This window comes from Gossypium hirsutum, chromosome A01 (assembly GCF_007990345.1).
Source record: "Gossypium hirsutum isolate 1008001.06 chromosome A01, Gossypium_hirsutum_v2.1, whole genome shotgun sequence".
NCBI classification, from domain to species: Eukaryota; Viridiplantae; Streptophyta; class Magnoliopsida; order Malvales; family Malvaceae; genus Gossypium; species Gossypium hirsutum.
The window spans coordinates 63,194,071-63,266,159 of NC_053424.1; the positions used below are offsets into that span (position 1 = coordinate 63,194,071).

The window sequence follows — 72,089 nt, forward strand, 5'->3', positions numbered from 1 at the left end:
AAGGACCAAGAAAGTCAATACCCCATACATCAAATAATTCTACCTCAATGTTATTTGTTCGATGCATCTCATTTCTGTTGGCGACACCCTTTAACATCGATCACAACTCTTTACGTAAGCATATGCGTCCTTGAATAGTGTTGGCCAAAAGAATCCAACTTGCAATAGTTTGGCTGCAGTACGAGTACCTCCGAAGTGTCCCCCACTTGGAGCTGAGTGACAATGGTATAGAATCTTTTGTACTTCATCTTCTGCCAAGCATCTTCTGATCATTTGATCTATGCACTTTTTAAACAAGTATGGTTCTTCCCAGAAATAGTACTTCACGTCGTGAAAAAACTTTTCCTTTGATGATATGTCTTATCAATCGGCATTAAACCACAAGCTAAAAAGTTAGCAATATCAGCAAACCAAGGAGTATTATGGACATGATTTACCTTCAGTATGTTTTCATCTAGAAACGTCTCTCGAATTGGTATAAGAGAAGAGTTCCCTTCTTGCGGCTCCAATCTGGACAAGTGATCTGCTACTTGATTTTCTACTCCCTTTTGATCTTGAATTTCTAGGTCAAGCTCTTGAAGTAGAAGTACCTACCGGATCAACCTCAGCTTAGCATCTTTCTTAGAAAGTAAGTACTTAATTGTTGAGTGGTTCATATAGACAGTCACTTTGGTACCTACAAGATAAGATTGAAACTTGTCAAAAGCAAACACAATGGTAAGTAACTCTTTTTCTATTATTGTATAATTTAGTTGAGCTCCTGTCAGAGTTCGACTTGCGTAGTAGATGGGATGAAAAACTTTTTTCCTTCGCTGACCCATGACAGATCCTATCGGGAAGTCACTTGCGTCACACATCAATTCGAATGGCAAATCCTATTCTAGTGTGACGATTATGGGTGCCATAACTAACCGACTCTTCAAATCTTTGAAAGCCTTTAGGTGTTCCTCATCAAATTTGAACTAGAGTCCCTCTCCAATAATTTGCATAAGGGTTTAGTAATTTTGGAGAAGTCCTTGATAAACCTTCGATAGAAACCGGCGTGGCCCAAAAAGATCCTAACACCCTTTACAGATGTTGGATGTAGGAGTTTCTCAATAAAATCAATCTTTGCTTTATCTACCTCGATCCCATGTCTCGTTATCCGATGCCCTACAACAATCCCTTCTTGTACCATGAAATGGCACTTTTCCCAATTGAGTACTAGGTTTGTTTCTTCGCATCGCCTTAGTACCTTTGCTAGATTGGCTAAGTAATCATCATAAGTATCTCTAAATACTGAAAAATCATCCATAAAAACTTCCAAATCCTTTTCAACCATGTCAGTAAAAATAGACATCATATATCTTTGAAATGTAGCAGGTGGATTACATAAACCAAATGGCATACGTCTAAATGCAAATGTAACGTATGGGCAGTGAATGCTGTCTTGTGTTGATCTTCTAGTGCTACTGTAATCTGATTATACCCTGAGTATCCATCAAGAAAATAGTAGTCTCGCCCTGCGAGTCTATTCAGCATCTGGTCTAAAAACGGCAAAGGAAAATGATCTTTCCTAGTCGCCTTGTTCAACTTCGAGTAGTCGATGCAAATTCACCATCCCGTAACCATTCTAGTTGGTATCAACTCATTATTCTTGTTTTCAATGACCGTGATACCTCCTTTCTTTGGCATGCACTGGACCGAACTTACCCATGAACTATCTGAGATGGGGTAGATTATACTCGCATCTAACCAGTTAATGATTTTTTTCTTTACTACGTCCATGATGGGGTTCAATCTTCATTTTCCATCAATTGTCCCTTTTTCGCCATCTTTAAGGATAACCTTGTGTAAACATACAGATGGACTAATACCTCGAATATCAGCTATGGTCCATCCGATAGCCTTCTTGAATTGTTTCACTACAAGGATGAGTTTCTCTTCTTGCTCACTAGTAAATTCTGCTAAAACAATCACAGGTAGAGTAGAACGTTACCTAAATAAACATATTTTAAATGTGAAGGTAGTACCTTGAGTTCTAATTCAGGTGGTTCCTCGATTGACACTTTTGGTTGGGAATAATCCCTATTCTACAATTCGAAAGATTCAAAACGGGATTGCAGATTAAATCCCTTTTGATTAGCTTTTAACAACGCTAAGTATTCATCCTCTTCTTCATCATTCGGAGGATCTAATGTCAAAATCTGTTCCAATGGACCCTCAACATAGTTGAGCTCCTTCTCCACTATTAAATCCTCTAAATCGAGCACTGCAGAACAATCATCAATGGTGTTAGTAAATCACATGGACTTAAAAATGTTAAATGTTACCCGATCATCCTGAACACACATAGTAAGTTCGCCCTTCTGCACATCAATAAGGGTCCTTCTAGTTGCTAAGAATTGTCTTCCTAAGATAATTGGCACTTCTTTGTCTGTTTCAAAGTCTAAGATAACAAAATTAGCAGGGAAGATAAATTTATCCACACGTACCAATACATCCTCGATTTTTCCTTCTCGATGTGCTAAAGATCGATCTGCTAATTGAAGTGTAACCATAGTAGGTCTAACTTCACCTATCCCCAACTTCCAAAATATTGACATAGGCATCAAGTTAGTACTCGCACCTAAGTCACATAATGCCTTACCACAATATGTTGCTCCAATGTTGCAAGGTATGGTAAAACATCTAGGATCCTTCAACTTTGGGGGTAGTTTGTCTGTAAGATATGCACTGCATTCTTTCATCAGAGCTATCGTCTCAAATTCTCTAAGTCTTCATTTTTTGGACAAGATATCCTTCATGAATTTGACGTAGTTCGTCATTTGCTTAAAGGCTTCAACCAACGAGATGTTGATATGAAGTTGCTTGAGTATGTCTAAGAAGTTCTTGAATTGAATCTCCTACTTCTGCTTTTGAAATCTTTGAGGGTAGGGTGGTGGTGGTTTATTTACTGGAACTAGTTGATTTGTCTGTTGTGGCAATTCTGCATCTAACAGAGTTGTTAGTTGATTAGAATTAGCTGGTTCTGAAATTTCCTTGTCGGGTTTTGTAGATTCTGTTTCTTATGAAACTAGAATTTAAACACTAAGTTGAACTTCCTCTGAATCTTAAGCGTTAGCTTGCTCCTTTTTAGCTTCGATGGTGTTGGGCTCTACTGTCTTTCCCACTCCTCAATGTCAATGCTTTGCAATGCTCCTTCCCCGAATTCCTTGGATTCTCCGTATCACTACGTAAAGCACCTGGTGATCGGTTCTTGAGTTCAATAGCAAGCTGGCCCACTTGATTTTCTAAATTCCTTAGAGTGGCATCATTTTTCGCCATGTATGCCTTTAATAAATTCTCTAAGTTATTGGATGATTCAGCCTGAGCTGGTTTCTGAACTTGCTGGGGAAAAGTAAGTAGATGGGTTGGTCTAGGTTGGGCGTAAGTGTTACTGGTTCCAGCCTCTTTGTTACTCTAGGAAAAATTGGGGTGATTTCGCCACGATGGGTTATAAAAATTAGATTGCAGTCCTTGCCTTCCTCGATTTTGGTTCTAGTTACCTATGTACTACATGGATTCTGGGTTTGATGGACATTGTTTAAACAAATGTCCTTCCCCACAATAGACACTGGCTATATTTTCAAATTGGTTAGGTGGCTGTGCTACAAAACTATTAGACCCATTAGTAGTAAGATTTTTTAACATTAAGGATATTGATGATACCTAAGATACGAGTGAAGTAAGAGTGTCTACTTCATGTATTCCAGCAACTCGTCTTCCTGACGTTGCTCGATTGGTTGGCCATTAATAATTGTTGCTGGCGATCCTCTCAATGATTTCATAATACTCATTATAAGACTTAGAGAGGAGAGCACCGTTAGCAGAAGCATCTACTACCATCCTCATGTGAGCATTGAGACCATTATAAAATGTCTCAAGTTGGATGCAATGTGGGATTCCATGATAAGGGCACTTTCGTAATAACTCTTTGTATCTTTCCTATGCCTCATACAAGGACTCATCATCCATTTGTTGGAAGGCAATGATCTCGTTCCTTAACTTAGCATTCTTGTTAGGCGAGAAATACTTCATAAGGAATCTTTCTGCTAACTCTTGTCATGTGGAAATTGAGTTCGGTGGCAATGAGATCAACCACGCTCAAGCTCTATCCCTCAGCGAATATGGGAACAACTTCAATCGTAATGCATCTTTAGGTACTCCGGCTAACTTGAAAGAATCGCTCACCTCCATAAATAGTCTTAAGTGTAGGTGAGGATCTTTAGTAGGCATTCCACTGAATTGGCCCATTGTCTGAAGCATCTCGAACATAACTGGCTTCAGCTTGAACTGTTGTGCCTCAATTTCGGGTCTCCTAATACCTGGATTAAGTGTAACATCCTGTACTCATACTCGAGACTGGGACCAGGTACGAAGCTTTACCAGACACTTATTCGAAAAAATACAGGTTATAAAATTTTGTTCCAAATTAAGACCAATTAAACAACATCTTAGTGCCCCTATTATGGGCCTACGAGGCCCAAAACATACATTGAGAAGGGTCTAGGGCTAAATTGAAAACCTAAGAAAATCTTTAAGGTTAAGACTCACACGCCCGTGTGGAGACAGTGCACACACCCGTGTCCATAACTCGTGTGGAATTATTTGAATTTATTTTCTATTTCCAAACTACAGCGGTTTTCACACGGCCGAGCACACGCCCGAGTCCCTCCCCCGTGTCTTTCACATGGCCTAGACACGCCCGTGTGGTAACTCGTGTCCACAAACCTGGACATTTTGTTTATGATGTCAGCATGTATTTAGGGGCACACGGCCAAGGCACAATCCCGTGTGCTAGGCCGTGCCTTCCATACAGTTGAGACACACAGCCATGTCTCTTCCCGTGTGTTTACTACCATGCATTCTGACTTAAAAATTTTAGGTGTAGGGGACACACAGCCATACTACACGCCCATGGGGCTGATCGTGTATCACACATGGCTTAGACACACGCCCGTGTGGACCCTTTTTAGGCTATAATTTCAGGCCAATGGTCACCCTCGTCATTTCCTCACATATAAGAACTCCAATTGCATTTAACATGACCCAAATATACTCAAGGACTATCATCATTGAATCCATTTTATGTCAACCTCATCTCATCAGTTACATACATACTCAAATATTCCCCATTTTGTATTAAGGATTTGCATCCCATTGAAACACATTTAGGCTTGGCTCATTGTTACAAGTCATTGCCAATTATGGCCTAACCATTTCCAAATGTTTTGGCCATATTATTATGTCTATTTATGATATTCCCCATTCAATCATCATAAGAACATTTTTAACGTAACCATGCATGGTTGGTAGGTCATAGCCTACAATGGAATAAGCCATGTCTTATGCCCATATAAAAAAAGAATCAGTTGAACATTTAAGCCTTTACATAGGCCAACCAATGACATATAACATCAAGTAACCAAAAATCTATACATGCCATTGTAACAAAATAGAAATATCTATATACCAAGATAGGACAAATGGATAGTGTTGACAATACTCCAACCGTCTTCCAATCTCTATGAGTCCTCGAGTTCTGTAAGACGAAAAAGAGAGGGGTAAGCATATACAATACTTAGTAAGCCCGAATAACTGGAAAGTAAACTTATCGATTAATTAGCATACAACCATGTTAGACAACCAATCCAATAAATATAGGATAGCCTTCTATTATATGCACTCAAACATCAAGTTAGTCCCATAATAATTCATCATATAATTTGTCTTAGGTGAGCTCATCATCCAACATTTTCATTTCTATATCTCATGTTAATCCCGCTGAATACCTCTGAAATCTTGATGGGTTATCCATTTACCGTCAAGTCGCAAGAGTGATATTCTCAAGTATGCACTCCTGCGAACCTCACATCTTACGGTGGGATTACCAGTCCAGGCTAAATCCCCTGTAATATAAACTCATAGTGTTGTCAGGATTACAAGTCCAGGCTAAATTCAAACCGTAATCGAATTACCCATCCGAGCTAAATGCTTAATGCACACTTATTCTTCGGGAGGCTCGATCACTCAAGGAACACCCGTCCCGGCTATATCCTTCTTATATTTGAGATCAACAGATTACCCGTCCGGGCTAAATTTGTAACGTCCCGATTTTTGGGCCTGGAAGGATTGGGCCTTAAGTCTAGGTTTGGGTGGAAAATGGCCCGAATAATTTGGACGTTATTATTATTATTTCGTATGTTTAGTTTAGTAATTAAATAAATTACGAAGGGTTTATGGTGTGGGAAAGAAGGCCCAAGAGTAAATTTAATTCGAGGCAATTCCTGAATTTTAATTTTGGGAGAGAGGCTTCTGGCGATATGGGCTTTTAAAGTTGAGGTGGTAAAATAGGACACAAAAAGATCTGTAGTAAAGTGGCATGTGGCACCACCTAGGTGTTTGGGGAGTAACGTGTGGATGTTTAGGGGGAGCCAGAGTTCAAGTCACAAGGTAAGCGTGTTGTTACTTTTATTTTTGTGTGCATGTGCCAGGCATGTGATAAAGCCTAAGTGGAAATTCGGCTAGGGCTTTAGGAAGGTTGGGCCATGGGTCTGAATGGCCATTAGGGCAAGCTTTATTTTCTTTTTGTTGTGCCGAATTAGGGTTAGCCACCTAAAGCCTTCCCTTTCATTCTATTCTCTTCCCGGTATCTCAAAAAGCTGAAAAACGCAAAGTTAAATCTCCTGAGTGCCGAATTCTTCCTTCTCTTCTCCTCTCTTCTTCTATTTTCTTTTTTCTCCTTATTTTCTTCTCTAGTCAGAACATTCCTACCATTCTACTCACCTCCTCTGTCAATCCCATCCTCCACAAAACCTCCATAGCCGATTGCCATAAAAGCTGAAATCCCGAAAACTCACTTTTTGTGCTGATTTCTCCAAGCCAAAATCCTTTAGTTATTTTTGTTCTTTTTGATCAACTTTCATCTTCTCTAAACCCTTAGTATCTATCGGCAACATTACTTCAAAGTTATAGCCTCAAATCGTCATCTTCTTCATCACTTAAAAAGCTGAAATACCATAGATTTAGGGACTTATAGCTGAAACTTCAGATCTCCTGGATTCGAGTTCTACTATCATTTAGAGGGTAGATCTGTATCAGATCTGCGTAGAAATCAAAGAGGAATAAGTGGTAAATGCTCATCACCTCAGATCTAGTCTTATTTTACAATTTAGAAAAGCCGAAGTCCGTAAAATCTAGGGAGGCTGTCGATTTGGACATAGGGCTTTAAGGGTCTTTAACCGATGATTTCTTTTGGTGATTAGTGTCTTCTAAAGGTTTGATCGAAGGCTTGGATCTTTGGAACAACTAGACTTAGATCTAGTCATCGGTTTTCAGCAAAAAGGTAAGATTCTAAAGTCTTTAGGGGCATGGTTCGAATATGGGTTGCTGAATATTGGGATTGGTTGTTGTGGGTTGCAATCTAAGAATTGTGGTAATCAATTGTAGGACATCGTAAGGGATCTCAGTAGCAGTCGTCGCGAAACAGGTGTGTGTTGAACACCCTCTCATAGTTCAAATCGGCAAAAGCCGAAATGCCGAAATTCTGGCATTTCGTGGGCTTGTGAGTGCGCGAGTGCTCACAAGACATTTAGAAATCATTAGATTTGAAATCACAAAGTGGTAAGTTAGTCGTGTGTGAAATTTCGTGCACTTCAGTAATTGGGCCTCGATAGGCTAAAACTGGGCCCAATGGGCTTACGGGCCCATACGGGTAAAATAATAAAAAAATAGGCAATAAGTGTGTTCTGTTAGACTGTGGAATCGAAACTGCTTAAATCGGTAAACTGGTCATAAAACTTGAATTAAATGGGCTTAAATTGCTAGTGGACACTATAGGGCCCATTAGGGGTTTTAGGGCCTAATGGCTAAAATTGTGAAATTGAGATAAATAAATTATTGCGATGACAAATGGGCTAGTAAGAACAGTAACATTTGTGAGAAACCTTAAAACTGATAAAATTACTGAAATACCTTTGTAGGTGGAAAATTTACAGATTTACCCCTAGGAGCAAAATTACTGATATACCTCTATGGTTAAGGTTGACTTGAATGCATGTTTGACTGTTACTATTTACTGCATACCATGTTATTATTATCTGATGCATGGGACTGGGTTATTGATGGAGGAAGTACTGAAAGTGGCTTGTCTATGTACTGGAGGCTTTGCCTCAACTTACTGATATCTAAGCAGCAATGCTGCAACTGTGGAGTGTAGGGCTAGGCCGGTTGAGCTATTCCCCACATGGAGTGTAGGGCTGGTACGGGTGGAGTGTAGCGGTTGGTTATTGGCTGGGTTGGGCTTGCATACACGAATATGTCTGTTCCGTTTTGGAATGGGCCTATGGACCATACTGTTATCTGAAAGGGGGCTAAGGCCCAGTTTACTGTATTCTAAAAAGGGCTTCGGCCCAGTACCCACTGTTATCTGAATAGGGCTTAGGTCCAATGGGCTTGAGCTGACTTGGGCTTTGGATGGGTTTTCCATACACACTGAGTTTTTCAAACTCACCCTCTTTCTCTTCCATCCTTGCAGGTGAGCCCTAGTTGGTGGACTTGGAGCTGGGCGGGATTCAGAGTGGCCACGAAGATTAAATTTCTGGTTTTTAAATAAGTTTCAATTAGCTTCCTTTTAAATTTCGCAATTATTTTTGATCTTTTCTATTTTGGTTAAAGTTGTAATAAGGTCGCTCTATTATTTTTATTTGGGGTTACTTAAATCGTTTTCAACTTGAGATTCACATCACTTAAATTGATTCCTTAAAATCGGTTAGCTTTAGGGCGCATTTTATAAAAGTTACTTATTTTCAAAATATCACGATAACCGAGCAAAGCTTCCGCAACGTAAATGTTTTCAAAGGAAATAAATATTTTAAATAGACTTAAACTTAATTTGTTGTTCGTGGACAAGTAATAAGCTTAAAGTGTGGCAATGGATGTGTGCATGTCTAGGATTGGATCATGGAAGAGCTAGGTACTTAAGCAGTCTAACTCACCTCCTCTTTTCTTGAATCCTACCTTGTGCGTAGCTTCCATTAACTTTAATTTAAAACGAAAATATTCTTTAAACACTAAGAAAGATTTTAGATAAAACATGACTTCTCTAATAACGCTTCAATGTGACACGCCAGATTCGATCATAACGTCTAGGCCAGGTTTGGGGTGTTACAAAATCCTTTTCTGCAACACATGCAGGATCTCAAGTCACGTAAGCCATGGTTTATCCATTGAATTTCCCTTTTAACTTCAACTGGGACATTTATCATCTTCTCATTATTATTACTAACACATCTCTTGGATTTTCATGCCATCATTATATACAACTATCACACATTCATAAAACATGTATTTAGGCATATTACGTGTTTACTTTAAGTTATTCGAACTTACCTGGTATTTGTGTCAGTTTTGCGTTTCGGTTATTCCGAAACTTTCGTTTTCCTCGATCGACCTCCGAAATTTGTTCCTCGGGGTCTATAACAATAAAAATGAATTATCAATATCTCACATTATTATTTTTTAGCCTAAATTTCACCCCCAGACAATATGACCGTTTTGCACCTAACTTTTCACATTATTTATGATTTAATCCCTAGGCTCGTAAAATAATATACATGAAATTCCTTGGTTACCCAAGCCTAATCGAATGCATTATAAACTCATACTAGCCCACATTTTCCTCTATTTCACATTTCTTCCACTTATTTTGTACCTTTTGCAAAAAGGTCCTTTTAGGGGCTTTTCATGAAAATCACTTAGGAAAAGATGTTTAACAGATATCCAGCTTTCATATTCCCCCATAAAACATCAAAGAACAAACATGTCACACATGGGTCACTTTGCATACATGAGCCTTAGCTTAAAATATATGTAGAAATGGAGAGAACATGTTACAAGGATCTCAACAATACAAGGAACATTAAAAATAGGGCTAGGAGTCACTTACTATTGAGCTTGAAAATGTTGAAAACCCTAGCTATGGAGGGCTTGAGAATTTCTGCTGGTACAAGGGAGAAGATGGCTGATTTTTGCCTTCATTTTCCCTTTTTATTATTTTATTACCAAATGACCAAAATGCCCCTCCTTACTAAACTTCCAAAATTTTCCATGCATGTCTCTTTTTGTCCAAAAACTTAGAAATTGGGAAAATTGCTCTTTAAGACCTTATAATTAATAATCTATAACAATTTCATGAAAATTGCTTCTAGAATCCAAGTTTTGCAATTTATTAGATTTAGTCCTAATTTTCCAATTGGACACCTTGTTCATAGAATTTCTTCATGAAACTTTAACACATGCATGTTTTCATATTCTAGGCCTTATAATAATCATAAAACAAATATTTCAACGTCAGTTTTGTGGTCCCAAAACCACTGTTCTTATTAGGCCCTATTTCGGGATGTTACATTAACATCATTAAATAATGGCATGGCATACTGTCGTAAAGCTCTATCCCTATCATCAGCAATAAGGATAGGATTTTGAGCAAGGTTTGCTCTATTTCCTTGATTTGGATTTCCAAATTTCATCTATTCGGTCCTTCTCTAATTTGCTTGTCTTCTTCACTGTCAGAAAGTTCTTTCTATCTCAGGGTCTACAGAGAGTAGGTCAATAATTCGGTCAATACTCAAAAACACCTAAAATAATCACAAAAAAATTAATTAAATTAAAAATTAAAGAGAAAATTAAACCAAAATGCAAAACTAACAAATTCACAAATAATGACTTTTTAAAAATAGTCCTTAGTAACGACGCCAAAAACTTAGGATGATGGAAATGTGCAAGTGTACACAATCGCAACAAGTAATAAAGTGACAAGTAAATGTCGAGTTATCATACCTACAGGGATTGTGAAAAGAATTATTTATGAATGTTATTTAAAACAATTTGGTGAAGAAAAATATTTCGTTTGGAGAGGGTAATTAAAAACTAAGATTTTAAACTAAGTAAACTAAATAAATAAATCTCAAATGCACGGTTTCAAAATATGATTTAATCAAGATGACATAATTGTGTTGATTTAATTATAGTTCTTTAACTTAGAATTATTAAGCTCAAGCTTATGCTACTACGAATAAATTCACAGCAACTAGGTAATTTGCTAACTTATGAACATATTCACCTACACAAATCCATTCATCTCTTAACATATCCCTATGTTAAGTTAAACGATTAAACAAATTTTAATAAGTAAACATGTTATGGCACATATATACTCATTAAATTGAACTAATCTCTTGCATATCCCTATGTCAATTCAAACGATTAATTAAATCTAATAAGCACATAAAAGACTATGTGAGGTAACAAGGTATCCCTACCTTGAAACAATTTAATCACAATAATCTCGCAAGTTATGCAAAGCAAGTGTATCGCCAGATACATTGCTAATTTAACCTTCAACTACCTTAGAAGAATAAACATGCATTGATTAAGTATTATGTTAATTAATTACAATTTCAATCCATTTAAATAATTAATTCATTAACTACCTCACAATTGTAATGCAAGAATAACATAGGCATGGTTTTACTTAATCAAGCATTTTACCGAGGCCTATAACAGCATAAACACAATTTTAATAATTTAAGCAGATGAAATGCAATCAAACCAACATGATTTAAATTCAAGCTGAACTTATTAAATTAACCATTCCAACAACATAAATATTCATAGATAAGTTCATCATAACAACAACAAAATTTAAAGAGATAGGGAACAAGAATCAAATTTGGTGTTTCTTCGTGGATTGACTAGTTTTCTCCGTCTCCATCCTCTGTTGTTCTCGCCGATCAAGGCTTCTCTGAACACTCAATTACTGCTCCAAAATGGCTGAATAATAACCCTTTTCCAAGGGGAGAAATCGGCATAGGAGCAAGGGACTTGAAATGGGAAAATGAGAGGAGAAAGTGAGAGAGGAGAGAAGAGATGTGAATGAATTGAGGTGTGCTTTGAATGATAAACCAAGGGGGGTTTTTATAGCTGAATGTGGCAGCTAAAATTTTCTAAAAATAGCAGCCAATGAGCCACCCCTTGGCCGGCCATCTATGTGGCAAAGTTGATGGCTTCAACTTTGCTAAATATGGCTTGGGGCAAATCCATAAAGCCACCAATTATGGAGGGGCTTGAATGCAACATTTACAAGTCTTCAAGGGCTTCCTTGCAAGCTTAATTAATCAGATAATAAGCTAATTTGGTTCAGCATATGGACGGTTTTGGGCTGCCTAATCCTTCTCCGGTTCAGTTCAATCGATTCTGTTCAACTGGACCATTTTTTCCATAATTAATTAATAATAATTTATTTAGCCCAAATTAAATTGGGTATAAATTAAAATTAATTATATTATGAATTAATACACATAATTGGACCGTCTTAGGCTGGAAATTAATTTTCCTTGATACTTCAAATTGCTTCTCGGTTTTGTGCTTCTGGCAGTGTCTGTTGAGCCATTTTTGCCCTTTGTGCAAATTTGTCGAAAATAACCAAAATTCATCAAAAATAATTATAAAATTAAATAATTTTCATATGTTCATATTTTAAATGCAATTTAATTATTTTATAAAAATTAATTATTTTTCGACAAGAATTTAACTGAATTCGCATGAATTTAAGTTCATGAGGGTATGAAAAAATGTGTAAATTTTTGTGTTTCTATTGTTCTGTACAGAATGTCTTCAAAAGAACTAAAAGAATTAAATGATCAATTACAAGAATTAATTGAGAGAGATTTTACTTGATCGAGTATATAGATTATATATTGTGAAAAAGAAAGACAGGTCAATGAGATTGTATATAGATTATCAGTAGTGAATAAGTAACGATAAAGAGTAAATATTCCTTGACTTGTATTGAAGCTGTATTCGATCAGCTGAAAGATGCTACAGTGTTTTCAAAGATTGATCTCAGATATGGTTACTATCAGTTATGAGTTAAGATGTTGATGTGGCAAAAACAACATTCAAAACCTATTATGGTCATTATGAGTTTCTAGTTATACCTTTTGGATTGACTAATGCTCTAGCAACATTTATGGATCTGGTGAATAGGGTCTTTCTGTAACACCCCAAACCCGGCCTAGACGTTATGGCTGAATCTGTGATGTCACATTGGAGTGAGTTTTGAAAAGCATAGTTTTATTAGAAAAGTCCATTTGGGTTAAAACCTCGTTTGTGCTCTTTATGAGAAGTTAACTTATTTTGTTCATTTGTTAAATTATAGGTTTGTGTAGCAAAATGTGTTTCATAGTAAATCGTTATTACACTTTAAAAACATTATTCGTTGCGGAAGCTTTTAAAACAAGTTGCGTAGCATGGTAGTTGAAAATCATTTACCTTTTGAAAACCTGAGTCCTACTACCAATAAATATGAATCAATTTAAATAAATCTCCAATTAAAAATAAAAACTTAAAGCGGCCTTATTACATAAAATTTACCCAAATAAAACTACTTTTACTAAAAAACCAAATTCGGGAATGTAAAGAGCCGTGTGGCCATCTCTGAGTCCCTCGCAGCACCGACCGCCAAGGATTACCTGCGCAGATAAGTAGAAGGGTGAGTTTATGAAAACTCAGTGTGTAATCCCTATTTACCAACCAGTAAATCATATAGTGCAAAGCAGTCTGGGCCTAAGCCCATATCAGTGTGGGCCTTAGCCCATTACAATAATAGTATCAGTGTAGGCCTTAGCCCAATTCAGTCTAGTATCAGAGATGCATATAGAGATCCTATCCATCCATCCTCTACACTCCACTCCATCCAGTCGTACACTCCATGTGGGGATAAAATCGACCCACCCATCCCTACACGCCAGAATATAGCACCGATTGCGGCACTAACAGTATTTGTAGTAGAGCTAGAAGTACAGTACACTTCCTCCAAATACATCAATCCCACCCCCATGCATCATGTCATGTCATAATATAATATGTGTATGCAAAATATCATGCTAAAATACAGTCAATTACATCACAAGGGTATATCAATCATTTTACCTCTTAGGGGTCTAATCGTCATTTTCTCAGTATGGGGTCTAAATGTACTTACCGACCCTACAATAGGTCCACAGTCATCTCGGCGACTCGTGCAACCTAAACAGTCAAATAGTGGAAATGGACCCAAAGCCCATAACACGGCCCATGAGGGCCCACACGCCCATGTGGCCCAATAAGCCCAAAAATGACCTTGGCCGTGAGAACTACACAACCTGGTACACTAATATCCACACATCTGTGTGGTTTACTCGTGCAGTATATATTAACGTTATTTTAGAAAAGAAAAGGAAACAACTGAAAATAAATAAAACTACAATAATAATGACCATAATTTAAGGAAAACAAAATAATGGTTTAGGTAACGTTTCAATTCTTAAAATTTGAAATGGTAAATAGTAAAGACCGACAATTAATAAATTTTGTCCAACATGGCCCAAATTGGCCAAAGCCCATGAAATTGCTCATGGTGGCCTTTTACAATCAAACACCCTCGTTTTGAGCATTCTGAGATCAACACAAGCGTGAACACGCTCACATAGCGTTAACACGCACAGTTTTTTGGCTTTTTTCGGTTAACAAATATTGAAGTGTGGTTACACACCTATTGTGAAGCGTGCGTCTAGCCTAAAAGTTCCCCAAACCTACATTCAGTCACGATAATCCGTTTGTCGATTACTACTAGGGTTAATCCCCCTTCTATATTCCCAACTTATAATAATATCATATACTTGCCTTGATCATAAGAGTAGCTAACCCTGCTCGAACCGTTGACAAAGACTGGTTTACTCTCTTAATCGAATAGCTGCATAGTCAGTGAAACCCATTAACGATGGCCACCAAACACATCATGTGAGACTAACATACGACTTAATAAAACACAACCCAAGAATAAGATAAAGTAGGCCATCGTCCAACACTTTCATAATCAAGCCAAGTCCGAAATGTAACGCCCCAATTTTTGGGTTTTTTGTGTTTCTGTGATTTTTAGAATTTGTGTGTGTTCTGGTTGGTTAAAATATATATTTTAGTAGGTTAGTGGGCCTTTGGAAGGCCCAAACTTAAGTTAAATCCATGGTAGTCTTTGGAATTTTAATTTTATGAACAGGTGATGCAATTGGCGTTGGGCTTTTAAGAGTAAAAGGGTAAAAGATGATACAAAAAGGAGTGTGGTGTAGTGGCAAGGTGGTGCCACTTAGGGGACAAGGAAGTGACGCCATAGAGGAAGCAAGGGGTCCATGGTTCAAGTCTTGGCTCTTGCAATATATTTTGGTTTTTCTTTTCAATAAATCTGGAAGCAAGTAAGTGCGCTTTAAAGTTTAATGTGTTGGATTTATGACACAAATGAGTTGATGGCCTTGGCATGTGAGAGGACTTTGGTTCGAATCCCTTGGCACGCAAAGGTTGATTATTTTGCTATGTTGGGACGGCAAGAGTTGGTGTTGGTTTTAAACTCTGATGATAGAGGGATCCCACATCGGGAAGCTAACATAAGAGTAGATGGAGAGCTGGCTTTAAATAGAGCAAACCATGAGGAGAGTAGGCATACCCTTCTTGGCTGATCCCTTTCGCTTTGTGACGTGCTCGTTTGGGTTAGGCATCAGCTAAGAGTGTTTGGAGCACGGATTAACTACAGTCTCCTAACAGGTGTGTATTTCTCATTACTCTAGCAGTAGGACGGCTATTTCGGGTCGCGATGGGCTGAAATGGGCCATGTGGTCCCAATGGGTTCGTAGGCCCATGTGGATAAGTTGTAGAATTACTAAAATACCCCTGTAGGGTAGGACTACCGATTTACCCCTAGAGGGTAAAAAGACTATTTTGCCCCTCGTGCGTAAATGACTAACTTGTGTGATGATTGGGTTAGTTGACGTCGATTTATCTTAGTTATCGTTAATTCATAAGTCTAATGTGTTAGTGATCGATTGTAGGATTATCGCGTCGGAGATATCGTCATCAATCGTCATCAACCAGGTGTGTAAACGACACCCTCCCTTAGACTGAATCGGTAAAAGCTAAAATACTGAAACGTTGGTATTTTGTGAACTCGCGAGCGTACGAGCACTCGTGAGACAGTTGTTAATGAATATGGTGCATTTGGATGATCAGAGTGCAGAGTGTGTATTTTCGTGCACAATAGTATTTTTGGGCTTAATGGGCCGAAAACGGGCCAATGGGCCAACAGGCCCACTTTGGTAAAAAGACAAGGTAAGCACTTCTAATTACTTGGTAAACATTAGAATGAGCATGAAACCTTAGCAATAGGTAATAATTACTGAAATACCCTTATGCATGCAAAATTACGATTTTACCCCTAGGGTTATTTTTTTCTGAAAAGCATGATGTTCTGTTTCTGTATACGTATACCATGACATATTATTTCTGTTGCATGGGACATTGGTTTATATTGATGGAGGAAGCGTTTTGGCAGCCTCGCTGTAATCTGGTGGGCTCGCCACATATATCGTTCTGGTGACTTTGTCACAATATCTGGCAGCCTCGCTACAATCTGGTGGCTTCGCCACACATATATATATTTGTTCTGGTGGCCTAGCCACAATATCTGTTTCTGGTGACTTCATCACAATATCTAGCAACCTCGCTACAATTTCTGTGGAGTGTAGCGGTTGGGTGGGTCGAGTAGTCTCCCCACATGGTGTAAGGCTGGTACGGGGGTGTTATGGATGGCTCTGGGTTAGGATTTCTGCATTCATGATATATTTGTTCTGTACCTACTATGGGCCTATGGGTTTCATTTTGATTTCTGTACTGGGCCAAGGCCTAAGTCTGACTCTGAGGTTTGATCTGTTTTGGGCTATGGTTGGGTTATGTTACACACTGAGTTTATCGAACTCACCCTTTATTTTCATCTCTGCAAGAAATCCCCAACCATAGTGGGCTTGGAGCTGTGAGGGATTCGGAGTGGCCACATCATCTGCAAAGTTGGTTTTTCTAAGTTAGTTTATTTTTATTATTTTTATATTCTGATTTAATTTTGGGTTTTAAGTTGTAATAAGGCCGCTATTTAAATTTCTTTTTTCCGCTAGGGTTTTATTTTTTGATTATATTTATACTATGACGAAACTGCTAGTGTTAGGCTACGCGAGTTTTCAAAATTAATGATCATTTTCAAGACTCAACAAGCACAACAAATGGATAGCCTAAAGATTGATAAACCGGCTTTTCATTCAACCGCTGTTTTTACAAAGACCACCCCAATCACTTAAACCAGCGGATGCATACTAAGTCGTAAGTCCATCTGACACGTTAGATCTGGCCATAACATCTGGGCCGGGTTTGGGGTGTTACACGAAAGAACACCATAACCGCAAATATAATTACCTTGATCGAGAAAAGAGGGAAAGGTTCGACTCCTCGGCACTCACGGTAACCCATTCACTTCCAAAGAACTCAAGAATCTGCAAGATACACCACACCTAGGAAAAAGAGGGTAAAAATCGACAAGGGAATAACATTCGGCTTTAGCAGTGCAAGATTACTTACCGACTTGTTGAAAAACAATACCAAACCGCAACCTAAAGGGGATGGAGTATTTGTCCTCAAAAATCAGATGAACAGAGAAAAAAACTTTAATAACTGCGAGAGTCGAAAGAGGGGGAATAGTATATTTGATCAAAGGAAGGAGGAGAAAAGAAGAGATGAAAGGTGAAAGAAAGAAAGTGTGTTCGATCAAGAGACTTGATACAAAAGAGAGAAAAAGAGCACAAGAGGTCGGTAACCAAAACGTAAAAAAAAATCCAAAAATGGCTAAAACGAACAAGCAAAACAAAAAGAAACAATTCACATCCAGGAGAAAAGAGCTGAAACTAAACAATGACCAAACTCCCAGCCTTTTGTTCAAAAACACAGCAAATTGCCAAAAGTGAGAGTCCATATTCGGCCACTTACTACTAACCCTATTCAAACTACTAATTTCTCTCCCCTTATCACTCCTAAGATCTCTCAACCTTATCCCACTCCCCTAAATCCCTACCAACCGAAACTTCCTCCACCCAATCCCTAGAATTCGGCCATAACTCCTCACACTCCTCTAACACCTCAATTTTAGTCCCAATACAACTCCTTCCTACGTCAGGAGAAAAATAAAAACCAAAACACCCTTTATGCGCAGTCAGAACTCGAACCTTAGATCCCCCTTAACATCCACACGGAATTAACCCATAGACCAACACGCTTTTTATGACACTTCCTTCCCATATTTATTTAAGAATCTCACTAATAGGAGACAAGGTTTAATCAAGCAAAAATCAAAATTTTGTACAATCCAAGGCTTGAACTCAGGACCCCTCCAACACTCCTCAGGACACTCAGCCATTGAAGGAAGGATACACTTATGCCACACAACATACAAAATAGATACCTAAATTTTTGAGGCATTACAACTCTACCCCTAAAAGAAATTTCGGCCTCGAAATTTACCTGATCAAAATAGGTGAGGGTATTGTTGTCGCATCGCCTCCTCGGGTTCCCACGTGGCTTCCTCAGAACTATGATTACGCCACAGCACCTTAGCCAGTGGAATAGACTTCTTCCTCAGAACCTTCACATCACGATCCAAAATCTAAACTGGCTCTTCCTTAATTGTCAGATCTGGCCTAACCTATACACATCATCTCGACTGAGGAGACATAAAGACGATATCACTCTGATCCTATGCACATCGTCTCAACTGAGGAGACATAGAGACGTGTAACACATCATGAATCTAGTCCAACTCTAGAGGTAACTCAAGTTGATAGGCCACCGGTCCCACACGCTTCAATATACGATATGGCCCAATGAACCTAGGGCTGAACTTGCCCTTCCGACCGAACCTCAATACCTTCTTCCATAGCGAGACCTTAAGAAACACCAAGTCCCCCACAGAAAACTCAATTTCCTTTCATTTTAGATCCGCATATGACTTCTGTCTATTTGATGCTGCCCTCAGTCGATCCCAAATTAATCTGGCCTTATCCTCGGTACCAGATACTAACTTAAGACCCAGAACACACCACTCACCTAACTCAGTCCAACAAGGAGTACAACATCTATGACCATATAAAGCCTCGTAAGGTGCCATTTGTATCCTGGACTGGTAGCTATTGTTGTATGCAAACTCTGCCAAAGGTAAGTAATCCTCCCAACTGCCTCGAAAGTCAATCACACAACTCCTTAATATGTCCTCTAGTATCTGAATCACCCTCTCTGACTGACCGTCTGACTGAGGATGAAACGCAGTACTGAAGTCCAACCTTGTACCCAATGCCTCGTGTAACTTTTTTTAGAACCAAGACGTGAACCGAGGATTTCTATCGGATATGATGGAAACAGGTACCCCATGCAGTCGCATTATCTCAGATACATATAGCTTAGCCAGTTTCTGTAGCGAGTAATCAGTACGGACAGGTATGAAATGGGTAGATTTAGTCAATCGATCTACATGTCCCATACTGAATCCTTCTTAATAGGCGTTAAGGGTAGCCCACTAACAAAGTCCATAGTTACTCTCTCCCATTTCCAAAGCAGAATCTTAACTAGTTGAAGCAATCTTGAAGGCAACTGATGCTCCGCCTTAACTTGCTGGCAAGTTAGGCATTTACTCACAAAGTCGGTAACCTCACCCTTAAGACCTGGCGACCAATATAACTCCAGAAGATCTCGATACATCTTATTCTCACTAGGATGCATAGCATAAGGAATACTATGCACCTCTTGCAGTATAAACTGCCTCAGATTAGTATTCTTCGGTACACAGACTCTCCCACGGAAATAAAGTACCCATTCACTATTCAGCCCAAAGTCTGAAGTTTCCCCATTCTCTATCTGCCAGAAACGTGAACCCATGACTCATCCTCTAACTGCTTACCTTTAATCTATTCAATCCACCTCGATTAAACTTAAAGTTCAGTCAGTAAACTACCATTGTCAAATAAGCTGAGACGAGCAAACATCACCCTTAAATCAGTAATAGCCCTACGGCTCAGTGCATCGGCTACCACATTAGCCTTACCATGATGGTATTCAATTGAACAGTCATAATCCTTAAGCAGCTTAATCCATCTACGTTGCCTAAGGTTTAGCTCCTTCTTGGTGAGGAGATACTTAAGGCTCTTGTTACCAGTGTAAATGATACACTTCACACCATACAAGTAATGCCTCCAAATCTTCAGTACGAATACCACCGCAACCAACTCCAAGTCATGTGTTGGGTAGTTCGCTTCATGCGTCTTAAGCTGAGGAGACGCATATGCCACTACCTTATCCTCTTGCATCAGCACACATCCCAAGCCAACATGTGATGCATCACTGTAGACAGTGAATATCTTCCCAAATTTTGGCTGTATAAAGACAAAGGCCTCAGTTAGAACTTTCTTAAGTTTCTCAAAACTTTCTTGTTACTTATCAGTCCAATTAAACGGTACCCCTTTACGCCACAACTTAGTTAGAGGTGCAGCAATTAACGAGAACCCCTCCATAAACCGTCTATAATACCCAGCCAACCCCAGAAAACTTCGAATCTCAGATACAGACTTAGGTTGCTTCAAATCCAAAACTGCTTCAATTTTTCGAGGATCAACCTTAATCCCCTCAACAAACACCACATACCCTAGAAAAGTTACCTCTCGAAGCCAGAATTCACACTTACTAAATTTAGCGTACAATTGTTTCTCCCTCAAAATCTGCAGAACAACACGGAGATGAGCATCATGCTCATCCTCAGTCCTCAAATACACTAGAATGTCATCTATAAACACCATTATGAACCGATCCAGATAGGGCTGGAACACTCAGTTCGTCAGATCCATAAAAGTTGTTGGTGCATTCGTCAGTCCAAACGGCATCACTAAAAACTTGTAATGACCGTAACGAGTCCTAAAGGCTATCTTGTAAACATCAATCTCCTTGACCCTCAGTTGGTGGTACCTATATCGGAGATCAATCTTAGAAAAGACTGAGGCTCCTCAGAACTGGTCAAATAGATCGTCAATCCTTGGTAGGGGTACTTATTCTTAATAGTCAATTTGTTCAGTTGCCGATAGTCAATGGACATATGCAGGGTTCCATCTTTCTACCTCACAAACAAAACTGGTGCTCCCCAGGGAGACATACTAGGGTGGATGAACCCTCGATCCCATATCTCTTGAATCTGATCCTTAAGCTCTATAAGCTCCTTCGATGCCATTCTATAAGGGGCAATAAAAATCAGAGTTGTACCAGGCAAGAGCTTTATACTAAACTCAAGTTCACGGTTAGGAGGTAACCCCAGTAGCTCATCGGAAAAAACATCCGAAAAATCCTTAACTGTTCTGATATCTCTAAAGGCCGAAATCTCAGGACCAAAAGCACTGACATAGGCTAGATATGCCTCGTAACCCTTACAAACCAACTTCTCAGCTCTTAGTGCAGAAATTACATCTGAGAGATAGTTCTGATGCTCCTTAGTCACAACTACCTCGTCACCCTCTGCAATTTTCAGTATTACCCGCTTAACAGCACAATCCAAATTCGTCTGATGCTTAACTAGCCAATCTATTCCCAGTATCAAGTCAAATTATCCATAAGGGAGTTCCATTAAATCTGCCAAAATGATCCTTCCTTGAACTTCCAAAGGTACCTCCTTAAACAATTTATTCACTTTCACGGACTGCCCTAATGGACTTAACACAGTAATCTCACTCTTAGTGTTTTCACACATCACACCCAAAGTCTCAGACATAGTGCATCCTATATAAGAGTGCGTAGACCCAACATCAATCAATACAGTGTAAGGTACATGATGAATAAAGAACGCACCTGTAATAACATCTGGGGTGTCTTCGTCCTCTCAGCAATGTGCAACATAAACCAATGCCGAATGCCTCACCTCAGTATAACCTGCACCTCTACCCGGTGCTCCACGACCAAGACCCATACCATTTCCACCTCTGGCCTGACCAAGGCCTCTCGATGGCTGCTGAAAACCCCTCTGCAGCTGAACAGTACCCTTATCAGTAGCTTGCATCTAACCAGGCCTCCATGGACAATCTCTGATATGGTGCTCTATAGATCTGCACCTCAAACATGCCCTTAACCACTTCCAGCACTCGTCCTAATGGCGTTTCCCATAATCAGCACAAGGTTGCGGTCCCGTAACAGCAATAGAGGCCCCAACTCTAGTTGGCCCATCAAATTTGACCTTCTTCTTATGCCCTATAACTGAACCTAAGGGCTCCCAAATGCTCTTGTTCCTTCCCTTATCCTTTTCATGATTCTGGCGTTCAGCATGCTTCACATCCTCGGCCATCTTTGCATTTTCTATTAACACAACAAAATTTCACTCCCTTTATGGAGCTATCAAAACTCGTAGATTATCTCTGAAGTCGTCCTCAAAATGAACACAATGCTCATATTCAGTTGCCACTATCCCACGTGCGTAGCGGCTAAGTCGCAGAAACTTAGACTCATATTTAGCTACTGACTTATCCCCTTGGGTCAGATTCAAAAACTCTCTCCTCTAGGCATCTACATAACTAGCGCCCAAATATTTCCCTTGGAACACATTCTTGAAAAACTTCCAAGTTAACCGTTCGGGCTGAGTACCCTCTTTCACTGTAAGCCATCAGTGATAGGCTTCATCTTGTAACAACGACACTGCACCTTTCAATTTTTGCTATGGGGTACAGTCAAGATCATCCATGATCCTCTCTATGGCCTCAATCCAATATTCAGCCACATTAGGGGCAACTCTAGCAATACCCCTAAAGATCTTAGCCCCATTAGACCTGAGTAGTTCCGTTATCAACCCACAGTCTACCGTACCAGTATTGGGCCCAGTGACCTTTTCCAGTATTCGTAGCATAGCTTGGGACAGTACCTTGTCCCCAGCTACCCAAACGTTTGACCCAGTCTCAGTCACAAGTGAATCTGATGCCTCTCCTGCCTCAACGTTAGGCATATGGCCCGATGCTGAAGACCCAGCTCGACCACCTCCACAGCCTCTGCCGTGGCCTCTTGTACCCCTTCCACGAGTACCTCAGGTGCTCATTATCGATTTGCATATAATCTGGAGTAACAGTTTTATGCATCATTTTTACAGTTCTAGTGTTTATTAACGGATGTTTTATGAAAAATAGCATCAATAATTTAGAGTTGTTTGTTTTCGCAGGTCGTAGTCTTACTACAGTTTTAGGTCACCCTAATAAAGGTTTCAGTGCAGTCTATTTTCTACAATAATATCAGTATTTCAATTAAATCGAAAAGTAGTTTTAGAGAACTTACAGGATCAGTGCAGGAGACTTAGTAAACCACATATTTAGAAATAGCACCTCAAAATATTTTTTCACTATTTGAAACAATTCTTTTTGAAATTTATGTTTTTAGGAAAAACCCAAATCTATAGTCGAGTTTTGCAACCTAGCTCTGATACCACTAAATGTAACACCCCAAACCCAGCCTAAACGTTATGGTTGAATCTGTGATGTCACATTAGAGTGAGTTTTGAAAAGCGTAGTTTTATTGGAAAAGTCCATTTGGGTTAAAACCTCATTTGTGCTCTTTATGAGAAGTTAACTTATTTTGTTCATTTGTTAAATTAAAGGTCTGTTTAGTAAAACGTGTGTCATACTAAATCATTATTACACTTTAAAAACATTGTTCATTGCGGAAGCATTTAAAATAAGTTGCGTAGCATGGTAGTTGAAAATCATTTACCTTTTGGAAACCCGAGCCTTACTGGCAACAGATATAAATCAATTTAAATAAATCCCTAATTAAAAAAAACTTAAAGCGGCCTTATTACATAAAATTTACCCAAATAAAACTACTTTTACTAAAAATCCAAATTCGAGAACGTAAACAATGGTGTAGCCATCTCCGAGTCCCTCGCAGCACTGACTTGCCTAAGGATTACCTGCGCAGATAAGCAGAAGGGTGAGTTTATGAAAGCTCAGTGCATAATCCCTATTTACCAACCAGTAAAGCATGCAATGCAAAGCAGTCTGGGCCTAAGCTTATATTAGTGGCAATATCAATGTGGGTATTAGCCCATTAAGTAATAGTATCATATGGGCCTTAGCCCAGTTCAGTACAGTATTAGAGATGCATACAGAGATCCTACCCATCCATCCTCTACACTTAACTCTGTCCATCCTTACACTTCATGTGAGGATAAAATCGACCCACCCATCCCTCCACTCCAAAATATAGCACCGGTTGCGGCACTAACAATATTGGTAGCAGAGCTGCCAGTACAGTACACTTCCTCTAAATATATCAATCCCAACCTCATGCATCATGTCATGTCATAATATAATACGTGTATGCAAAATATCATGCTGAAATAAACTCAATTACATTATAGGGGCATATCAGTCATTTTACCTCTTAGGGGTCTAATCGTCATTTTATCAGTACGGCTTGGGTGACTCATGCAACCTTAACATTCAAACAGAAGAAATGGGCCTAAAGCCTATAACACGGCCCATGAGGGTCCACACGCCCATGTAGCCCAATAAGCCCAAAAATGACGTTGGCTGTGTGAACTACATAGCCTAGTCCACTAATATCCACACGTTCGTGTGGTGTACTCGTGTGGGACCTACGGCCCGTGGGGTCCACTCGTCCCATTCCCAGCCCAACGTGGCCCAAACTAGCCAAAGCCCATGAAATCACTCATAGTGGCCTCTTACAATCACATGCCCTTTTTTTTTGCATTCCGAGATCAGCATAAGCGTGAGCACGCTCATATAGCATTAACACGCGCAGTTTTTCGGCTTTTGCCGGTTAACGAATATTGAAGTGTGGTTACACACCTGTTGCGAAGCGTGCGTCTAGCCCAAAAGTTCCCTTAACCTGCATTCAATCATTATAATCCGTTAGTCGATTACTACTAGGGTTAATCCCCCTTCTATATTCCCAACTTATAATAATATCAGATACTTGCCTTGATTGCAAGAGTAGCTAACCCTGCTCAAACCGTTGACAAAGGCTAGTTTACTCTCTTAATCGAATAGCTACATAGTCAGCGAAACCCATTGACGATGGCCACCAAACACATGACATGAGACTAATATACAGCTTAATAAAACACAGCCCAAGAATAAGAGAAGGTAGGCCATCGGCCAACACCTTCATAATCAAGCCAAGTCTGAAAGAACACCATAACTGCAAATTGAATTACCTTGATTGAGAAAAGAGGGAAAGGTTCGACTGCTCGGCACTCATGGCAACCCCTTCACTTCCAAAGAACTCAAGAAACCGCAAGATACACCACACCTAGGAAAAAGAAGGTAAGAATCAGTAAGAAGAGAACAACATTCAGCTTTTGCAGTGCAAGATTACTTACTGACTTGTTGAAGAACAACACCAAACCACAACCCAAAGGGGATAGAGTATTCGGCCTCAAAAATTAGATGACCAGAGAAAAAGAACTTCAATAAATACGAGATTCGAAAGAGGGGGAGATAGTATATTTAGTCAAAAGAATGAGGAGAAAAGAAAAGATGACAGATGAAAGAAAGAAAGTGTGTTCGCTCAAGAGACTTGATACGAAAGAGAGAAAAAGAGCACAAGAGGTCAGTGACCAAAACATCAAAAAGAACAATCCAAAAATGCCTAAAACGAGAAACCAAAACAAAAAGCAACAATTCACATCCAGGAGAAAAGAGCTGAAACCAAACAATGACCAAACTCCTAGCCTTTTGTTTAAAAAATTGCAAATTGCCAAAAGTAAGATTCCATATTCGTCACACTCACTACTACCCCATTCAACTCCGAATTTCTCTCCCCCTATCACTCCTAAGATCTCTCAACCTTACCCCACTCCCCCAAATCCCTACCAACTGAAACTTTCTCTACCTAGTCCCTAGAAGTCAACCACAACTCCTAACACTACTTTAACACCTCAATTTCAATCCCACTACAACATCTTCCCACGTCAGGAGCAAAAAAAAAATACCCTTTATGCGCAGTCAGAACTCGAACCTCAGATCCCCCTTAACACTCCACAAGCCACTAACCTATAGACAAACACGCTTTTTATGACACTTCCTTCCCATATTTATTTAAGAATCTCACTAACAGGAGATTTTAATCATGCAAAAATAAAAATTTTGTACAATCCAAGGCTTGAACTCAGGACCCTTCCAACACTCATCAGGACACCCAGCCATTGAAGCAAGCATACATTTATGCAACACAACATACAAAATAAATACCTAAATTTTTGGGGCATTACATTTTCAACCATATCCCGATAGCTATTTCAAGAACGTTGAAGTTGTTTGATCAAATAAGTGCCAACAAAGTTTTAATCAATTGAAAAGTTTTTTGATAGAAAATCTGGTATTGATTCAACCTAAATGCACGAAGAAATTCATTGTTTACTTTAATGCTTCACTCAAATGACCTTGAATCATGTTGGGTCAATTATTACATAGTTGAGAGTTGAATTGTTAAGTATTCAAAGAAATTGTGAGATGCAAAATGAAGATTCAGATTTGTTAACTAAATAGGAACACATTTAGAATAATCAGATGACTAATTCTAGTTTGGATTGTGATAATAGGCTATATTTCTGAAATCGAATATGTGTGTTGTAATACTTTGTAACCTAAATCAAGCGACGAAGACGGGTTAGGGGTGTTACAATAAGCTTCACTTTTTCATGGCATTCACACCTAATGCCCTTTTGTTATCACAAATCCCTTCCTAAAAGTTTATCATCACCGTACCACTTTTGCTACAACCTCCTAACTCTTTGACACTTTGCTCTAACTTGTAAAAGAACTCGATCTTCAAAACCTTTTACCGAGAACCCAATTTTGGTTAAGCATTGGAGGGTTTTATTTTCTAAAATCAACACACGATGCGAGAACAAGTTTTAAATTTGGAGAGCAATGACAAGATGATTGTGCCTTTTTCAATTCAAAAAATAATTGATGCCTTAAATTGGAATCAATTTTGTGATGCACGATCAATGCTTGAAGAGGAATTAGTGTGAGATTTCTATGTCAAGTTGACCATGCCAGATGCTAATGAGGTTCTTGTTTGTAAGAAGAAGGCACCCATTGCTTTTAAGCCCATTAATGATTTGTTTAACTTACCTGATGTTGAAGAAGACGAGTACTCTGCCATGGTGACAAATATCAATTGGGATTTTCTTCAACAAGTACTGAATGTTGTTACAAATCTGGGATCCTCACGGATTATAAAAAAGTAGAACAGTTATTCTTGCCGAAAGAAGTACTTATAACCAATAGCTAAGGTATGGTTCTACTTTGTTCAATATAGCTTCATGTCTATCTCACATAGCTCCACTATCTTGATGGAAATAATGTTTTTATTGTATCCAATTATGACAGAAAGGTCTGTCAATGTTGGGAAAATTGTTCTCAAAGAAATCCAAGATTGTGCAAGAGAAAAGGTAGGAAATGCTTTTTTTTTCCAGCATTGATTACTTCACTTTGCTTGAGGGTCCAAGTTAAATCAAAAGCAAACCTGAAGGGCCATTATGTTCAAGGTTGTATAATAATCTATGAACTTGAAAGGTTAGTAGATAATGTTGAACTGTTGAACCAGATCAGCTAAATGAACCGGACAAACCTGAACCTAATGAGTTACCAACCAAATCTTAATCAGAAGCTGACTCAATAAATGAAACAGAAGAAGCAGAATCTGAAAAGGAACCAAACAACCTTGAACCAAGGGTGGAACCAAATTTTTTTGAACCAGTGAAGCCAAGTGTTAATCCTGAGTTGACTGTTCTAATACCCACTTCTTCAAACACTATGAAGAAATCAAAATTTTCAACTATGATGGATATGTGGAAATTTATTCATAACCAACAACAGGCTTATAGGAAATGTGCAAAAATTAGAGATGATTCCATAAGGAATACTTTTAAAAATATCTCTAATAATTTCATTCCTGAGTTCCTAGATCATATTTTTAAGTCATGGAAAGAAGAGGATGTGAATTCAAACGAGAACAAAAGGACAAGGGAGTAAGATAAAGAGGATGATTCAAACGAATAAAAGGGGGAATTTCTTTTTCTTTAGTATTATTTTTAAGACTTTTTCTATTTGAGGAATATTTTATTTTATGCATAATAAAGTTGAATAATTTGCAAGTTAGGAATAAACTAAGCCAATGCTCTTCTATTAATTTTGTTCTCTAGTAAAGAGCATAGTAGTGTGGCAATGTGAATGTACATGTCTAAGGATTAGATTTCTTCATGGTTCACCTCTCTTTTTTGAGTCCTACCTGGTGTACAGTTTTCATTCACTACTTTGTTATTTTGCAATAACGATATTACTTTTTTTAAAGGGGGTAAGGGTCAATCTTGTATGATTTAAAAAAAATCAATTTTCCCACATAAGTATGTTGAAATAAAGTGATCCTTAGAAATAACTTTTGTTAATAAGTTAGCCATATGCAAGTATAATTTTTTATTTTATTTAAGTTCTTATTATATGTTACCTTAGTTATGATATGTTTGTATTTTTCATTAGTTTTATATAGTCTTTGTCGTGAAAACTTCCTTTCCCTAGAAATAGACATGCATGAAGGTTTAAGTCTTTATAATTGTCTTAGTAACTTTCTTATGATGAAATTCTAGGAGGCAGAAGAATCTAAATATGATTTAGCCACATTTTCTTTGGATTGTTGAGCCTTTTAAGCCTACCATATGAATTTAACCTTGAAACCTTAGTTTGAGCCATTAAGCCTATTTTATTACTATTCACCTATGTCATAAGTCATATTATCATCTTTTTAATTCTACTCTAATTTGCACCAATCTTAACTATAATTGTCTTGGTGATACAAATTTGGGGGAAAATTTAGAAAGATGTACATATGATTCATGATTCAAAAAAAAAAAAGAAGAAAATCTCTACCCAAATGTCGAGATATATTGTTCAGGAAAAAGAGTAAAATAAATATTCAAGTATTGAGATGTATTGTTAGGCATAAGCTTCAAACTAAAGTTGGGGTGTTAAAACCCATTAGTAGGAAAGATGTAGCCCAAAAGATCCAACACAAAGTCAAGGTTAAGATGATTTAGCCTAAAAAGCACTTCTCTTTATCCTTACCTTGAGCCTAGTCTCATTACAACCTTATCAAAGACCTATTGCTTTTGATAATTATGCCAACTACATTAGTGGAGAGAAATTACTAACTGCAACATATAAAGACCAATAATTAAACCTTAGGATTTTTTTGTCTAATTAGATAAGGAAATTTGTTGAATGGTGAATTCTATATACGACTTTGGAATGCATGCAAATTATGACTTATGATAGCATCTTCTTGTGCTTAACATAAAATTCTAGAATAATATCTGTATGTGAGCAATTTATTAGCAAAAAGAGATTGTAAGCATAATTTTTTTTTTTGCATGTTTATGTGAAAAGTTAATTCTTTGTAAATATTGTGCAATATTTCCATAAACTCTTACTTTGCATGAAGCATTACTCGGGACGAGCAATGGACTAAGTTTAGGGGTGTGTAAACTCTAAATGATATAGATATTCTATAATTGTTTATATCACTTTTTTTACTTAGAATTTCTTTTAATCTCGAGTATTTGATATCTAATTGGGTGATTTTCATTCATATTAAGACATTAGATATAAATTAAGTGAAGTTCGCAATTTTATACAAATAAGAATTAATTTTGCATAGTTTATTATTTTATTATTTTATGTAGGATGTTAATTTTTTACTCAAAATGTTGCAGATGGACTATTGAATTAATAAAGCATGGGAGTTGAATAATATCACACATGAAGACAAGTTAAATTGTACATCATGTGGATGGCAAGCTCATTAAATTGGACCTAAGAATTCCATGCAACACAACTTGGAAGATGGTTTTTTAAAAAGATTGAGTTTGCTATGAATTGGATGATAAAAAACCATCCAACAAGGGGGAGAATGGCCTAAAATTGGAAAAGACATATGAGAAGCCAAAAATTAGCTTTTGAAAGATTTATTTGGAGATCCTTACACTTGTGAAAGAATCAGGAGTCAACCCTCAACTTTTACCTAAGAAACTATCCAACCCCTTGCATGAAATCAAGCATGAATCAAGCAACCATGAACTTTCTTCTCCACACTTCAAGGCCGGCCAAGCAAAGGAAAGAACCAAGGGATCTTGAAGCTATTTTTAGTAAACTCCTATGCCATCCCTCTACTATAAATACCAACCCTCACTTCTCATTCCATCATCCCTCACTAATCCATCAACTCACATTCCTCTCATTTCTTTCATCTCTTCCATGCATAAGCCCTTTATTTTCCCTCTTCCTTTTAGCTAGCATTTTCCTTAAGGAAAACCACTCTTGGTCAGCGACCTTGAGGATTAGTTTGCGAAGGATCAATCACGAGAATCGGAGGAAGCCATCATGATCAGTCTTTGGAGAGTCACCAAAATCATTAAAAGTATCTTCTTCCTTATTCTTTAATTTTGTTCTTAGTTATTCCACATGTTTGCAAATTGTTTTGATGTTTTTCCATTGACAATATGACTTAATTTTGTTTAGCTAGAATAATTGCAATGACTGGATAAAATTCTTTTAATTCATGTTTATATTGTTTTGTGTCTCAGTTGTTCATGCGTCCAATTAAAATCATAATGTATTTCATGCATTAAAATATGTTTGATTGCATTAGAATTAGTCAATACTAATCAGATCATAACAAATGGACACGATAATTGGAGGATGCATGCTTAGTTTATATCTTAATTGGAATAAATTAGAGGCTCGTAATAGACGAAGAGATACATTGTTTCAAACCTAATCTATCCCTATTACTTCACATAAATTCTAAGGAATCCTTAGTTAAATTATGACATTGATTTATGTATATTTTTCTAAGTATAAGATTCGGTCAAACTTATATAAGATTTCCAGTTAATTAACGATCGAGTTGCCATGGAATATTTTCCGAACATTGTTAAGCATGATGAAAAATTAATTAAGTCAAAGGTTGTAATTATTCTAGCTTATTCATGTTATTCTTGTTGAACGTGTGAAAATTGTTGCTAAACCAGCACATTGCATATTTCATCTCATTTGCATTTAGGTTAATTTGCATTTAGTTAATTAATTTAATCTTAACATCTATCACCCTAAATTATTATGTTTTCTTGACCAACTTGTAAATTCATAATTTTTCAATTATTTGATTAATAGACATAGTCCCTGTGGAGATAATAACTCTTATACTTATTACTTGATAACGACTGTATATATTTGCACAAACCTACACGTTACAATAACCTGAGTATTATTCGAGACACACATCAACAAATTATTTAACTATCGACACCTGATCAATTTTTGATTTTGATACCCAATAATCAAGAATCCATGCAAGATACACCTTACAACCCTTTCAAATCAATGTCTAAGTCGAAAATGTTGAATTTATATTTTTCGCGTAATTTGTTCAACAAGCCTTAACATAGATAAGTTCGCCATTCTGATATTTTAGGGCAATTTGTTTCTATTGAAAGTTCACTAGTGCATTATGCTCAGTTATCTAGTCCATACCTAGAATGAGATCAAATTCATCATATCGTAATAGCATTAAATCAGTAGGAAAATCATAAGCCAAAAATTTTAGTGGACATATTCTACAAATCTAATTAATTAAGACACAATAACCAATTGGATTTGTTACTCTCACTGTATAATCGGTTGACTCAACAACTATGTTCTTTTTTGTTTACTAATGTGGCGCATATATGGGAATGTGTTGACCCAAGGTCAATCAATGCATATACATCAATATCAAAAAAGGGAGAATATACCGGCAATAACATCTAAAGCAGAAGCTTCCTCATGATTGAAAAATAGGAACTTCGAATCTTTTTCTATCTACTTTATGTATATCAGAAAAAAGATTTGAAGGAGATTTCTCGACCCGTGAAATGAAAAAATAGCATCTGGAGTTTTTTTGTTTTATATTCATCTAAAGGAAATATGAGAAAAAAAAATAAAAGAAATAAAATGAAGGAAATATATATATATCAAATTATAGTAATTTAATACACAAAAAAATTTTAAAAATACATAAAAATATTGATTTTTCTCAATTTCACGAACATGATCTAAGAATAAGATTAGTTGATGGAGGGGGAGGGGTAGATCTAGGATCAACCAGTAGCGAGAGAAGGGATCACTTCTTCCTTGAATTGAAGAGTTCATTCAAAAAATTCATCTATCTAATTGATGAACCATAAGACAATTCATGATTCAGACAACTAGTAAAAATAGAAAAGAATAAACGAATTGAGTTCATGGATTTACCTAAGTAAGGTTATGGACCAGGCAGGTGCTCTAGACTATGTTTGCTCCATCGTCTCAACAGCTTTTCCTCGACCAGCTGTAACATTTCTACTATTTCCCAGTTTTCTACCTCTTCGTGAAGTAGTCTCAAGTCTAACAGTATGTTTTCTAGAGTAGTTGTACCATTTCGGACAATCTTTAAAGAAGTGATCAGTGGAATCATATCGGGAGCAAGATCCCAATTTAAATAGACAATTGTCAAAGTGACTTTTACCACAATGTTCACAGATTGGTTTCTCCACATTTCTAACACTAGCCATACTGGCAACCGGTGAGTTCAAGGATCTCATATTACTTAGTCTCGGTCTATCTCTACTAGTGAATCCTAAAGGAGAAGGGAATCGACAAGCATCATTTTGAAATTTCTTTGTTGGGGAGATCTGAATAGATCTAGTTAGTCCCTGTTTATAGAAATTTTAAGACTTCATATATAACACCCTAACTCGTATCCATTGCCAAAATAAGGTTACGGATCATTATTACAAAAACATAACTTTAAACATTCAATCACATACGTTTCATGAATCATACCTAAAGTCATTCAAGAACATGTATATCGTCCTTATTTCGAGCCTTTAAGGCCTTAGAAACTCTTTAGAAATAATTTGAGACTAAATCAAAAATATTTAGAATTTTATAGAAAAAGATAGAAAATTTTACACTGTACGGATTTTGTAACGTCCCAAAAATCCCGAAACCCAAAAATCTTGAAATCTCAAATTTTTCTTTTTATGTGTGCTTAGCATTTCCAGTTAAGTGTTAATTATGTGATGGTAGGTCTTGGTCAAGGTTTGAGTTCGAACCTAGGGGTAAAAGAAATTATAGTTTAATTATTAGAAATTATTGAGAGAACCCTGATGGCATGTAGGTGGGCTTTTCAATAAGTGAAGGGAAAATTGGACAGAAAAGAGACTGCTGGCCCAGGGGATAAGTGGAATGTGGCTAATGTCAGAGGTCTGGGGTTTGAATCCTACTTTGCTCAAATAAGGGATTTATTTTTGCTTAATGGGTGGACAGAGGTGGCGTTGGAGTGAATTCTATAGGGAGTGATAAGAGGAGAAATTCGAGGAAAGGATGGGAGAAAAATGAGGAGATGAGGAGTAAGGATGAGGTGGAGCCGAATTGGGAACTTGGGCTTGAGAAATTCGGCTATAGGGGCTATAAATAGGTGCCGAATGGGAGGTGGCCAGGCTAATGTCGAATTCCCTTCACCTTATTTCGAGAAACCCTTTTCCCTAAAAATTGAAAACCCTTTGCTTTACTTTCTTTTCTTTGTGCCGATTTCTATCCTTCCTCTACACAGTTTTCTTTGTTTCACTTGTGGTTTAGCCAACTTCTTCTTTATTCTTCCCTTGGTACCAAATAGTCTTTTGTTTCCATACAAATCTTAAGGGGCCGAACACCTCTTTGGCCGAATACCCTTGGTGCCGCCACTACCCTTTCCACTCAGTCGATTCTAGTATAAGTATTCGCTCTTCTAATTGGTTTTTTTTGCTAAGTATTGATTATTGTCCCTCACTTCTTCTAATCAATTTTGGGTAGGAATAGGTATCGAATCTCAGTCTTTAGATCTCCACCAATTTGCTCCTCAGGAGAGAAACGTTGGTAAGTGTTCTTGATCTTAGTTGGCCGAATGGTCATAGTTAAGGGAAGGGGGACTTGTGTTGGATACAAGTCACCTATTATTTTGGTTTTAATAGTGAATATTGGTGTAGATCTAGGAGTTGATCGTGATTAGTGCGTAAAGAAGAGGCTGTTATAACTTGTCGCGCAAGGTAAGGTGAAAGGTGAGGTTTTGATTTTGGTAGAGATATGTTTTAAGCATGCGATTAATTGAAGGATGATGTCAATTTTAGGTTTGGGGCTAAGGAAACCGCAACATGTTTTTTTACCAAGTGTGTACATACATTGCACACACAAGTAGATCGGCAAATCCTGAAAAGCCGAAATGCCGAAAAGCTGAAAGTTTGGCTACGGTAGTCTTGCAAGTGCGTGAACACTCGTAAGGGGGAAATCGATAGGTTGCTTGAGGCCCATGGGCGATTCCATGGACTTGGGTTATGAATTGGCCAAACAGGCCAGAATGGGCTAAACAGGCCCGATGGGCTGTTGGGCACATAGTAGGCAAAAATTGATAATTGATGCTATGTGATGGAAAATTGTATGTGAGCATGACTGTAAATGTGATTTGGGCCTAGTGGCCAAATGAATGTGATTTGGGCCTAATGGGTCATATGAAAGAGATTGGGCCTAGTAGGCCATATATATATAGGTATGGGGATTTTCTTGGGCTTTGTAAGAGGTTGTAGGCCTAGTATATGATGACTGCATAAAACTTAATTAATTTATTAAAGACCATGGACAAGTCATAGGGTTAAGGTGTGGCAACGGGTATATGCATGTCTAGGATTGGATCTAGGGAGAGCTTGGTACTTAAGCGGTCTTAATGACCCACCTCCTCTTCTCTGGAATCCTATCTGGTGCATAGTATTTTTTCATCTTAGCTCACGGGATTTGTTAACGGGCCAAGGTAAGTAAAAACTCATAATAAAAAAATTATCGAAATGCCCCTAAGGGCAAAAATAACTAAAATAACCCTATGCGATGAGTGTAAGATTTATGGTTGCTACATGTATATCTGCTGCATTCATATGATATTCTGTTTAGGATGCATATTGGTTGGGAATTATGGAACGGAGGAAGTATATGAGGGTCGCATGGTTGCTTGACAACCGTCTATCCACCGACGGCTTTTAAAGCCCAATATGTGATTGGCAGCTTGCTGTAATGAAGGTAGTTCTGCAACGGGCTACCATTAGAGTGTTTCGGATGGGTGCGTCGATATTTATATCCCCACATGGTGTGTACCGGGGGACGGAGTTGGTATGTAGCAGATGGATTATTGGGGTAGGTTGCATTGTATTGCATTGCATGTATGTTGTATGGTGAATGATGTTTGCTTGTTACTTGTCGAGGGTGTACACACTGAGTTTGCGAAGACTCACCCCCTCTTTTATTTTTCTCAGGTGATGCTCAGTAGGAGGTTTGATGTCTGGAAGGACTCTGGGTGCCCAGCTAGCACGACAATTTGAATTCGTTTTAAAAGTATTTAACTTACTCACTTGTTAAGCAATTTTCATTTAGTATGGATTGTAATAAGGCCTAGCCCTTTTGTTATTGTTTGGATCTCTTAATTTCATGTGTTGTAATTATAAGAACTGGAACATGGACTTTCTAAACCATAGTTTTCTTTCAATACTACATTTCCGCAACTAAATTTTTAAAGGATAATTTTTCATTTATCGAATGTTTTAAACAAAGCTTCGCAATCAAAAAAAAAGATTTACTAATCAGTTGAGATGTAACTTTTTAAGGAAGGGTTTTCAATGAAACAATGTTTTCGCTAAAACACTTCAATGTGTTACGCCAGATTCGGCCATAACGTCTGTGCCGGGTTTGGGGTGTTACATTTAGTGGTATCAGAGCCGAGGTTGCAAAACTCAGACTGTGAAGTGGGCCTTATTACTTGGTTCTTTTTTGTGATTTAAAAAAAATTGATCGAATTACAATGTTTTGGAAAAGGGGAAGTCTTGCTGAGCGGCACACCGAGTCTCCGACGTCGAACCAAGTAAGTTCTTTTATTCTTAAACCTGTTTAAATTGTTGACAGTAGATTAAAGGGCTACTATAGATGATTATGTTAGAATGGAACTGAAGCCCGTATGATTCTAAAACTGTAGCGGATTTTTGAAAACAATATTCTCTTTAAATACTTTTATAAAACATCGGGTCAATTATTGAAACTAACTAAAACATCATAAAATTTTTAATCCAAAAAATACGTGAATCGATGATAAGTACTAGAAGAGGTGCGAGAAGCCGTGGCCGAGGTCGCGGAAGTGTTAGGGCTGAGTCGTTAGCATCAGGCCATATGCCCGATGTTGGAGTAGAAGAGGCTCTAGCTTCACTCGTAGCTAGGACTGGGCCGTATGGTCGGGCCGCGGGAGAAGATGCATTGTCGCAGGTAATGCTAAGGATTTTGGAGAGGGTCGCTAGGCCTAATAATGGCACGGGAAATCAATGGTCCATTCCGGAGTAGCTTTGATCAAACGGGGCTGAGGTCTTTAAGGGCATGGCTGGCGTGGCTCCTAACGTGGCTGAATATTGGTTGGAGGCCACGAAAAGGATAACGGAGGACTTGGACTGCTCACCGGAACAAAAACTAAAAGGGGCAGTCTCACTACTTAGGGAGGAAGCTTACCAGTGGTGGCTGATAGTGAAATAGGCCACTCAACCCGAGCAGGTCACTTGGGAGTTCTTCAAAGCTGCGTTCCAAGAAAAGTATGTAGGTGCGAGCTATGTGGATGTTAGAAGGAAGGCGTTTCTGAACTTGACCCAGGGAAACAAATCGGTGGTGGATTATGAGGCAGAATTTCTACGTCTTAGTAGGTACGCAAGAGTTATGGTGGCAACGGACTACAACTATTGTATTAAGTTTGAGGATGGACTAAGAGACAGCCTCGAGGTATTGATAGCTCCATAAAAGGAGTGATTTTTCTCAGAATTGGTGGAGAAAACAAAGATAGCGGAGGAGGTGAAGCTCACGTAGCGCTTAAATCGAGAGATGGAAAGGGGTAAGAATAAGAGAGAGGCTGAGACTCCTGGTGTTGGACAAAGGCCTAGGTCTAGGGCCAGAGTTATTGGGCTAGTTAGAGCAGGGCTCCCTGCTGCTAATCTAGGGGTGCAACCTTATGCTGATTGTGGGAGAAGCCATGGAGGCGAGTGTTGGAATAGGACGGGAGCTTGTTTAGCTTGTGGATCTATGGAGCATAAGATTAGGAATTGCCCTAGAATGTTAGCTCAGGTGCCAGTCATGGGCCGAGGTGGTGCTCAGCCACCAAGGGGTGGTCAATTGCTACAAGGGGGTAGTGGGCAGGCCAGGGGCGGTAACAGTAATGGACGTGGTCATGGAGCACTAGGCGAAAATGCAGGCCATGTTGAGGTGAAGCAGCCAGCTTTGGTTTATGCTGCTTATTGCCGAGAAGATGAGGATACCCTAGATGCGGTAACGGGTACGTTCATTATTTACGAGTTACCTTACACTACATTGATTGGTATTGGATCGACGCATCCGTATGTTGCATACAATATGACTGAACCTTTGGGTGATATGTTTGAAATTACTTCGGATGAAATGACTGTGATAAGTCCATTAGGTCAGTTAGTGGGAATGAATAAGTTGTTTAGGGAAGTACCCTTAGTAGTTCAAGGGGTTACCTTTTTAGCGGACTTGATGGAGTTGCCGTTTAGTGAGTATAGACTGGCTGGTGAAACACCGAGCCATCATGGATTGCGCTGCAAAGCGAATGGTGTTAAGAACGATGGAGGACAAGAAGGTGGTGGTGATTGGTGAACGCCGAAATTATCTGTCGAACGTGATTTCGGCGTTAAGGGCTGAGAAGTTGGTGCGAAAGGGATGCAAAGCCTATTTGGCTTACATTAGCGATACGGAGGTGAAGCACCCTACTGTTGAGGAGTTGAGAATAGTTAAGGAATTTTCTGATGTCTTTCTCAAGTAGCTGCCAGGGTTGCTGTCCAGTAGAGAAATGGAATTTGGAATAGAGTTGTTACCTAGTACGACTTCGGTGTCCATCGCCCCTTATCGGATGGCACCAAAGGAGTTAGTGGAACTTAAGGAACAAATTCAGGAATTGTTGGATCGAGGATTCATCCGACCAAGAGTGTCCCAGTGGGGAGCACCGATGTTATTCATGAAAAAGAAGGATAGGACTTTGCGATTGTGCATCGACTACTAGCAGTTAAACAAGTTAGCTATTAAAAACAAGTACCCTCTACTGAGAATCAATGATCTTTTTGATTAGTTTAGGGGAGCTTCCGTCTTCTCGAAGATTGACTTACATTCGAGGTATCACCAATTGAGGGTTAAGGAGGTGGATGTTCATAAGACAGCTTTCAGAACTCGTTATGGGCACTACGAGTTCTTGGTGATTCCATTGGGGCTGACGAACACACCGTCCGCTTTCATGGATCTTATGAATTGGGTCTTCCAACCCTACCTAGATCGGTTCATTGTAGTTTTCATAGATGACATTTTGGTTTACTCAAGAGATGAGGATGAGCATGATGCGCACCTAAAGATTGTGTTGTAGACTCTGAGGGAGAAGCAGCTATATGCCAAATTCAGTAAGTGCAAATTTTGGCTAAGGAGGTTACTTTTCTAGGACATGTGGTGTCAGCGGAGGGGATTAAGGTGGGTCCCTGGAAAATCGAAGCGGTGTTTGAAAGGAAAACGCCCAAGTCGGTGTCGAAAATCTAAAGTTTTTTGGGTTTGACAGGGTATTATCAACGGTTTTTCGAGGGTTTTTCAATAATTGCTGCACTGTTAACTAAGTTGTTAAGCAAGGGAGTACTGTTTGTTTGGACGGGCAAGCAGCAAGAGAGTTTTGGAAAACTTAAGAAGGTTTTAACTGAGGCCCCTGTATTGATTCAGCCAGTGCCTAGGAAGGAGTTAACAGTTTATAGTGACGCATCGTAAGTAGGCTTGGGATGTGTACTGATGCAAGAAGGAAAGGTGTTTGCATATGCGTCACGGTAACTTAAGCTCACGAGGTGAATTGCCCAACCCATGACTTGGAACTAGCTACAGTGGTTTTCGTGCTTAAAATATGGAGGCATTACTTATACGGGGAAAAGTGTATAATTTATTCGGACCATAAGAGTTTGAAATACCTCCTTACCCAGAAGGAGCTCAACCTTAGGCAGCGTAGGTGGGTGGAATTATTGAAGGATTATGATTGCACGATTGAATACCACCCTGGCAAAGCGAATGTGGTAGCCGACTCGTTGAGTCGTAGGGTTAACTCAGACTTGAGGGCTATGCTCGCCGGTTTAAGTTTGTTGGATGATGGTAACTTGTTAGCTGAGCTTCAAGTAAAACCAATGTGGGTTGGGCAAATAAAGAGTAAGCAGTTGATGGATGAGACCTTGGGTGCTCGTCTTAGGCAAGTAAAGAATGGGGAGACATTGGACTTCGGGATAAACTATGAAGGAGTGTTGTGTTTCCGTGGGAGAATGTGTATACCTAAGGACAATGATCTAAGACAGTCTATTTTGCTGGAAGCACATAGCAGCTTCTATGCTATGCATCCTGGCGGGAACAAGATGTATCAGAATTTCGGGAAGCTTTATTGGTGGCCTAGACTTAAGCGCGAGGTTATGGAGTTCGTAACTAAATGCTTGGTTTGTCAAAAGGTGAAGGTGAAGCATCAGTTGCCTTCAGGATTGCTTCAGCCAGTAAAGATTCCACTTTGGAAGTGGGAAAGGATCACTATGTACTTTGTTAGTGGGCTACCCTTAACGCCTACTAAGAAAGACTCGATATGGGTTATAGTGGATCGGTTAACCAAGTCTGCCCATTTCGTACCAGTTCGCACGGACTACTCGTTACAAAAGCTGGCTAGGTTGTATGTGGTGGAGATTGTAAGATTGTATGGAGTGCCAGTGTCCATAATATCCAATAGGGACCCACGTTTCACTTCGCAATTTTGGAAGAAGCTACATGAAGCGTTGGGTACTAGGTTGAACTTCAGTACGGCATTCCACCCTCAAAATGATGGATAGTCGAAAAGGGTGATCCAGGTATTGGAGGATATGTTGAGGGGATGTGTGATTGAGTTCCGAGGTACCTGGGAGGACTATTTGTCGTTGGCTGAATTTGCGTACAATAATAGCCACCAAGGAAGTATTGGGATGGCTCCGTATGAGGCACTATATGGGCGAAGGTGTTGAACTCCAACATGTTGGACAGAGTTGGGCGAACGAAGAGTTTTGGGCCCTGAGTTAGTAGCAAATACTGAGGATAAGGTGAAATTGATTCGGGATCGGTTGAAGGAGGCCTTGGATAGATAGAAATCGTATGTTGACCTTAAGCGTCGTGAGATAGAGTATGCAATGGGGGACTTAGTTTTCCTTAAGGTCTCTCTGTGGAAGAATGTGTTAAGGTTTGGAGGGAAGGGGAAGCTACGCCTAAGGTTCATTGGGCCATATCGGGTTGTAAGGCGGATTGGGCTAGTCGCTTATCAACTGGAGTTACCTCCTGAACTGAGCCAGATCCATGACGTGTTTCATGTTTCCATACTGAGGCTGTATTACTCAGATCCTTCACATGTCATAGCGGTTGAGGAAATCGAGGTCAGGCCAGACCTAACATTCGAGGAAGAGCCCATACAAATAATTGGTTGTGATGTTAAGGTACTGAGAAGGAAGTACGCTTAGTTAGTCAAAGTGCTTTGGCATAATCACATGGATGAGGAGGTTACTTGGGAACCGGAGGAAGCGACGTGATGTCAATATCCTCAACTGTTTGAATTAGGTAAAATTTTGAGGACGAAATTTCTTTTAGGGGGTAGAGTTGTAACGCCCCAAAAATCTCAAAACCCAAAAATCCCGAAATCTCAAATTTCTCTTTTTGTGTGTGCTGAGCATTTCTGGTTAAGTGTTAATTATGTGATGGTAGGTCTTGGTCAAGGTTTGAGTTCGAACCTAGTGGTAAAAGAAATTATAGTTTAATTATTAGAAATTATTAAGAGAACCCTGATGGCATGTAGGTGGGCTTTTGAATAAGTGAAGGGAAAATTGGACAAAAAAGAGTCTGCTGGCCCAGGGGATAAGTGGCGTGTGGCTAGTGTTAGATGTCTGGGGTTCGAATCCCACTTTCTCAAATAAGGGATTTATTTTTACTTAAAGGGTGGACAGATGTGGCATTGGAGTGAACTCTGTAGGAAGTGATAAGATGAGAAATTCAAGGAAAGCATCAAGGGTGTATCAGGGAGAAAAACGATGAGATGAGAAGTAAGGATGAGGTGGAGCCAAATTGGAAACTTGGGCTTGAGAAATTCGGCTATAGGGGCTATAAATAGGTGCTGAATGGGAGGTGGCCAGGCTAATGCCGAATTCCCTTCACCTTATTGCCAGAAACCCTTTTCCCTAAAATTCGAAAACCCTTTGCTTTACTTTCTTTTCTTTGTGTCGATTTCTATCCTTCCTCTACACAATTTTCTTTGTTTCACTTGTGGTTTAGCCGACTTCTTCTTTCTTCTTCCCTTGGTACTGAATAGTCTTTTGTTCCCATACAAATCTCAAGGGGTCGAACACCTCTTTGGCCGAATACCCTTGGTGTCGCCACTACCCTTTCCACTCAGTCGATTCTAGTGTAAGTATTTGCACTTCTAATCGGTTTGTTTTGCTAAGTATTGATTATTATCCCTCACTTCTTCTAATCGATTTTGGGTAGGAATAGGTATCGAATCTCAGTCATTAGATCTCTGTCGATTTGCTCATTAGGAGAGAAACCTTGGTAAGTGTTCTTGATCTTAGTTGGCCGAATGGTCATAGTTAAGGTAAGGGTGACTTGTGGTGGATACAAGTCACCTGTTATTTTGGTTTTAATAGTTAAGATTGGTGCAGATCTAGGAGTTGATTGTGGTTAGTGCTTAAAGAAAAGGTTGTTATAACTTGTTACGCAAGGTAAGGTGAAAGGTGAGGTTTCGGTTTTGGTAGAGATATGTTTTAAACATGAAATTAATTGAAGGATGATGTCGATTGCAGGTTCGAGGCTAAGAAAATCGCAGCACGTTTTATTACCAGGTGTGTACATACACTTCACACACAAGTAGATCGGCAAATCGCGAAAAGCTGAAATGCAGAAAAGCCAAAATGCAGAAAAGCCAAAATGCGGAAAAGCTGAAAGTTTGGCTACGATAGTCTTGCAAGTGCGCAAACACTCGTAAGGGGGAAACCGATAGGTTGCCTGAGGCCCATGGGCGATTCCATGGACTTGGGTTGTGAATTGGCCAAACGTGTGACAGCCCAAAATTGACCCTAGTCGGGAAGTGGTCTCGGGACCACTAAACCGAGTCATAAAAATAATTAACCGTCATAATTGATGCTCATTATATGTACATGTGCATGTGTGAAAATTTCGTGTTTGAATTTTGTTAATTGTAAGTGAATTTTATCAAATAGGACTTATGTGAGAAAATTTTGAAATGTGATGGTCAAAGCATAAGGGCCTATTAGTGCATGTTGAAAAAGGGGGGACTTGCATGTCAATTTCCCCCCTATTAGTAGTGGCCGGCCATGACAAGCATGGTAGACCAAGTGTGATGGGCAAAACATGTCATAGACATGTTGTGTTGGTGCATCATGGGTGGAAAAAAATAAAATAATGAGCATGGAAATTAAATAATGAAAGGGAATATGATGAAAACAAAAAAAAAGTGTGTGGTTGTTTCCCCCCCCCCTTTGCCGTGAGTTAAAGAAAAGAAAAGAAAAATTTTGTTCATCCTTTTTCATCTTCTTTTGGCCGAAAATTCTAAGGAAGGAGGAAGGAGTTCTTGCTTCATGTTTGGTTTGGAAGAGGATTAGGAGGAGGTTTGGCCATACTTGTATCTAGATCAAGCTCAAGAGCAAAGGGGAACTAAATCCGATAAAGGGAAGGAAAAAGTGGTCGAATAGCTATCGAAATCGTTCGACAACATCCGAGGTAAGTTCTTGAGTAAAAGAGCTTAAATTATGATTTGATTAGATCATGTTTTAAGCAAATTAAAATCATGCTCTTTGTGTGTGGCTATTGAGCCGAAATTGCAAGAATGATAAGTGTCTTGTGTTTGAGTTTTGCTAACAAAAATGAAATACGAATGTGCTATGATTTATTGTTAAATGTGCATGGTTATTTGAATGATGTCCGGGCTAAGTCCCGAAGGCTTTGTGCTAAGTGACCATATCCGGACTAAGATCCGAAGGCATTTGTGCGAGATACTAATTCCGGGCTAAGCCCGAAGGCATTTGTACGAGATACTAATTCCGGGCTAAGCCCGAAGGCATTTGTGCGAGTTACTAAATCCGGGTTAAGTCCCGAAGGCATTTGTGCGAGTTACTATAACCGGGCTATGTCCCGAAGGCATTTGAACGAGTAGCTATATCCGGTTAAATTCCGAAGGTACGTGATTTGGGAATGAATGATCTTGCTGTAAAAATTTCAGTTAATACGCTTGAAACATCCCAACATTGAGGTATGTTTCGTATGTGCTTTGAATTAGTTGAGCCCTTACAAATAAGTATTCGCTCAGTTGATAAATGAGCTACCGGCCTTTGGCTAAGTTGATCTTTGTGTATGAATAAAAGGGTTGGTAATGTGAAGTAAGTATGATATTGAAAAATTGTGCATATGAAATTATCCGTTTAGCTACATGAATGCTATACTTTTGTTGTGCTGGAATCCCTTGCTCAAAACTTACTAAGCATAAATTGCTTACTCCGTCTCCTTGATTCTCTGTTTTATAGATTTTGGTTCTCCAGCTATCGGACTCGGGATTTTGAAGTCGAAGTCGCCCACACTATCAAAGCCCCCCCCTTTTTGGTACAATTTTGGTTGAACTTCGAAATGGCATGTATAGGACTACCCTTTTTGTTGGGGGTCATGGACCCTTTGGACTTGTATAATTTTGGATAGCCATGCGAAAATGGCTTATATATGTTTGAGTATAATGTTATAATCATTTGGTATGGATATGGTTATTGAGAGGTGTGGATATGCTTAACAAGGATTGGCCATGGGAATGGTTAATCACTATCATAAATTGTGCTATTTATGCTAAAAGGGCTAGTTGATTCATGGAAACTATGAAATAGGTAAAGTCTACCTTAAAGGCAGATGCTGACAGCAGCAGTGATGTAGATTTGGAAAATCACTAAAAATAGTAGGAAGGGAATTAAATAGTGAATAAATTATGTAAACGAACCTTGATGAATCTATTTTCATAGGAAAGTAACGAAACGATCATATGGACAGTATGTTAAGAGATATTCAGGTTCTCGTAAGACAGGGCCAGAACGGGTTCTATATTCCCTGTTTCAATTTTGGAAATTCATTATAAATTAACCAAAGACAATTAGGAGTCATGTCATATATGTATAGATTCCTATTTGAGTCTAGTTTCTATAGAAACAAACGAAATCAGTATTGAAGCCCTGTACAGGGAGATATCCAAGTCGTAATGCGCAAAGGTCAGTGTAGTCGGTCCCTGTAACATGGGAGATTTTGACTAATAAACTGTACTAATTGGCCCAACCAAAAATTCTAGAAAAAAATATGTAGATGGGCATATGAGTCTAGTTTCAGGGAAAGTTTACGGAACTGGATTCCGAGTTTCTGAACTCAAGATATGATTTTTAAAGCGACTAGTACGCAGATTGGCAGTGTCTGGGAAATTTTTTTTATAAGTGGTTTAAAGTCTGTTAACACCTCGTGTTCGACTCCGGTGACGGTCTCGGGTTCGGGGTGTTACATTTGATTGGTATCAGAGCTACGGTTTAGTCGATTCTAGGACTACCGTAATGCGTTGTGTCTAGCTATACATGCCATTTTATGTGATTATTTGATAGTGTGGTGATTTCTGACAATTGTAAATGTGTTTATATAGAGTAATGGATCCCGATCCCGACCGAGCGGTAGCTGATGATCTTGAGAGTGTAGCGCCTGCTCCCGCACAAGGGACAGCGCCGGCGGACTCTCAACCTAATGCTAGTAACCCGAATGATGAAGCTAGACAAGCTTTCTATAGCGTGATGAATGATTGGTTCAACCAATACATTCGAACTAATACGGCTGTTCCACAACCTCCATTCCCGACTAATACCACCCCCGCACCTACAATACCTCCGGTAACTGACCAAATAAGGTCAAATAAGCCCCCAGTTGACAGAATCTGAAAACATGGGGCTACTGAATTTAAAGCTACGGATAGCGACGATGCCGAGCAAGCTGAATTTTGGTTGGACAACACTATCCGGGTACTCGATGAGCTATCTTGTACACCCGATGAATGCCTAAAGTGTACTATCTCCTTGCTACGCGATTCTGCCTATTATTGGTGGATTACTCTGACTTCTGTTGTGCCCCAAGAGCAAGTAACTTGGGAGTTTTTCCAAACTGAGTTTCGGAAAAAGTATATCAGTCAGAGATTTGTTGATCAAAAATGGAAGGAATTTCTAGAGCTTAAGCAAGGTTCTATGTCAGTTACTGATTACGAGCGAAAATTTGTTAGACTTAGTAGATACGCTCGGGAATGTGTTTCGTCCGAGGCTATCATGTGTAAACGCTTCGAGGATGGGCTGAATGAAGATATAAAAATGTTCGTTGGCATTCTTGAAATACGAGAGTTCGTAGTACTTGTCGAGCGAGCTTGTAAAGCCGAAGAGCTTCGAAAAGAAAAACAAAAAGTTGATGTGGGAACTGGGGAGTTTCATAAAATTCCTCGGGAAAGTCTCTTCAACAGGCATCGAAGAAATTTCGAGATGATGTGGGCCGGTCTAGAGGCACTTCGGGCCTTTTTAGACGAGATCGTGATCGACCCCCTGTGGGTACACGAGGCACCTCGGTCGCCAGTGTTGGGAATGAACGTCGAGATAGAACGGAATGTCGATATTGCGATAAATGGCATTCGAGGAGTTGTAGATTCCCTGACCGCTCCTGTTACAAGTGCGGACCAGTTGACCACTTCATTAAAGATTGCCCGAGGTTGTCTGAACAGAATGTAAATCAGAGTGGGAAACCGAGTGCTACCACTGCTCGAGGTAGACCATCTAGAAATACGGCCAATGCTAGCGGTGGTCAGAGAGGGTCTAGAGATGCTACGACCAGATCCGAGGCTCGCGCGCCTGTTAGAGCTTATGCTATACGTGCCCGCGAGGATGCTTCTTCGCCTGATGTTATTACCGGTACTTTTACTCTCTTTGATACTAATGTAATTGCTTTGATTGACCTCGGTTCTACTCATTCTTACATATGTGAAACCTTAGCATCCAGTAAGACTTTACCTATTGAGTCTACTGAGTTCGTAATTCGGGTGTCAAATCCCTTGGGTCGTTACGTGCTTGTCGACAAAGTGTGTAAGAAATGTCCCCTAGTAATTCGAGGTTCCTATTTTCCGGCGGACTTGATGCTTTTGCCGTTTGATGAATTTGATGTTATTCTTGGTTTGGATTGGTTGACCGCGCATGATGCAGTTGTGAACTGCAAAAGCAAGACTATTGATTTGAGGTGCGCAAATAACGAGATAATCCGAGTTGAGTCTACGGACTTAAAGGGGTTGCCAGCTGTAATATCCTCAATGTTGGCCCAGAAATATGTAAGAAAAGGGTGCGAAGCATACCTTGCGTATGTACTTGATGACAAAGAATTAGAAAAGAAACCTGAATCTGTGCCGGTGGTTTGTGAATACCCGGATGTTTTTCCTGAAGAATTACCGGGTTTCCCACCTGTTCGGGAGATAGAGTTTGGTATTGAGCTTGTACCTGGGACTACGCCGATTTCGATAGCTCCATATCGTATGGCACCAACCGAGTTAAAGGAGTTGAAAGCTCAGTTGCAAGAATTGACGGATTGAGGTTTTGCTCGACCAAGTTTCTCACCTTGGGGTGCACCAGTATTGTTCGTAAAAAAGAAAGACGGAACCATGAGGTTGTGCATTGACTATCATCAGCTGAATAAAGTGACAATAAAGAACAAATATCCGTTACCGCGTATCGATGATTTGTTCGACCAACTGAAGGGAGCCTCAGTGTTCTCAAAAATAGATTTGAGATCGGGCTATTATCAGTTGCGAATTCGAGATTCGGACATACCCAAAACTGCCTTCAGAACGAGATATGGTCACTACGAATTCTTAGTGATGCCGTTTGGGCTCACTAATGCCCCTGCGGTATTTATGGATTTGATGAATCGAATCTTCAGACCATATTTGGATCGGTTCGTAGTTGTGTTCATTGATGACATCTTGGTCTATTCAAGAGATGAGACCGAACATGCTGAGCACCTGAGATTAGTGTTGCAAATTTTGCGGGATAAGCAATTATATGCTAAGTTCAGTAAGTGTGAGTTCTGGTTAAGAGAGGTTAGCTTCTTGGGTCACGTGGTATCCGCATCGGGTATTCGAGTTGACCTGAGCAAAATTTCAGCCATACTTAACTGGAAGCCTCCAAGAAATATTACCGAAGTTCGGAGCTTTTTGGGACTCGCCGGTTATTACCGATGATTTGTCAAAGGTTTCTCGATGATAGCCACACCAATGACGAAGCTACTTCAAAAGGATGTTAAGTTCCAATGGACGGAGAAATGCCAGAAAAGTTTCGATCAACTGAAAACTTATTTGACTGAAGCTCCAATTTTAGTGCAACCCGAATCAGGCAAAGAGTTTGTCATTTATAGTGACGCATCCCTACTCGGGTTGGGTTGCGTATTGATGCAAGAAGGTCGAGTGGTGGCCTATGCGTCGAGACAATTAAAGCCACATGAGAAAAATTATCCGACCCATGATCTTGAACTAGCTGCCATCGTATTTGCTTTAAAAATATGGCGACATTACTTATTTGGTGAAAAGTGCCATGTATTTTCGGATCACAAAAGTCTCAAATATTTGATGACTCAAAGAGACTTAAATCTGCGACAAAGACGTTGGCTTGAGTTGTTGAAAGATTACGAGCTTGTCATTGATTACCACCCGGGAAAGGCTAATGTGGTTGCGGACGCCTTAAGCCGAAAATCATTGTTTACTTTACGGGCGATGAATGTGCACTTGTCTGTTCTACCCGACAATGTGTTAGTAGCTGAATTAAAAGCCAAACCATTATTGATTCATCAAATTCGTGAAGCCCAGAAAGTTGATGATGAATTGGTTGCAAAACGGGCTGAGTGTGTTCCGAACAAGGAATCGGAGTTTCAAATTGATGATGATGATTGTTTGAGGTTCAGAAGTCGTTTGTGTGTTCCAAGGAATTCGGAACTCATTTCGATGATTCTGAACGAAGCCCATTGTAGCCGAATGTCAATTCACCCGAGGAGTACGAAAATGTACAACGATTTGAAACGTTGGTTTTGGTGGCATGGTATGAAACGAGACATCTCCGACTTTGTTTCGAGATGTTTAATATGTCAACAAGTGAAAGCGAAACATCAAGTGCCTTCAGGATTACTTCAGCCGATCATGATACCCGAGTGGAAATGGGATCGAGTCACAATGGACTTTGTGTCCGGACTGCCATTGTCAGCAAGTAAGAAAGATGCGATTTGGGTTGTTGTTGATAGACTGACTAAGTCGGCTCACTTTATCCCCGTGCGTACGGATTTTTCATTGGATAAACTAGCTGAATTGTACGTTTCTCAGATTGTGAGATTACACGGGGTACCTATTTCTATCGTGTCGGATAGAGATCCGAGATTCACCTCACGATTTTGGAAGAAATTGCAAGAAGCTTTGGGTACCAAGCTGCATTTTAGCACTGCTTTTCACCCCCAAACCGATGGTCAATCCGAGCGAATAATTCAGATACTTGAGGATATGTTGAGATGTTACATCCTCGAGTTCAGTAGTTCATGGGAACGATATTTACCTTTGATTGAATTCGCTTACAACAATAGTTTTCAATCAAGTATTAAGATGGCACCTTATGAGGCTTTGTACGGCCGTAAATGCCGTACACCATTGTTTTGGACCGAGCTCGGTGAAAGTAAAATTTTCGGAGTTGATTTGATTAAAGATGTCGAACAGAAGGTAAAGGTAATCCGTGAAAGTCTGAAGGCAGCCACAGATCGTCAAAAATCGTATGCGGATTTGAAACGAAAAGACATTGAATATCAGGTGGGAGATAAAGTGTTTCTTAAAGTTTCGCCTTGGAAAAAGGTACTCAGATTTGGCCGTAAGGGCAAGTTGAGCCCGAGATTCATTGGGCCATACGAAATCTCCGAACGAGTTGGTCCGGTTGCGTATAGATTGATTTTGCCCCTGAACTTGAAAAGATTCACGATGTCTTTCATGTTCGATGCTTCGACGCTATAGATCTGATCCATCGCACATAATTAGCCCATCAGAGGTTGAAATTCAAGCCGATATGAGTTATGAAGAAGAACCGATGCGTATCCTAGCTCGTGAAGTGAAGGAGTTACGAAACAAAAGGGTTCCGCTAGTAAAGGTGTTATGGCTCAAACACGGGATCGAGGAAGCTACTTGGGAAACCGACAGCTCGATGAAAGAAAGATACCCAAACTTATTTACCGGTAAGATTTTCGGGGACGAAAATTTCTTAAGTGGGGGAGAGTTGTGACAGCCCAAAATTGACCCTAGTCGGGAAGTGGTTTCGGGACCACTAAACCGAGTCATAAAAATAATTAACCATCATAATTGATGCTCATTATATGTACATGTGCATGTGTGAAAATTTCGTGTTTGAATTTTGTTAATTGTAAGTGAATTTTATCAAATAGGACTTATGTGAGAAAATTTTGAAATGTGATAGGTCAAAGCATAAGGGCCTATTAGTGCATGTTGAAAAAGGGGGGACTTGCATGTCAATTCCCCCTATTAGTAGTGGCCGGCCATGACAAGCATGGTAGACCAAGTGTGATGGGCAAGACATGTCATAGACATGTTGTGTTGGTGCATCATGGGTGGAAAAAAATAAAATAATGAGCATGGAAATTAAATAATGAAAGGGAATATGATGAAAACAAAAAAAAAGTGTGTGGTTGTTTTCCCCCCCCCCTTTGCCGTGAGTTAAAGAAAAGAAAAGAAAAATTTTGTTCATCCTTTTTCATCTTCTTTTGGCCGAAAATTCTAAGGAAGGAGGAAGGAGTTCTTGCTTCATGTTTGGGTTGGAAGAGGATTAGGAGGAGGTTTGGCCATACTTGTATCTAGATCAAGCTCAAGAGCAAAGGGGAACTAAATCCGATAAAGGGAAGGAAAAAGTGGTCGAATAGCTATCGGAATCATTCGACAACATCCGAGGTAAGTTCTTGAGTAAAAGAGCTTAAATTATGATTTGATTAGATCATGTTTTAAGCAAATTAAAATCATGCTCTTTGTGTGTGGCTATTGAGCCGAAATTGCAAGAATGATAAGTGTCTTGTGTTTGAGTTTTGCTAACGAAAATGAAATACGAATGTGCTATGATTTATTGTTAAATGTGCATGGTTATTTGAATGATGTCCGGGCTAAGTCCCGAAGGCTTTGTGCTAAGTGACCATATCCGGACTAAGATCCGAAGGCATTTGTGCGAGATACTAATTTCGGGCTAAGCCCGAAGGCATTTGTGCGAGATACTAATTCCGGGCTAAGCCCGAAGGCATTTGTGCGAGTTACTAAATCCGGGTTAAGTTCCGAAGGCATTTGTGCGAGTTACTATAACCGGGCTATGTCCCGAAGGCATTTGAACGAGTAGCTATATCCGGTTAAATTCCGAAGGTACGTGATTTGGGAATGAATGATCTTGCTGTAAAAATTTCAGTTAATACGCTTGAAACATCCCAACATTGAGGTATGTTTCGTATGTGCTTTGAATTAGTTGAGCCCTTACAAATAAGTATTCGCTCAGTTGATAAATGAGCTACCGGCCTTTGGCTAAGTTGATCTTTGTGTATGAATAAAAGGGTTGGTAATGTGAAGTAAGTATGATATTGAAAAATTGTGCATATGAAATTATCCGTTTAGCTACATGAATGCTATACTTTTGTTGTGCTGGAATCCCTTGCTCAAAACTTACTAAGCATAAATTGCTTACTCCGTCTCCTTGATTCTCTGTTTTATAGATTTTGGTTCTCCAGCTATCGGACTCGGGATTTTGAAGCCGAAGTCGCCCACACTATCAAAGCCCCCCCTTTTTGGTACAATTTTGGTTGAACTTCGAAATGGCATGTATAGGACTACCCTTTTTGTTGGGGGTCATGGACCCTTTGGACTTGTATAATTTTGGATAGCCATGCAAAACTGGCTTATATATGTTTGAGTATAATGTTATAATCATTTGGTATGGATATGGTTATTGAGAGGTGTGGATATGCTTAACAAGGATTGGCCATGGGAATGGTTAATCACTATCATAAATTGTGCTATTTATGCTAAAAGGGCTAGTTGATTCATGGAAACTATGAAATAGGTAAAGTCTACCTTAAAGGCAGATGCTGACAGCAGCAGTGATGTAGATTTGGAAAATCACTAAAAATAGTAGGAAGGGAATTAAATAGTGAATAAATTATTTAAACGAACCTTGATGAATCTATTTTCATAGGAAAGTAACGAAACGATCATATGGACAGTATGTTAAGAGATATTCAGGTTCTCGTAAGACAGGGCCAGAACGGTGTCTGGATTCCCTGTTTTGACTTTGGAAATTCATTATAAATTAACCAAATACAATTACGAGTCATGCCATATATGTATAGATTCCTATTTGAGTCTAGTTTCTATAGAAACAAACGACATCAGTATTGAAGCCCTGTACAGGGAGATATCCAAGTCGTAATGCGCAAAGGTCAGTGTAGTCGATCCCTATAACATGGGAGACTTTGACTAATAAACTGTACTAATTGGCCCAACCAAAAATTCTAGAAAAAAATATGTAGATGGGAATATGAGTCTAGTTTCAGGGAAAGTTTACGGAACTGGATTCTGAGTTTCTGAACTCAAGATATGATTTTTAAAGCGACTAGTACGCAGATTGGCAGTGTCTGGGAAATTTTTTTTATAAGTGGTTTAAAGTCTGTTAACACCTCGTGTTCGACTCCGGTGACGGTCTCGGGTTCGGGGTGTTACAAAACGGGACTGAATAGGCTAAATGGGTCCGATGGGCTGTTGGGCCCATAATAGGCAAAAATTGATAATTGATGCTATGTGATGGAAAATTGTATGTGAGCATGACTGTAAATGTGATTTGGGCCTAATGGCCAAATGAATGTGATTTGGGCCTAATAGGCCACATAAATGTGAATGGGCCTAATGGGCCATATGAAAGGGATTGGGCCTAATGGGTCATATATATAAGGTATAGGGATTTGTCTGGGCTTTGTAAAAGGTTGTAGGCCTAGTATATTATGACTGTATAAAACTTAATTAATTTATAAAAGACCGTGGACAAGTTATAGGGTTAAGGTGTGACAACGGATATATGCATGTCTAGGATTGGATCTAGGGAGAGCTTGGTACTTAAGCGGTCTTAATGACCTACCTCCTCTTCTCTGGAATCCTACCTGGTGCATAGTATTTGTTCGTCTTAGCTCATGGGATTTGTTAATGGGCCAAGGTAAGTAAAAACTCATAATAACAAAAAATTACCGAAATGCCCCTACGGGCGAAAATGACTAAAATACCCCTATGCAGTGAGTGTAAGATTTATAGTTGCTACATGTATATTGCTGCATTCATATGATATTCTGTTTAGGATGCATATGGGTTGGGAATTATGGAACGGAGGAAGTATATGAGGGTCGCATGGTTGCTTGACAGTTGTGGATCCACCGACGACTTTTAAAGCCCAACATGTGATTGGCAGCTTGCTGCAATGAAGGTAGTTCCGCAACTGGGCTACCATTGGAGTGAATCGGATGGGTGGGTGGATATTTATATCCCCACATGGTGTGTACCGAGGGACGGAGTTGGTATGCAGCAGATAGATTATTGAGGTTGGTTGCACTGTATTGCATTGCATATATGTTGTATGGTGAATGATGTTTGCCTGTTACTTGTCGAGGGTTGTACACACTGAGTGTACGAAAACTCACCCCCTCTTTTATTTTTCTCAGGTGATGCTCAGTCGGAGGTTTGATGTCTGGAGGGACTCTAGGTGCCCAGCTAGCAGGACAATTTGGATTTATTTTAAAAGTATTTAACTTACTCACTTGTTAAGCAATTTTCATTTAGTATGGATTGTAATAAGGCCTCCTCCTTTTGTTATTGTTTGGATCTCTTAATTTCGTGCGTTGTAATAATAAAAAGTGCAACATGGATTTTCTAAACCATAGTTTCTTTTAATACTATGTTTCCGCAACTAAATTTTTAAAGGATAAGTTTTTTTTAATCGAATGTTTTAAACAAAGCTTCGCAATCAGAAAAAAGATTTGCTAATCAGTTGAGATGTAACTTTTTAAGGAAGGGTTTTCAATGAAACAAGGTTTTTGCTAAAACACTACAATGTGTCACGCCAGCTTCGGCCATAACGTCTGGGCCGGGTTTGGGGTGTTACAAATTTAGTCCTTTTTACCAAATTAAACATGCAAGCAATAAAATTTCTTAACAAAATTTTTATACGACCTTGCTAATATCCTGTAGACTCTAAAATAATAATAAAATAAATATTTTCACATCAAATTTGTGGTCTCAAAATCACTGTTTTGATTTCACTGAAAACGGGTTATTACATCATATTTCACTGCCTTTTTATCTTTAAAGATTTCTCCCATTCTTTGTGCACATTCAGAAAAATTCCAAAAATTCCCGCAATTTCAAAGCTCCAACTAACATTCGAATCTCATCATTCAAACCATCTCCAAATCTAATATACCTTTCATCCTCAGTCGGAAAAATACCTTGAGCATATTTACTTAAACAGACAAATTCTCATTTATACTCTGCTACTCACCGGTTTCCTTACTTCAACTCGAGAAACTGTTTCTTCTTCTTCTCTAGGTATAAACAACTAACATATTTCTTTCTGAATTAAGGTTGAAAGAAATCTCAATTAACCCAATCATTCGGAACCATATTTGTCAATGTACTCCACCATGAGTATGCTTTATCTGTAACACCTCAAACCGGGCTTGGACATTATGGCCGAATCTGGCGATGTCACATTGAAGTGTTTTTCAAAAAGTGTGAAATCGTTTGAAAAGCCCAATGTTTATTTAGCCTCTTTGTGTGAACTAGAAAATAATTTTAAAATTTGTGTCACTATAAAAAAGTATTCACTTTAAAACTTATTAATTCAAAAATCTCGTTTATCACGGAAGCTTTTAAAACAGTTTTGCGTATTCGTGGTATTTTGGTAAGATATAAATTAAAAATAAATAAACCCCAAAAATTAAAAAAATTATAGAGTCCTTATTACATAATGAAACCCAAAATAAAATCTTAATTATAGTATTAAAAAAAATTCCGTTGAGTGGCCACCTCTAAGTCCTCCGTCGCCTCGATCCGTCTAAGCCTGGGGATTTCCTGCACAGTTAACAAATGGGTGAGTTTACGAAAACTCAGTGTGTGAAATCCCATAAAAGCATACAATCAGAGTAAACACAATTTGGGCCTAAGCCCTCAGTTTCAATTAAGGACCTTAGCCACTCTTTCAATAGCAGTAACAGTCTGGGCCTGAGCCCATTACAGAATCAGTGGCAGTTTGGGCCTTAGCCCATTTCAGTACAGTATGCAAACACAGAATCCTACCCAATCCATCCACTACACACCATCTCCGTACCAGCCCTACACACCATGTGGGGATAAAATCGACCCACTCAACCATACACACCAAGTCGTACCTATTACGGCACTAAAACAATATTTGCAGTAGAGCTGCTAGTAATAGGCTTATAGCCTTGATAAACCGTAATATATACATATTTTTACCCCATGCTTAATGCATTTTATGGATGATTTTCCCTTAGAATATGCTCCTAATGCTTTAATTTCATGTTTTATACCTAAGAGAGCATAGGAGAGTGAAAGGAACGAGAAATGGGCCAAAAATAGAGAAAATGGGCCATAGTACGAATTCAACACAGCGTAGACCTTCTCACACGGGCAGACCACACGGCCGTGTCAATTTGTCAGATTCGAAGCACAACTCACACGGGCGTGTCCCCGCCGAGCCCAAGTTGAGTCCAATTTGGAAAAGGCCAATTTTTGAGGGTTTCTAGGCATTCTAAAGCCTATAAATATACCCTAGAGGAGGAAAGTTAAGGAGACACGGAGAGGAAGGAAGGAATTACTCGAAGGAAGCCGATTGATCCATCTCAAAAGTCAGAGTCACCATCAAGACTGAAGATCTCTCCTCAATTTCCCTTCAGTAGTTTTGGGTTTTCTTTATGTTTTGTATTCGTTATTCTTCTGAGATGTTTTCCTTTTTAGTTATGAACTAAATCCCTTAAATACCTAAGGGGAATGAAACCTAAGACGAACTTGTTATTATTTTCTAAATTGTATGATAAATATTTAACTTGTTCTTAATTATGTGTTCTTAATTCTTTTTTGATAACCCAGGATACTGATTCAAGATAAGCTCTTATTCAGAGAAGGAATAGACCCTGTCTAAGAGTACATTCGTCATAATTAAATAGAGTTGTTTGTGCGCCTAGACATAGGGTGACAATATTTTTCCGGATTAGGGTGAAACCTAATAAGGGGATCCATAGATCGAGTTAATGCAACCCTAGGGTGTTAATTAGAGAAAAGTCTCAATTATTCAATGTAGGGATTGGACGTTATTAGTCTTGAATAGGGATAATAACATAACTTAGGGATCTCTACAAAACAAGTTAAATGAATAAATCATCCGATTCGGAGCTAGAATAACAAGTACAGTCTAGGTGGATTTATCCTTAGGTATTGTCTTAATTCAATCGTTTTCTAAAAGTAATCCCCCAATTCCATTCTCTGTGAATTCTTAGATTAGTTAATTAGTTAGTAAAACAAAACCACCTTATTCTTAGCTAGATAATAAAAAGACGGTCATTACTAGTACTTTTAATTCCTTTGGGTTCGTCAATCTGGTCTTGGTAAAACTATACTACTATTAGATAGGTACATTTGCCTACATCGCACTAATAGTTAGTTTCAAGAATGATTAATTATAAATATTTAAAACCTATCACGAAATCACGCGATCAAGTTTTTGGCACCGTTGCCGGGGAACTAAGATATTAGGAATGCTCAATTTTTATTTCTTTAGCCATTTATTTTTCTTGCAATTTAATTTTTATTTTTTATTATTACTTTCCAAAACTCCAGTTTGAGGAATTCATCATACAGGAAGTTTCACTTCTCCCCCTATCTTACAGTTACAAATTTATTTTTTCCTATCTATCATTGTATGCTGAGGGCAATGTACATCTTAATTGTAGGGGGTATTTATTTCATTATCAGAAAAATCCCTGAATGACTACCTTGTTCTCTTGAAAAGCTCTCATATCATATTTAGGATAAATTTTGATTGATTTATGATTTTGATTGATATATCTTGAATTAAAACATAGGCATTTATGCATTGATGGTTTAAACTTTAAGACATTAGAGAATCAAGCATGATAAGTTGATTTTTAAGAATTTAAAATCTTAGGTTGTTTCCCTAAAGTTTAGGTATTACTTTGAGTTGGAATTCACAAGTTGTAATGATTGCGTGATTTCGTGATAGGTTTTAAATATTTATAACTAATCGTTCTTGAAACTAACTATTATCGCGATGTAGGCAAGTGGTCCTATCGAACAGTAGTATAGTTTTAGCAAGACCGGATTGTCGAACCCAAAGGAACTAAAAGGACTAGTAATAATTGTCTTTTTATTATCTAGCCTAAGAATAAAGAGGTTTTTGTTTTAACTAACTAATTATCTAAACTAAGAATTCACAGAGAATGGAATTGGGGAATTGCTTTTGGGAAAATCGATTGAATTAAGACAATACCTAAGGAAAAATCCACCTAGACTGTACTTGTTATTCTGGCTCTGAATCGGACGATTTATTCATTTAACTTGTTCCGTAAAGATCCCTAAGTTATGCTATTATCCCTATTCAAGACTAATAATGTCTAATCCCTAGATTGAATAATTGAGACCTTTCTCTAATTAACACCCTAAGGTTGCATTAACTCGATCTATGGATCCCCTTATTAGGTTTCACCCTAATCTGGCAAACTCTTGTCACCCTATGTCTAGGCGCGCAAACAACTTCGCTTAATTATGACAAATGTACTTTTAGACAAGGTCTATTCCTCCTCTGAATAAGAGCTTATCTTGAATCAGTATCATGGGATATCAAGACAAGAATTAAGAACACATAATTAAGAACAAGTTAAATATTTATCATACAATTCAAAAAATAATAACAAGATTCGTCTTAGGTTTCATTCCCCTTAGGTATTTAGGGGTTTTAGTTCATAACTAAATAAGAAAACATCTAAGAATAATAAAGAATACAAAACATAAAGAAAACCCAAAACTCCTGAAGGGGAAATTGAGGAGAGATCTTCAGTCTTGATGGTGAATCCGGCTTCTGAGATGGATCAATTGGCTTCCTTGGAGTAATTCCTTACTCCCTATTCTATGTGTCCCTTTTCTTCCTCCTTTAAGGTGTATTTATAGGCTTTGGAATGCGTAAGAGCCCTCAAAATTAGCCTTTTTTTAATTGGACTCAACTTGGGCTCGGCAGGGTACGATTACTTCAGGCCGTGCTCGAGCCTGCCAAATTGTCACAGCCATGTGGTTTGCCCGTGTGAAGAGGTCCAGACCATGTTGATTTCGTACTTTGGCCCATTTTCTCCGTTTGTGGCCCGTTTCTCGTTCCTTTTTCTCTCCTATGCTCTCCTAAGTATAAAACACGAAATTAAAGCATTAGGATCATCGAATTCACTAATTCTAACGAAAAATCATCCATAAAATGCGTTAAGCATGGGGTAAAAATTATGTATAAATTACAGTTTATCAAATACCCCCACACTTAAGCATTTGCTTGTCCTCAAGCAAAATTCTCAACTTATAATCAAAATAAATTCTTCTCAACTTATAATTTCTATCCGCCTCGCAATTAAAGGTCGGGCCCGAAGGATTTGGAAACGTTCTTCCTGGGGCCTATGGGGGAACTGTAGAAGAGGGTGACGAATTTCGTGGTTGGACCCGTGGAAGATGACGCTCCTTTCCATTTCTTTGAAGTAGGGACGACAGTTTTCTTCCTCGTGAAGACGACATGGTACCTGCGATCAAAACCATTAATTCATCTTGAGGAATTATCAAAGTAAAATGAAGATAAATTTTAGATAACAATCATAACTTCAACAACTACTAAGACTAAAAAGTTAATCAAAGCAATCAATTGTAAGACATAAAAATGGCAACAAATTTGATGGAATGCAACATGTGTGACGGATGAAAAATGTTAACACTAAAGGCATGAGTATGTAACTTATTCTAATCATGAATATTTACTTCTAACTAATCAAATAAAGTAGAGAAATCATATAAAGAGTAAGAATTTGAACATGAAAAAAAAAAGAGAATAACTTGTTCTATGAATAAAATGTGATGATAGAAAGATGAAAATAATCATGAAAAATGCATAGTACTATGATAACTAAAATGAAAAATGAGTGCAATCAAAGGGAAAAAAGTAAAAAAATGCTAGAAAAGGGAGAATGAGTGGCAAAAATGGAGTTGGATGCAGCGCACGGGCGTAGCGAGGAGGTCGTGTGGACTTGCAGCGGCTAGGGTTAGGGTTTTTGGGTCTGGAAGACAACGAATAGTGTAGGGTTTTTATAGATTTCGGGGCGTATAGCCAGGTAACATGCCCGTGTTCCCGAATTTCAGGTCGTGTAATTCGCGAATTTTGAATTTGGACGCGTCTGACATTTAGTACGCACCCGTGTTCATTGGGCATGAGGGTGCACACTGTTGTGTCGCACGGCCGTGTCTAGCGTTGCTCGCTTCTCCAACACCCGTGTATTAAAGCCCCACACCCGTGTTAATTTGACAGGTTCGACCACGGGTGTTACACACAAGCGTGTCGCACACCCGTGCTATTTTAACAGGTTCACCCACTGTTCTTCCACACCGGCGTGTCTCACGCCCGTGTTGTTTTGGCAGGTTCAACCACGGCCATGTCGCACGGCCGTGGCATTTTATCATAGCCCGTGTTTGGGAAAAATTTTTGTCCTATTTTCACACGGCCCTAAGCACGCCCGTGCTCTTGGCCGTGTCCCTGTGGGAAACCTATATTCAAGTGCTCCGTTAGTAAGTTAGATGTTAAAGACTAAATTTTAAAGAAGTTAATACAATTAGTGCTCGAGTTGCCTCCCGAGAAGTGCTTATTTATAGTCTAAGCTCGACTTACCTCTCCGTTAAATGATCATGGTGGTTTCAGGAGTTTATACTCCCCATTCCTGCTATTAATCTCATCAAAATAAGGTTTTAAATGGGTGTTGTTTACCTTAAAAGTGCCGAACTTGAGATGACTCACCTTGACCGTACCGAATGGGAAAATGCTGAGTACCGTAAGAGGGATTTCTTCATTCGATGTGGTAGTGACAATGTGGGGATCTGCAGCATCTAATAAGACTCCATCTCCAACCTTAATTTGATTTGGAAAGGGATTGAGCTCGTTCTGTCATAGATTAGGTTTGTCAGGTGTTCTCGATTTATGCATCTACCATTCATCTAGTTCCTTGATTTGTAGCCTTTGATCTTCATGAATGGGTCATCTACTATTTCTTGGGAATGGTTCATGTACTTCCTTCAGACTCATTTCTTGCAAAGAAGGTTGCACCATATTGTCAGTTTTAGTAGAATGGTTTAGACAATCACCTTCAATTTTCATTGTGTTGCCAGAATTGCGAGCTTGAAGGGTGATTGTTTCGTCTCCCATACGAAGTGTGAGTTCACCTGTGCCGACATCAATAATTGTTTTAGCAGTTCCTAAAAATGGCCTTCCTAGAATTAAAGGAGTGTTGCTATCCTCCTCTATGTCTAGAACAATGAAGTCAACGGGAAATATAAATTTATCAATTTTAACTAGCACATCTTCAATAATACCGCTAGGAAATCTTATAGTTTTATCTGCTAATTGAATGCTCATCCTAGTCTGTTTAGGTTTTCCAAGACCTAATTGCTTAAACATTTTGTAAGGTATGACATTGATACTAGCCCCTAAATCAGCTAATGCATTATTAACATCTAAACTACCAATTAAGCAAGGAATCGTAAAAATCCCTGGATCTTTTAGTTTGTTGGGTAGTTTATTTTGGAGAATAGCTGAGCAAACTGCGTTTAGCTCCACATGCGATGCCTCGTCCAACTTTCGCTTATTTAAAGCCTATCACAAAATCACGCGATCAAGCCTTTCAGTACACTTCCTCCAAAATCATATATCCCACCCCATGCAATGCAACATGATATAAATGTACATACAGTAAAAATGGCATGCTTAAACAGTCATACATCACATAGGGGTAAAACAGTCATCTTACCAAAAATAAGGGTCCAGGTACACTTACCGGTCCAACAGTAGGTCCACAGTCGCCTTGGGCAACCCGTGCAACCTTAACAGTCAATCGATGGTAATGGGCCCACGGCCTATATTGTGGGCCCATGTGGGCCCACACGCTCGTATGGCCTACATAGCCGAAATTGGCCTTAGCTGTGTGGTTTACACAGCCTAGCCCAATAGTAATCACACTTTTATGTGATTGATTCTGTGTGGGGCCCATAGGCCCATTGGACCTAATGGCCCAGTTCGGCCCAAAATGGCCTAGTATCATTTCAGCCCATGAAGATGCTCATAGCCATCTCGTCAACCACACAGCCTACCACACAGGCGCCCACACACTTGCGTGGTGTCGTCAACCCACGTTTCCAGCTCTTCAACCTTTCGGCCTTTCGGCTTTTCAGCCTTTCCAGTTTCAAATTCAATGGCAGTGTTACACACACCTGTTATGGGGTTGTAACTGAAACGCTTCCTAGATCAACGCACCTGTGATTAACAACAATCCCTCATTAGCCTAAAACCATCGTTAATCTGTACCACGATATCGAAAAGGATTCATTCGATCCACTATCACTTACCAAACCAACAATCGCAGATAATTACTGACTTAACACCCACGTACCACTCCAAAACTTCGACCTTCATAAGAAACATTCGATCGATTCATAAGTATTTAAAGTCCAATAAAAACACATCTCATTTAAAGCGCTTACCCCAAAAGTGAATAGAACACTTGTAATGAGAAGAATAATCGGCCTGAACTTCCACAATAGAATCCACACTCCTAGCAAGATTAGACAAATCATAAGATATTTAGACGAAAAGCATACATTCGGCCCCAAAGAGAAAGAGAAGGGGAAAGCTGAAACTTGGTAGTAGAGCTAATAGAGATTCGGCTAGAAAAGTAATAATGAAGCGATTGTACTTACCCTTACCAATAACTCAAATGACTTTTAGAAATAGTCAATCAAGGAGATTCGGCCCAAGCAAGAAGAACAAAAAGATTTGAGAAAGGGAAGAAAAAATGTATTCGATCAAATAGGTGATCAATTGAGTCAAGAAGAAGAAGGAGAGATTCAATCAAGACTAAGGCTAAAAACTGAAAGGGTCAGAGAGAGAAAAGAAAGGAGGTTATTCGGCTACAAAAGGTTTAAGGGGAAAATAGTTGTCAAAGAGGAAAAGAACAGCAACCGAGATAGTCCCAAAATGAAAGTACCCGAAAGCACTAGCCAGAAACAACCGATACCAAAAGACTTCCTAGCACAAATCGGCTTCAAAAAACAAAGAGTGAGCAAAACCACAATGTAACACCCTTAACCCATATCCGTTGCCAGACTTGGGTTACAAGGTATTACCAGTCAAGTCACAAATTCAAATAATTACAAGAATATACTTAAACAAATTTTTAAGTCATTTCTTATTGGTAAGAATAGTCAATTTATTCATTAACATCACATAACCGAATGTAACATGGATTCAACTTATAGATTATACAAAATATACAATCAGCATTATACCTTCATTACAATCTGAAAATTTATTCATAAGTAGAACTCATAAAATCAAGGACACCAAAACATTCCAATTTCACCATGTCATATTCGGCTCATTACAGTAGTACATATTTCGTCAACTTACTATAAATTCTTCTCCTATAAATAACATGCATGTAATTTATTAATACATAACTTGTTATAACACAATATACGTTCCCTATAAATGCATAATCAAAACATGTAATAAATCATCATCATATTTATATATACCTTAAGATAAAATACATATTAGGTCAATTTCTCATATGCATAAATATTTATAAAAACATTTGCTGAATCACAAGTTAGGCATAACCAACTCACATACTTTTATCTTATGAACTAATTTATAATACATTACTATAAAATTTCCAGACCAACTCATATTACTAATTATACATCATAAGAATAAGACATTAACCATAATTAGGCATACAATTAAAACTTGAGTATATCATGCCATGTAATAACCATATTTTAACAAGCTTATATTATGTCCGAACTTAGCTAACAACCTGCATTACCAAATTACACATTATACATTATTTAAATAATACTACCATATTTGCATAAACTTTTTTTCTATGTATACCTTAACAAAAAACAACCATGTATTCATCCAAATCATTAACCATTTTCAAATCATAAAACCACCTATCACAAACATCATTCCTTTATAACACTTAACATCATAACCAAAATAAATTTAAGCCACAACCAAGCCTAACCGAACTCAATGTAAAAGATTAGCCATTTTCGCATGGCTTAGATTATACAAACCAAAATTCTACTTTTCAAATCACATTCCAGCCTATACATGCCATAATTTAAGTTTAACTTATAAAGATACCAAAATAGCTGATAGTGTGATGAACTTTGCTGACAATCCCCGAGCTAGTAGCTTGACTCCAAATCTATAAAACAGAGTAAACATAAATACACAGAGTAAGCTATCTTAGCTTAGTAAGCCATAAGCAAATAAACAGCTCAAAAATATATTCAACCCATTTTAAGCTAAAACGAATTATATTGTCATCACCAATGCTTAACCTTAAACCTGCAAATGATATATAATAATACATTATTGTCATCACCAATGCTTAACCTTAAACCTACAAATGAGATACAATAATACATTTCCATGTATCATTTTTGCCTTGGCCGAATACTCACCTAAACTAATTAACCAAATGTCATTCAACTTTCAGGTCAAAATACCACCATATAATCAAGCATTCTTATACCATTTAAATAAGTTCAAGCATCATAATATGACATTTTACACACATATTTCTAATTTGGCCGAATACTTATATAGTCACTTTAACATATTAATAATCAACTTTCAGAGCCAAATAGACATATTAAAACTTAGTACATATTCACTCAAGTACATAAACTAAAGTATCGAAATAATATTTCATATACATATATTAATTATATAACCAAATATACCAAATCATATATACACATATATAAGGGTTATTCATGGCATACTAACTACTCATTCAATAAGCCAAATACACATCACATACATATATTTTCTTTATTTGCATCTTACAAGATTTGTAACAAATAGCCAAGGTGTTTTCTTAACTTACCTCAAGTAAGTAACAAGCTAGTTCATACTTGGCATATAGCTTGTTTTACACATTCGAACTCAATTTACCTTTTCCAGATGAACCATTCGAAATTGGATAGGACACTCGGATATTTCATATACATATATTAATTATATAACCAAATATACCAAATCATATATACACATATATAAGGGTTATTCATGGCATACTAACTACTCATTCAATAAGCCAAATACACATCACATACATATATTTTCTTTATTTGCATCTTACAAGATTTGTAACAAATAGCCAAGGTGTTTTCTTAACTTACCTCAAGTAAGTAACAAGCTAGTTCATACTTGGCATATAGCTTGTTTTACACATTCGAACTCAATTTACCTTTTCCAGATGAACCATTCGAAATTGGATAGGACACTCGGATAATCACACAAATTGTACAATGCCAACATCCTAGACGTTGTCTTACATGTAATCACATATCAATGCCACTGTCCCAGATAGGGTCTTACTCGTAAAAACATATCAGAATCACATATCGATGCCATGGTCTTACTCGCACACATATATCGGAATCCTATGTCATGACAAATGTATCCTAACTATTCCTAAGGTTCATACGGGGCTTTCAGACGTCATAACTCGGTCAAAATGAATTCGGAAATGTAGTAGCCAAGCCTTTTCATACTCGGCCATAGCATATATAAATTCATACATTTCATAACAGCACATATAATTAGCATTTAACTACAATTAAACACGTCTATTTGCTTATAAACTTGCCTCAGACGATACAAAACGGAACAAGGCAGCTAGTCGACAATTTTCGCTTTCCCCCGATCCAAATCCAATTTCTTTGGTTCTTGATCTAAACATGTTCAAATTAAGCTCATTCAAACATATTTTCATTCAGTTTAGTCCAAAAACACATAAATAGGTAAATTACCATTTTACCCCTAACATTTACAATTTTTACAATTTAGTCCCTATTGCACAAAACACAAAATACACAAAATTTCTCCATACCCAAGCTAGGCCGAATATTACCCATAATCATACAAACCCATATAATTCATTTATTTCACATTTTAGTCCCTCAAATTATTATTTTTACGATTTAGTCCTAATTACTCAAAATCATCATAAACTCCAATAAAAAACATGTTAATCTAAAACATAGCTTTCATATTTCATCATCAAACAAAAAAAATCACAAGCTCTCAAAAATGGCACAACTCAAAATATCCATCACAACAATGGGTTTTGTAGTACTTGAAGCAACGATCTCAAAAACGTAGAAATTGTCAAAAAACGAACCTTGATTGAGCTTGAAAGGATGGCCGAACCTAGTTCTTTTCTTTTTTTTCTTTCTTATTTATTGTTTAGATGGTGAACAAAAAATCTAACATGTATTTTAACTTATGTTTTATTATGATATATATTAACATTTTAATTAATTACTATAATGTCCTTTATAATTAAATAAAAATCATTATATTCCTTACCTATTACCGTCCACATACATTAATAATGGCATAATTACCACTTTAAGGCTTCAATTTAGAAAGCCATTAACAATTCTACCCTTTTTAGAAATAACCCCTAAATTTTCATTTTATGCGATTAAGTCCTTTTATTTAATCGGATACCTAAACGACAAAATTAATTCACGAAAATTTCACAGATATAAATTCACACAAAATAAACACAGAAAATCATTTTTAAATATTTTTCTGACTCAAATTCGTGGTCCCGAACCCACCATTCCAATTAAGGTCTAAATCAGGCTGTTACACACAATTTGGCAAAATCCCGAAATGAAATGACCAATTACCAATACATAGCCAAATTTTACCCCAAAAGAACTCCCCAATTTCATTCAGCCTTCCACACACTAAACACCTCCCCCAACATCCCTGGACAACTGAAACACTAAGTGCCAGAGTTCAAACCCAGCAAGACTCTTCTCCAAATTCGAACTTGCTTGATTTTCTCCTTAATTTCCTCCCATCCATCTCTTCAAATTCGGCTAACAACAACCCCATTCAAATCTTTTCAAACTCTTGGTGTTTTGGTCAAACACAACTTCCTCCTATGGCCACCAGAAAAAATAATCTCCATTTGCACAAGAAGGGATTCGAACTCATACCACTAGCACACTCCACACGCCACTATCCACTAGACCAGCAGGCCCATTCTGTCATGTTTTTACCAAAATAAACTTATAACCCTACTGGCCAAAGATAGGGGTTTTATCCTTCAAAAGCAAAATTTTCTGGAAGGCAAGGCTTGAATCCATGACTTCCCAGACACTTCCTAGAACACACAACCACTAAGCCAAACATGTGTTTGTGTCATTTTCTTGCACAACTAAATATTTATGTGCAGTCTCCTAACTTCACCCAAACTTAAGACCTAATACTTCTAGGCCCAAACTTTGGGGCGTTACATTGTCTTTCAAAAATGAAACTACACATTTCAAGTTGTCTTCAGGTGTACACATTTATTCTACAAAAACTTGCTATGTATTCTCAAGACCAGTTCTGGTCGGATTGTCATCAACTTTACCTTTAAATTCTTTAGCCCCACACTTACGAATTTTATCAACAAGGGGCTGGTGAACCATTGCGGGTGCAACATTTTAAGGACATGGAGGTGCCGAGGGAGGCACGGACAGAGGTGAAGGTTGTGGAGTTGCAAGGTTAGCTCACATAAACTAATTGAACCACTGACTCAACATGCCATAAAAAGCATTATTCATTTCACTATTAGACGATTTCAAAATTGACATACTTTGACTCGCTTCCTGATTCGAAGCCGAAACTTTACTTTCAACTTCATTTGTTATGACAAGATTTGTTTCACCTGAGATCTTGTATCTATAAGAAAAATAGAATAAGATCGGATCAAAAGCATCACACTATCTGTAACCCCTTTTACCCGTGCCTGACACCGGGACAAGATACGAGGTATTATCAGACTTATACACAAGCAAACATACAAAACCAGGCCAAAAAATTTAGCTCAAATTAAATTCATTCATACAAATGCAAATATGGGCCTACAAGGCCCAAAACATACATTGGAAGTAGTTCGGGACTAATCTGATAACTTTAGAAAACTTTGGGAACACTTAGATAAATTTTCATGAAATAGGGTCACACGCCCGTGCAGGTAGGCTGTGTAGTCACACACGCCCGTATGGCTTGGCACACGCCTATGTCCTCATCCCTTGTAACTCTCTGTTTATGATGTCATCAACACAATTAGGGTCACACGGCCAAGTCACACACCCGTGTGTTTAGGCCGTGTGGTGAATTAAATTCCAAAAATTAAGTGCAGACTTCACACGGCCTGGGCACATGCCCATGTCCTGAGGCCGTGTCTATCACACGCTGAGACACACGGCCGTGTCTCTACCCATGTGTTTACTACTAGGCATACTGTTTTGCCTAATTAGGGTGCAGGGGACACACGGCCGGATCACATGCCCATGGGGCAGACCGTGTGTCACACACGGCCTAGACACATGCCCGTGTGTCTACCCATGTGGACAAATACTAGGCTAATTTCCAAGCCATTTGTCACCCTTAAATTCTCACTCACTTATACATTTTTGATTGTATGCAACATGGCATATTTAGTCACTCAAATACTCACAATCATGATTATTCCATAACTTTGTAATGTCAACATAGCACATGCTCAAACCATCATGCTTTCATATGACATTCCACATCAATTTCATATTTATTCATCCTTATAAACCTACCTTCAATCAACTCAATTATACCATGAACATGGACATACCTTTTAGTCTCAATTCATTCATTAAGCATATGTGTCATTTATCATATCCATTACCAACAAGCAACCACCAACAACATCACAAAGCATAAACACATTGTATGCATGCATAAATATTAGGGTTACAACCCGAAAAGAAAATATAAGCCACATATTATGGCCATATACAAAATGAATCATAAAACCATCATGAGCCAATTCATTTAGCTAATCAATATGACACATAACAAAACAACCAAGTCCCCTATACATGTCATACTCAAAATGTTGAGACTAGCTATACCCAAATGTCCAATTGATAGTGTGATCAAATCTTCGACGTTCTTCGATCCCCGAAATAGCTTGGTGACACTATAAAAGATGGAAAGGAAGGGGGGTAAGCGTTAAAACTTAGTAAGTCCATATGCAAATAACATTCTATATAAACAAGTATTTAATATACATTTAACACAATGAACATAACTTATAATTCATCAAATCACTTAAACTTACTGATCACATAAACAACTTTGTCATAAGTTCATCACATACCAAGGCATTACTCATGAGTTTAGTATACATACCTATAACGACTCATAACATAATCTCTTACTTATTCTTCTCATGACTTACTCCTTGAGTCTTCTGTCAAGTTACTCAGTAATTTACCCGTTGAACACTTGGAATACTATTGGATACAAGGAAAGCTCACACATAAATGCCACATACGTAGCTAAAGCTACTTCATATCACATAACACATAAAGACTCATTCTCGAGCTACTCACGGGTCTGCTCACACAAGCTTTTAGTAAGGACGTAGCTACACGGGCTGCTCACACAAGTTGTCAGGTATCCACAACACATGCCGAACTACCCAGCCACTGGTAGGATGTATAAGAACAGCACCTGGAACCACATAAACATATCTCATGAGCTCATAAATCACATGATTTCGAGTGACATGTCACTTGTATCCTAAACTATTCCTAAGGTTCAAATGGGATTTTTTGATATCACATCTCTGTCAAGCTTGCTCATAATGTCGATCTCAATATTCATAATACTTATCACTTACTCGTGGAGTAATCAAAGCATAACTCATAATAACATTGAAGAATTTGAATTCGTGTAATACTCAACATAAAAAATATAACATAACATCACGTTATTTGTATATGAACTTACCTCGGTACAAAATGATAAAAATGAGCCTATTCTTCGTAAACCTTGTTTTTCCCCCGATCAAAACCTGAATCATGTTTTTCTTGATCTATAATGTTAAATTTAACTTATTTAATACATACATTGTTCGAATCGACCAATAACACATACTTTGGTAAAATTACCTTTTTACCCTTAACTTTTCACTTATTTACAAATTGGTTCTTAGGCTCGTAAAATGAAATGCATGCATTTTCTTTACTGCCCAAGCCTAGCTGATTCATATTTCTACTCCTAGCAGCCCACATTTTTCTTTATTTCACATATTTACTACCCATTTACAACTTTTACAAATAGGTCCTTTACATGCATTTCCATCAAAAATCACTCAGTAAAAGATGTTAAACACACATCAAACTTTCATATTCCTCCATTAAACATCAAAATATATGCATGTCACACATAGGTAAGTTTTTTAACATGAACCCTAGCTTAAAATAAGGGTAAAAATAGCTAGATCATGCTTCAAGGATCTCAAAAACATAAAGAACATAAAAAACGGGGCTAGGATGTATTTACTATTAAGCTTGAAAAGTTGAAAAACCCTAGCTATGGAACCCTTAGGAATTTTGGCTATGGCATGGAAACGATGAGCAAATTTTTCTTGAATTTTCCCTTTTTATACTTTTATTAATCAAATGACTAAAATGCCCTTTAATGCCTTTCTTTCGAATTTTCCTATGCATGCCTATTTTTGTCCAAAATTTTGGGACTTGGTTAAATTACTATTTAAGGACCTCTAATTAATAATCCATAGCAACTTCATGCTTAAAGCTTCTAGAACTCAATTTTTGCAACTTATTCAATTTAGTCCCTAACTTCAAATTGGACACTTTAGGCATAAAATTTCTTCATGAAATTTTTACACAAACATGCACTCATATCATGGATCATCAAATAATCATAAAATAATTATTTCTACTTCAGATTTGTGGTCTCAAAACCACTATTTTGACTAGACCCTAATTTGGGATATTACAACTCTCTCCCCTTTAGGGATTTTCGTCCCCGAAAATCTTACCGGTAAAAAGGTTTGGGTATGGGTTTATCATGGCCTCCTAAGGCTCCCATGTAGCCTATTCAACCCCATATCTTTGCCATAACACTTTCACAAGGACAATACTTTTATTTCTCAATTGTTTGACTTCCCGAGCCAAAATCTTAACCAGTTTTTCACCATAAGTCATATCCAATTGAATCTCAACCTCTATCGGTGAAATGACATGTGAAAGATCAGATTGGTAACGACGTAACATAGACACATGGAACACATCATGAATCTTTTCCAATTCGGATGGTAAGGCTAACCGATAGGCAACTGGCCCTACTCTCTTAGTGATCTCTTATGGTCCAATAAAACACGGACTCAACTTGCGCTTTCTACCAAATCTCAAAACCTTTTTCCATGGGGACACTTTCAAAAATACCTTATCACCGACCTGAAACTCAATCTCTTTTCATTTTAAATCTGTGTTGGATTTTTGCCTATCTGAAGTAGCTTTTAAACAATCACAAATTGTCTCCACTTTCTCTTTGGTTTCTTTGACTAAGTCAACCCGTGTCAGTACAATCTGGGCCAAAGCCCTATTCAGTAACAGTAAAGTCTGGGCCTTAGCCCTTAAATAGTAGCAATATGGGCCTAAGCCCTAATTCAGTCTCGACATATACTGGGCCGAAGCCTTTTCATAAATCATATCACTGGGTCAAAGCCTTTTCATAAATCAAATCACTGGCCGAAGCCTTTACTGTAAGCAGTATGGCCCATAGGCCCATTTCAATATCACATGTAATATCAATGTATGTATGCAAGACCATTTGGGGAGACTACTCAACCCACCATCAGCTACTCTCCACCCGTACCAACCAACACACCATGTGGGGAATAATTCAACCCACCCAACCAAACTCTCCACTGGCAGCATAGCTGCTTTATCATATAACTGGAGGCCTAGCCTCTTTTAATAACTGGGGCAAAGCCTTTTCTGATAAACTGGGGCAAAGCCCTTTTCGGTAAACTGGGGTAGAGCCCTTTTAGCACTTCCTCCATCAATATAACCCATATCCCATGCAATATGTCATGTATGCAGAATGTCATGCCCATATTTGAATCAAACAATCACAGTCAAGTCATTCATATCACCAACATATATTCACAATCAAATCCGTCAACCACACAGTCCAAGTCAGTCACTTGCCCACAAAGGCAAAACAGTCATTTTTCATATTATAAGGGTATTTTCGTAATTTTACCGAAAATCAGGGTTTTCCATGTTCATTACAATTGTCAATATTTCCGAGTGCTTAAACAATGATCTTTAACCCACTTATCAAATTCAGGATTTTTGGGCCCAAAACCCTTAATAGGCCCTACGAATGATGATTTAGCCCACTAAGCCTGCTTAACCCAAATTTTACAACAATACTAACCGTGTTAACATGCAACTTTTCCCAATTCCATTTTCTATCAATTTTACCCAAATGGGCCCAAAAGCCCATTTGGCCCAATTTCAGCCCATTGAGGCCCAACTTACCATCGTGCACAAAATTGAGTTCTTACCCGTTCCATCGATCCAAACACCGATCTTATCGTATTTATCGCATCTATACCCACAGGCAACATTACAAGTTCCCGAAATACCGATATTTTAGTATTTTGGCTTCTCAGCAGATATTAATCTAAGCTACTACGAAGGTTAGTACACACCTGTTATGGGTTGAAGTTGAAACGTTTCCATAATCAATCACCTAGATAACCACCACCTGTCACTCAAACTTAACTAATCCAATATCAATATATGTAAATCCTAAGCACATCAGTCATACGGAACATAAGGGCATATTCGTCATTTTACCATACAAGGGTATTACGGTCACTTTACCCTATAGGGGCTTTACGGTCTTTTTACCTATTAGGGGTATTTTAGTTATTTCATCCTACAAGGGTGTTTTGGTAAATCTACAAACCAAGGGTATTTTAGTAATTTTGTAAACCAATGGTATTTCTATAATTTTTAGAAAGCCAAGGGTATTTCTATAATTTTGTAAATCAGGGTATTTTGGTAATTTTACAAATTGAAGGTATTTCGGTAATTTCACAAACCAATGGTATTTTGGTAATTTTACAAACTAGGGGTATTTTGGTAATTCTATCCTACAAGGGTATTTCAGTAATTTCACAATCGAGGGTAAAACGGTAATTTTGTAAATTGAAGGTAAAATGGTAATTTTGTAAATCGAGGGTAAAACAATAATTCTATAAATCGAGGGTACTTTGGTAATTTTACAAGTTGAGGGCATTTGAATAATTGGTAAATTAAAGTATTCTAAACAGGGATAACAATACAAATGGCCCTAAAGCCCATTCTCGGCCCAAAAGGGCCCACACGCTCGTGTGGCCCTTTTAGCCCAAATTTAGCCACGAATATCAATTCACCTAGCCTAGTCCAATATTTACTACACAATCAAACAACTTATCCAATTAGGCTCGTAGGCCTATTGGGCCCACATGGCCCCTTTCGCCCATTGCGGCCCGAAG

General features: G+C 38.4%; 1 protein-coding gene and 1 non-coding gene across 2 annotated transcripts; both read left to right on the top strand.

Annotated features, from left to right (window-relative positions):
* Nucleotides 1-3,922: 3,922 nt before the first annotated feature.
* On the top strand, nt 3,923-4,029 carry LOC121208313 (small nucleolar RNA R71). The gene has a single exon (XR_005903269.1). It is a non-coding gene; the product is annotated as a small nucleolar RNA R71 (small nucleolar RNA).
* A 35,215-nt stretch (nt 4,030-39,244) lies between these two features.
* On the top strand, nt 39,245-40,642 carry LOC121214256 (uncharacterized). The gene is made up of 3 exons (XM_041087859.1): nt 39,245-39,619; nt 39,989-40,149; nt 40,369-40,642. The coding sequence occupies exons 1-3, from the start codon at nt 39,245-39,247 to the stop codon at nt 40,640-40,642; spliced, it is 810 nt and encodes a 269-aa protein (XP_040943793.1).
* Nucleotides 40,643-72,089: the final 31,447 nt, after the last annotated feature.

Excerpts from the sequence above, each read along its gene's own strand:
- LOC121214256 (XM_041087859.1), top strand. The coding sequence starts at position 39,245 with ATGCTCGCCGGTTTAAGTTTGTTGGATGATGGTAACTTGTTAGCTGAG. Across the intron at positions 39,620-39,988 it reads AATGCTTGGTTTGTCAAAAG|TCGAAAAGGGTGATCCAGGT; the intron begins GTGAAGGTGAAG and ends AATGATGGATAG. Across the intron at positions 40,150-40,368 it reads GAGGCACTATATGGGCGAAG|GTTTGGAGGGAAGGGGAAGC; the intron begins GTGTTGAACTCC and ends GAATGTGTTAAG.